Here is a 72,089-nt window from a genome sequence, read left to right on the forward strand (position 1 = left end):
CCTCTCTGATTTTTTTTTTTTTTTTAGGGAGGGCTACAACTCCTTAGGATCTCCATAATGGTGCAAATGCGGGAGTGATTCACTCCCGCAACATTTGCGCTCATTCTAAACATTTCCTGACTTTCTTTACGTAAATAAAATGATATTCTATGTTTCTTAGTCAATATATAAATTTACAACCTGCAACTTAAGATTTGTGAGGCTCTATTCTACCGTTTTCAACAATTTCGATCAATTCCAATTTCTCGATTCATATTTGTGCGCCATGTTTGATGTAATGAAGTATAAACTTTCGATTGTCAAATCATTTGCATATACCATATAAGGTAGTATTTACATCAATGGACAAGTATGGAGGCGAAAGCTATTTCGTCGGTATTGAAAAGGTCTGAATTTAATATCAAGTTAAAAACCGAACAGCAGAGTGTAAATTTTTTCTGCAGCAATATGATTTTCCTTTCTTTGTCGAAGTGGCTCGAGTAACTACATTTTCGCGCTGATTGTCAATGTTTAGGTTTTTCATTAGATCCACCTACGAGATCTCGCGATAACAAGCATAGCGGAGCAGACGAAGAATTTTGCATGCTGTGAATTATAATTAATGAAAAACACCTTTATTAGACATGCCCGAGCACAAAGTTGGTACTCCTTTTGGTGTAAACAACATTTGGGACTAATACACAGAGTTTATTATCGGTTATTCATAAAATTATTTTGCACCATTACGGAAATCCTATGGAATTGTAGCCCTATCCCGAAAACGTCAGAATTAAAAAAATTGGATAGGGCTACATTATTGCAGCTAACATGACTGATGCGCCTAAGCGCCGAGCATGTGCACGAAGCAACATAAAACAAATAAACAAAACATTCCATTGTAGTACAATGCCATCTTACAGAAGACACAAAAAATGAAAAACAAGTAATATGTATAACATCTTTTAATTTGATCTATTTTTTTATACACTGTAAATACTCATTCCGTCCAGAAGACACGAGCAACATCTATAGAATGATTATACACAGGTATGCTTGATGATCGTTATAAAGCACCATATCAGTCAAATAATTCTGATTTATTGGAATTGAAGGAGCCCGAGAATTCCAACAAGTAATGTGTATATCAATCTTTTCACTGTGGATAATTTTCCTATTTCGAAATTTATTCTCTGGCAGTAATTACCATGAGACGATGTCACAGGAACGTTCACGTATGTATAGAAGTACTTATAAGAGATGCATATTACATCATGGTGGTACATTGAAATAAATTGTTACTTTTCTATTAAAATATAAATTATCAATTAACTCAAGATGGATTGCCCTGGATTCAGCTCAACACGAACACAAAATACACATAAAGTAGGGGATACACCTTCAACTACATACCCCGTTTGTGAATTTGACATCCGAGTTGCACAGAGAGGAGACAGTGTGCTTTGTTTCAACACACTTTAATAAAAACCAGAATGAGATAGGTACGTGAATCAACTAAATCCGTAATGGTAGTTTGTTGTGTTTAATGTCTACAGATCAATGAGTTCCCAAATCAGGAAGGGACCACATACAGGTACTAAATCTATGTTCCGTGAAACTGACGCCTAATGTACTGTATTCTAGCTTCTGTTGCTTTCTGTATTGTATGGAATGGTCTCTGTCTGAGTGATTCTTGATAAGACTGTAATGCCCCGTGTAAGTCCCCCACAACGTGTTGACAGATCCCCAGTATCTGCCACGAGAGGTCTCTAATGTGTAAAGGTACATATCTGCCATCATCGTATATCAGCAGGGTCTGTAGATCCGTGAGTGACTGTAGATACTGGGATCTGTTACTCAGTCTGTAGTTACACAACACAGACAACATGTCAGTCAACACAAAAGGTGAAATGATTAAAACCAATGTACCATTTTGTTTACTGACTTCTTGTTCTAGAATTAATTCTTTAATGATATGGAGATCAGGGTTTAATGTGACGTCATTTACCCAGGCTGTTTTCATTTTTCTAGACAGAGACAGCCTGCCTACAGCTTCATTATCTACTACACCGTTATACATGATGTAGGGCTGTGATAGTCTTTGTTTTGTGAGATAAGTAACATGAAGTCCGTCATTATATCTACCCATTCTATAGTAATACAGAGCTAGATACAATGACCCATTCTATAGTAATACAGAGCTAGATACAGTGACCCATTCTATAGTAATACAGAGCTAGATACAGTGACCCATTCTATAGTAATACAGAGCTAGATACAGTGACCCATTCTATAGTAATACAGAGCTAGATACAGTGACCCATTCTATAGTAATACAGAGCTAGATACAGTGACCCATTCTATAGTAATACAGAGCTAGATACAGTGACCCATTCTATAGTAATACAGAGCTAGATACAGTGACCCATTCTATAGTAATACAGAGCTAGATACGGTGACCCATTCTATAGTAATACAGAGCTAGATACGGTGACCCATTCTATAGTAATACAGAGCTAGATACAGTGACTGGGTTACACTACCTACACGTGCTACCAGTTTCAACATATTACACACCGTCTTGTCTAATGTGTACACTTGTCTATGTGTGCAGCATGTATCATTGTTTACCATAACAAAGGCCGTCTGAGTGAGAACCCCTGCTGTAGCATACTGTAATGTTAATGTTTGGTATGGTGAGAGAGATAACCGTGATAATTTATCTATTGATTTCAGCAGCAGAAGACAGTGAGTGAATTCTTTCCAGGGAAAGGGGAGTGAAAATATCTCCCTTTGGACAACAAGATCTATCGCCTCGACAGCGTTATAATGTCCTTCAGCCGAGTGTAAAACAAAGGACGGACTACTGAGGGCTGGTAGTAGGATCGATCTGAGGGTTTTACTGTGTAGCAGACAGGACACGCCCATTCTGTAATACTGATAAAGTTGTTCCAGTAAAGATGTGCGGGCGTGACCTACAACTTTGTTTAGGAACATATTGTTCTGTGGAATGAAAAAGTTCGGGAACTCACCGCGATAAACACAGTGAATGAGATACTTGAAACACGTCCAGAAACAGTTCAGTAAATCTTGGGGACACCATCTGATACACCCCGCCTGTATAATCCAGAACATTGTAGTTTTCATGAAATACGAACACAATAATGGCTCTTCTACATTGTAACTAATGACCTCCTTTAGAAATATTTTCAGAAGTCCGTAACATAAAAATTGGGTGTGGTTCATGGCGTAAACTAGTTTTTGTTCAGCTTGAGAAAATGACAATCTCCATTCTAATTGGTTTTCACTAGAGAGAATTTTACTTCCTATAGGCACACAGTGACAACCATTGTTTACAATATCTGTAAGGACACGTACTGGAGGCCAAGTATGCCTGAGACATCTGTCAATCCAGGGTCGTGTTAATGCAGGCCAGTGTATGCTGGCAAAACAGTGAGCGTAATCGGCTTCAATGGATGCAATAGTAGAAGTAGTACAAGGGCCATGAGGAGTGAAAATCTGGTGAGGTGAAATATTATTACTGAAATCGACCGATCGCTGTTGGAACTGTGAACTTGATATATAAACTCTGTCATTGAGTAGGACGAGAGATGAACTGATGTTGGGATTTGACGTTGGTGTTAGGAGCTGCAATCTGACAAATCCAGGAGGTGTATCCATACTGTCCATTAGGATAATGGTATTTCCTGATGCAGTATAAAACGAGGACTGAGATATATCGGATATCAATTTGTAATGACAGCCCCAGAACATGCGGTCCCTGTCAGATGATTTAAACCTGAACCCCTCCCTATAACTACCACTCATCATCAGTCTCTCTCCTCTGTATATCTGTAGAGGTGTCTCTATCATTTCCTCCATGTCCAACACGTCCCTTCTGATGGTCACTTCTTTCGGTGTCCCCATCTCCCAACATAGACCCACGTAGAGGACTTCTGACACACGGGGAATGTGATCCATTCTGTAAGTAGGGATACATGTAATCTTTTTATGCATTTTAGGCACGTAACAACTACAGGGAAGACCCCCTCTTCATTTTTACGTGACAACGTACATTTCCCAGTTATTTTTAAATGCAACGTTATTTTGACATTCAAAGTAAAATGAATTGGCTGATAGCGGCCGGCTCCCTCAAAACAATGGTGAAGACCTCTTTTAAATATGATGCTATACCCCAAGCCTGAATTACAGATATTATATAGTATTGTGTAAATTGACAAAAATATGTTAAACCACGTGATACATAGTAAGTATATCTACAATGCCGAGTGCTAGAATCAAACTCAATTCTGTTATACATATATGATTTACTGATAAGTCGGACCAAAACAAAGTCGGACTATAGCAAAGTCGGATCATAACAAACTCGGACCATAACAAACTCGGACTATACTTATAATTGTGAATGTAAATCGAAATTAACAAATTAACTCATTTAATTTTTCTTTTCTTTTACATTTGGGCGATATTATGAACCTGAAAGTGACAGATTTACCTGTAGGTGTGATATTTACAGGATCCAGCGAGGTGAAGGGGGGGTTGGTTGAAATTTCACAGTTTTTCTGTTTGGGGACTTGTAAGTTTACTCTACTTGGAATTTATTTTGCCAAAGTTAAGCAGAAAAAAGCAACGGTTTCAATATAGAACTCTGAACACAATTTTAGCTTCAAACTCATACTTATTCTAAATCAAAATTATGTACATTCTGCCAGAAACAATTGAACATTTATTTTGGGGGTGTGCTAGTGTTCAGCATTTCTTCAGAGAATTTGAAGGTTATTCAAATATCAATAACAAAAAATAATTTTATGAAATTCAGAAACATATACATATTGCATATAAAAATGATGAAAAGGATATATACATATATACCTTCAGTAGCTTGTTATAAACATTTTGTACAAGTTTCTTTGCAGAATGTATTTACTGTGTTTATATATAAAAAAGAAATGAATAAAAAGAAAAAAAGGTTTTCTGTTAGAATCTATACACTTGCACCCCCACAGTGTGAGACCCCCCCCCCCCCTCCATTGGAAAATTAACCTGGATTCGCCCTTGTGATTGATTGTTTATACGATTGATAAAAAAATAGATTATTATATGCCTAATCTAATATTTACTAGATTACTATATGCGTAAATGATGTTTTAGAATGAGAAATGGCCAACATATGTTTTCAAAATAAATATTTTATTTTCCATGGTATAAAGAACAGTGTGACATTATACAAGACAGTCATAGAGATAAAAAGATATCAGGTTTTCAATCAAGCACATCACAGTATTATACACAAAGTTCAGAGAGTAACACAATGAAATTGGCATATCACACACACGGACACATTCATGGAGTGTATTACTCTATACTGTTACTTCAATAACTTGTGTAGCAAACCAAAGATAAGCAATTATTAGCGTAAATCGGTAGAAAAAGTAAGTAGTAGGTAAAAGTATCTATTAGGAAGATTACATCAAATCTTATAACATGATTTGTCTATATCAACTATGATACATAATGATAAATCTCTGCAATATTTAATGCACTTAATGTTCTTGTGAACAAAATAGCATTAGAACTGGCTACTACATAATCAAAATTTTGATGAATCAACTTGTTTCATACAAACTTGTTTTCTATGGATGAAATTTATCCCTCTTTCAAAACCTAGCGCTTCTAAAGACCTATGTATTAATTATTTGTAATTTGATTATAAACATGTGATGATATACATGTGTAAATAACTTATTTGATATTAAAAATTTATACACTCACCGGTATCGCATATTCTGTGTTGCCAGCAATCGTTTTTCCGGACCAAGGTTGTGTTCTTTTAGGATCAAACACTTTTGCGGATAATTATCTGTTCATTATTAAATTGACCGAGTTATATTCTATTTATCGGTAGTCCGACTTTGTAATAGTCCGACTTTGTTTTGGTCCGACTTTGTTATTGTCCGACTTTGTTTTGGTCCGACTTTGCTATAGTCCGACTTTGTTTTGGTCCGACTTATCTGACAGCGTACATATATTAGTATTGAATGTGATGCAGGTATTAATCAATAAAATAGTACTTACGATGTTATAAGTCATATATCACGATGTTTTAAAGCCTGATAATGATGGCTGAATAATGACTGACTGAAAATTTTCGGAACTTAAAATAGATGTAAGGAAATACCCGTGACATTGTACTTCCCATTTAAAAATCGTTGGACTAATACCTGTATCTATGTATATAGTCGTAAAATTTTCTGAACTATAAATAGGTTTAAAATATCGTGATTTATTAAATGGGAAAGGCTATAAGCCCGTGAACTGATCCGACCGGAAACTCTGTGCACTCAAACACACACAAATTGCATACGTCATACCTTCTACTTTCGTTTTCCTATATATGATGGAAAAACACCAGAATTGCCTAGCTACAGGGCGCCGCCATTGTGGACACCCCAAAGTTGTGCGGAGAAGAAAAGTTGACAGGAGATCTGATTGGTCATTAACAGAAAATCTTTGTGATGGAATTTAATAGTGAAATATAAGTGATAAAAATGACAGGTGACATAACAGAATATGTAGAAAGATACAGAAGTTATAAGGGAAGATCTGAGTGGAGAGGTGATATTTGGATGGACAATTTCATTCAGTGCGGATCTACACTAGTTGTAAACAGGCCAAAATTTGAAGGAAAAACGCAACGGCAAGCCATATATTTTTTGGTGGAATTTTGAAGGGGAGATGATGAACTTTGCTGAATGGTGACTGATTTTTTGAAAATTGGCTTAATAAATAATTGACAGTGATTGGAATTTGTATGGAAGTCTATGGGAAAACATTTGGTGGTGTTTGTCCTATACTGAGGTAGCGAGAACCAGTTTATGAAGTAAGTGTAAGAAAGTAGTGCATTTTTAGCGCCATTTGTCAGTTTTACAATAAAATGGATGCATTTTTTGATAATTTGAAAGAAAAAGTAAATCGTAAAAGTGTACGGGGCCCCCAAGGGGGCACCTGCATCATTTGGAGGGGTAGGATTTCCCCCTCTGGCTATGGGCTACAAACTGTCTACTGGCCAGAGGAGGGAAGAAAGGTGGAAAAGGCCCACAGAGTTGCCCTTATGGCAGATTGGAAACTGACTCGGAGTCAGTTTCCACGTGACAATGTAGAATGTAACCACCTCTGCCATACCAAGCTGTGTGTGAACCCCCAGCATTTGGTAGTGGAGTCCCACTCTATCAACCAGGAGAGGATTCACTGCCAGTTGCAGGGGGTGTGCAGCAAGTCACACATGCCCTGGTGCATTTTATGTAATTATATGTATTTTACATGTAAATTTCATTTCATTTAGCATATTTAGATGGTGGTTTTGAATAGCTGGCTGGAAGGGGGTTTCCCCTACCCCAGAATATAGGGCGTTATTATACATCCCGTCGCACTGAATTCCTATGGTTTTTGAACTTTTGGCCCCCCTCAATTTATTAATATCAACTAATTTCTTACATCTTTTTTTCATATCAGACTTGTTTAAGGTGATTACTTTTTGCATAATGGTGTTGCTTGTTTTTTGTAGAGAAGACTCGGCTGGAGGTGGGGTGTTGGTTGACATGAGGATTTTACGAAGAGAAGAACTGCCAATGGGGGTTTGGCTGAGACCTATTTGTAGGCCATAGTTTATTGCTGCTGCTTTCCTTCCCCTGGAACCGGATTCTACTTCGACATAGAGACTATACATTTTGGACACGTGGGTGCAGGTGTTACATTTAAGCCGTAACCTAGTGCCCAGGCCACGCCTCTCTTCAGAGTCCAAGTCCCAGGTTAGGTCACCATCACAGCCTGGATTGGCCCGCCCATGTTCTTTGAACTCTGCGTTGAACATGCCACATGTCTTTTCCAGATGCAGCAGTCTGTAGGAGTCATTTTCACACCTGTCGGAATCAGTTATGTACCTGATTACTTCCTAACCAGGCAAGTTCATTTTCAGAAATTAGAGTTACTTCCCTTTGACTATACTTGTTCTCAAAGTTGAGTCAAGAGGCTCATCACAGTCCCTAACAACTGTTTTTTGTAACTTTCTCTTCATATGAATGAACAATTATTGTAATGTTGCTATAATTTAGAGAGTTTATTAATTATAAAATTAATTAAGCTAATTAAATTTACAGGATCTTAGGGATACCCCTTATTTCAGCCAATTTGGCCATATGTGGGCCTATTCTGAGAATTAGAAAAAATATTTTTTACTCAAAGAGGTTTTGTTTCATAATTTAAGAAAGTTAGAAGAATTGTAATCGTTACCCTGAGGATTCAGCCTGATTTAAAGTCTCATGGTTTCCTTCCTTTTTCAGGGGTCTTGGCCGAAGCAGTCGGTGGCACCCAGGCCTGAGCATCATTTCCTGCTCCTCACACAGAGAGGGTGGATGCGTCACCAGTTGTAGGGTTTCCCTGTCAACTCTCGTGAATGGTGCAGGTGAGTTTTCTTTTTTTTCATGTAATTTCCCCTTGTTGTGAGGCACATATTTTGGCTTAAAACCATAATTATTCCCTTTTTTGAATTTTCCCATCTTTGAAAACTGACATATAATTCTGCTAGGAATATTCTGTCTGAAGTGAAATTCACTTGTGATGTGCTTTTTCCAGTGCTCTATCAGCATCATGTCAAGTTTAAGTGATATTGTGTAATAATTTATTATCATGATAGGAATTAGCAAGCAACCCTCACTGCAAAATGTATCTGAGTTAAAGAGGGTAGTGACAGTTTTACTGTTACAGCGAAACAACACTACTAGATCAGATTACCCCTCATATGTTTTAATAACCTTCTATTAATTGGCTGTCAGCAGCTTAGTGAATTCATTCTGAATTGGAAAAGTAAATGCATTTTGAAAGCATTTTTCCTTGATAAATTAAGATTTTTTGGCCATTTTTTCAAAAACCGGGTAGAATGTACCCTGAATATGTAAATTACATGTGAATCCTCACATCCTCTTGAAAACATAAAAAATAAGACAATAAGACTGTTATTTACATTTTTTACTTCAATAAGCACTGTAAAAAGTCATTATAAAGTTGACATTCAACACAGCTTCATATCACAGTTGAGTTCATCATGTGTGAGGGGTTACATTATATAGATAGTCATAATTTACATGTTTTTTCATGTAATTTTTTCATGTTACATATTTTACATGTACTATGTGCATGTTATCTAAAAATGTCAAATTGGCCACTTTTTCACTTTGTTTTCCATTTGGTTATACTGAGGTAGCGAGAACCAGTTTATGAAGTAAGTGTAAGAAAGTAGTGCATTTTTAGCGCCATTTGTCAGTTTTACAATAAAATGGATGCATTTTTTGATAATTTGAAAGAAAAAGTAAATCGTAAAAGTGTACGGGGCCCCCAAGGGGGCACCTGCATCATTTGGAGGGGTAGGATTTCCCCCTCTGGCTATGGGCTACAAACTGTCTACTGGCCAGAGGAGGGAAGAAAGGTGGAAAAGGCCCACAGAGTTGCCCTTATGGCAGATTGGAAACTGACTCGGAGTCAGTTTCCACGTGACAATGTAGAATGTAACCACCTCTGCCATACCAAGCTGTGTGTGAACCCCCAGCATTTGGTAGTGGAGTCCCACTCTATCAACCAGGAGAGGATTCACTGCCAGTTGCAGGGGGTGTGCAGCAAGTCACACATGCCCTGGTGCATTTTATGTAATTATATGTATTTTACATGTAAATTTCATTTCATTTAGCATATTTAGATGGTGGTTTTGAATAGCTGGCTGGAAGGGGGTTTCCCCTACCCCAGAATATAGGGCGTTATTATACATCCCGTCGCACTGAATTCCTATGGTTTTTGAACTTTTGGCCCCCCCTCAATTTATTAATATCAACTAATTTCTTACATCTTTTTTTCATATCAGACTTGTTTAAGGTGATTACTTTTTGCATAATGGTGTTGCTTGTTTTTTGTAGAGAAGACTCGGCTGGAGGTGGGGTGTTGGTTGACATGAGGATTTTACGAAGAGAAGAACTGCCAATGGGGGTTTGGCTGAGACCTATTTGTAGGCCATAGTTTATTGCTGCTGCTTTCCTTCCCCTGGAACCGGATTCTACTTCGACATAGAGACTATACATTTTGGACACGTGGGTGCAGGTGTTACATTTAAGCCGTAACCTAGTGCCCAGGCCACGCCTCTCTTCAGAGTCCAAGTCCCAGGTTAGGTCACCATCACAGCCTGGATTGGCCCGCCCATGTTCTTTGAACTCTGCGTTGAACATGCCACATGTCTTTTCCAGATGCAGCAGTCTGTAGGAGTCATTTTCACACCTGTCGGAATCAGTTATGTACCTGATTACTTCCTAACCAGGCAAGTTCATTTTCAGAAATTAGAGTTACTTCCCTTTGACTATACTTGTTCTCAAAGTTGAGTCAAGAGGCTCATCACAGTCCCTAACAACTGTTTTTTGTAACTTTCTCTTCATATGAATGAACAATTATTGTAATGTTGCTATAATTTAGAGAGTTTATTAATTATAAAATTAATTAAGCTAATTAAATTTACAGGATCTTAGGGATACCCCTTATTTCAGCCAATTTGGCCATATGTGGGCCTATTCTGAGAATTAGAAAAAATATTTTTTACTCAAAGAGGTTTTGTTTCATAATTTAAGAAAGTTAGAAGAATTGTAATCGTTACCCTGAGGATTCAGCCTGATTTAAAGTCTCATGGTTTCCTTCCTTTTTCAGGGGTCTTGGCCGAAGCAGTCGGTGGCACCCAGGCCTGAGCATCATTTCCTGCTCCTCACACAGAGAGGGTGGATGCGTCACCAGTTGTAGGGTTTCCCTGTCAACTCTCGTGAATGGTGCAGGTGAGTTTTCTTTTTTTTCATGTAATTTCCCCTTGTTGTGAGGCACATATTTTGGCTTAAAACCATAATTATTCCCTTTTTTGAATTTTCCCATCTTTGAAAACTGACATATAATTCTGCTAGGAATATTCTGTCTGAAGTGAAATTCACTTGTGATGTGCTTTTTCCAGTGCTCTATCAGCATCATGTCAAGTTTAAGTGATATTGTGTAATAATTTATTATCATGATAGGAATTAGCAAGCAACCCTCACTGCAAAATGTATCTGAGTTAAAGAGGGTAGTGACAGTTTTACTGTTACAGCGAAACAACACTACTAGATCAGATTACCCCTCATATGTTTTAATAACCTTCTATTAATTGGCTGTCAGCAGCTTAGTGAATTCATTCTGAATTGGAAAAGTAAATGCATTTTGAAAGCATTTTTCCTTGATAAATTAAGATTTTTTGGCCATTTTTTCAAAAACCGGGTAGAATGTACCCTGAATATGTAAATTACATGTGAATCCTCACATCCTCTTGAAAACATAAAAAATAAGACAATAAGACTGTTATTTACATTTCTTACTTCAATAAGCACTGTAAAAGTCATTATAAAGTTGACATTCAACACAGCTTCATATCACAGTTGAGTTCATCATGTGTGAGGGGTTACATTATATAGATAGTCATAATTTACATGTTTTTTCATGTAATTTTTTCATGTTACATATTTTACATGTACTATGTGCATGTTATCTAAAAATGTCAAATTGGCCACTTTTTCACTTTGTTTTCCATTTGGTTATAGGAAAAACACCAGAATTGCCTAGCTACAGGGCGCCGCCATTGTGGACACCCAAAGTTGTGCGGAGAAGAAAAGTTGACAGGAGATCTGATTGGTCATTAACAGAAAATCTTTGTGATGGAATTTAATAGTGAAATATAAGTGATAAAAATGACAGGTGACATAACAGAATATGTAGAAAGATACAGAAGTTATAAGGGAAGATCTGAGTGGAGAGGTGATATTTGGATGGACAATTTCATTCAGTGCGGATCTACACTAGTTGTAAACAGGCCAAAATTTGAAGGAAAAACGCAACGGCAAGCCATATATTTTTTGGTGGAATTTTGAAGGGGAGATGATGAACTTTGCTGAATGGTGACTGATTTTTTGAAAATTGGCTTAATAAATAATTGACAGTGATTGGAATTTGTATGGAAGTCTATGGGAAAACATTTGGTGGTGTTTGTCCTGATGCTGTACTCTGTTCACGGGCCTAATTCTAACACGAATTAAAATGTGATCCAGTTTCCGGGCCTGACTTTAATACTAATTAGGATAAGATTCAGTTCACGGGCCTCTAATTAGGATATGATCCAGTTCACGGGCCTGACTCTAACACTAATTAGGATGTGATTGAGTTCACGGGATTGCTTCTAACACTAATTAGGATGTGATCCAGTTCACGGGCCCGACTCTAACACTAATTAGGATGTGATCGAGTTCACGGACCCAATTCTAACACTAATTAGGATGTGATTGAGTTCACGGGCCTGATTTTAACACTAATTAGGATATGATCCAGTTCACGGACCTCATTCTAACACTAATTAAGATGTGATTCAGTTCACGGGCCTCTAATTAGGATATGATCCATTTCACGGGCCTGACTCTCACACTAATTAGGATGTGTTTGAGTTCACGGGCCTGATTCTAACACTAATTAGGATGTGATCCAGTTCACGGGCCCGACTCTAACACTAATTAGGATGTGATCGAGTTCACGGGCCTTATTCTAACACTAATTAGGATATGATCATGTTCACGGACCTCATTCTACCACTAATTAAGATGTGATTCAGTTAACAGGTCTCTAATTAGGATATGATCCAGTTCACGGGCCTGACTCTAACACTAATTAAGATGTGATTCAGTTCACGGGCCTGACTCTAACACTAATTAGGATGTGATTGAGTTCACGGGCCTGATTCTAACACTAATTAGGATATGATCCAGTTCACGGGCCTGATTCTAATGCTAATTAGGATATGATCCAGTTCACGGGCCTGATTCTAACACTAATTAGGATATGATCCAGTTCACGGGCCTAATTCTAACACTAATTATGTTATGATCCAGTTCACGGGGCTAATTCTAACACTAATTAAGATGTGATTCACTTCACGGGCCTCTAATTAGGATATGATTCAGTTCACGGGCCTGACTCTAACACTAATTAGGATGTGATTGAGTTCACGGGCCTGATTCTAACACTAATTAGAATATGATCCAGTTCACGGGCCTAATTCTAACACTGATTAAGATGTGATTCAGCTCACGGGCTTAATTCTAACACTAATTAGGATATGATCCACTTCACGGGCCTGATTCTAATACTAATTAGGATATGATCCAGTTCACGGGCTTGATTCTAACACTAATTAGGATATGGTCCAGCTCACGGGCCTGATTCTAACACTAATTAGGATGTGATTGAGTTCACGGGCCTGACTCTAACACTAATTAGGATGTGATTGAGTTCACGGGTCTGATTCTAACACTAATTAGGATATGATCCAGTTCACGGGCCTCATTCTAACACTGATTAAGATGTGATTCAGTTCACGGGCCTAATTCTAACACTAATTAAGATGTGATTCAGTTCACGGGCTTCTAATTAGGATATGATTCAGTTCACGGGCCTGACTCTAACACTAATTAGGATGTGATTTGAGTTCACGGGCCTGATTCTAACACTAATTAGGATATGATCCAGTTCATTGGCCTGATACTAATGCTAATTAGGATAAAATCCAGTTCACGGGCCTGATTCTAACACTAATTAGGATATGATCCAGTTCACAGGCCTAATTCTAACACTAATTATGATATGATCCAGTTCACGGGGCTAATTCTAACACTAATTAAGATGTGATTCACTTCACGGGCCTCTAATTAGGATATGATTCAGTTCACGGGCCTGACTAACACTAATTAGGATGTGATTGGGTTCACGGGCCTGATTCTAACACTAATTAGGATATGATCCAGTTCACGGGCCTAATTCTAACACTGATTAAGATGTGATTCAGTTCACGGGCCTCTAATTAGGATGTGATTGGGTTCACGGGCCTGATTCTAACACTAATTAGGATGTGATTGAGTTCACGGGCCTGATTCTAATGCTAATTAGGATATGATCCAGTTCACGGGCTTGATTCTAACACTAATTAGGATATGGTCCAGCTCACGGGCCTGATTCTAACACTAATTAGGATGTGATTGAGTTCACGGGCCTGATTCTAACACTAATTAGGATATGATCCAGTTCACGGGCCTAATTCTAACACTGATTAAGATGTGATTCAGTTCACGGGTCTCTAATTAAGATATGATCCAGTTCACGGGCCTGACTCTAACACTAATTAGGATGTGATTGAGTTTACAGGCCTAATTCTAACACTAATTAGGATATGATCCAGTTCACGGGCCTAATTCTAACACTAATTAAGATGTGATTCTGTTCACGGGCCTCTAATTAGGATATGATTCAGTTCACGGGCCTGACTCTAACACTAATTAGGATGTGATTGAGTTCACGGGCCTGATTCTAACACTAATTAGGATGTGATTGAGTTCACGGGCCTGATTCTAATGCTAATTAGGATATGATCCAGTTGACGGGCCTGATTCTAACACTAATTAGGATATGGTCCAGCTCACGGGCCTGATTCTAACACTAAATAAAATGTGATTGAGTTCCCGGGCCTAACTCTAACGCTAATTAGGATATGATCCAGTTAACGGGCCTGATTCTAACACTAATTAGGATATGATTCAGTTCATGGGCCTGATTCTAACACTAATCAAAAATGTGATTGAGTTCCCGGGCCTGACTCTAATACTAATTAGGATATGATCCAGTTCACATGCATCTAATCCAATCCTTGTAAACCCTAACCCAGTCCTTGTAGAGCATAACTTAGTCCCTGTAGAGCATAACCTAGTCCCTGTAGAGCCTTACACTGTCTTAGCCTATAAAATGCAACTTTGTCTCTGTACAACAGTATCGTATTTCATTGATAATAAATTTTCCATACATGTTTATTATTAGTTTAATCATCAGGCACAATTGAATAGTCTCGTGGGGATTCGGGTTAGAATAGATCCTCAGTACCCCCTTGCTTGTCGTAAGAGGCGATTAAATGGGGCGGTCCTTCGGATGAGACCGCAAAAACAGAGGTCCTGTGACACAGCAGGTGTGGGACAATAAAGATTCCTCCCTGCTCAATGGCTATAAGCGCCGAGCATAGGCCTAAATTTTACAGCCCTTCGCCGCCAGTGGTGACGTCTCAATGTGAGTGAAATATTCTCGAGAGGGACGTTTAACAATATTCAATCAATCAATCACAATTGAATAAATACCCAGTCTCTCTGTGTTATAGACTTTTCCAGTCATCTTGAGCTAAATCAACATTTTTGTGCCAGACCCATTTTTGTGTGCATCATAACTCAGTATCTCTATAAATAGTTGAATCTGCAACTACTACATGTAAGAGCTTGACGTATTTGACAGATATTTTTTTCCACAATTTCCTCTGGTACTTAGTCTTGATTTTAATTAAGAAGAAAAAGTTGAACAGATAACTGTTTTATTATCAACACCTTAGACATACAATGATTAAATTATCACATTGTTGTAACCTTTGACATTGAAATATTTTCCAGATACATGTACTTATGAAAGAGCTGGCTCGCATTCTACCTCATGCTCCAAGATTGCGTAGCAATAGTAACACATGATGGCCATATTAGACAGATTGATAATGATGGGTAATCAGATCAAACATCCTTAATATAAATCAAATTTACATAATCTGTTAAGAATTGATTATATATTACTGGGTAATTAAGGGGTCTTTCATGAAAAGAAATGAAACATCTTTTAAGTTTTCATAAAACATGAAACAACAATGTTATCTTTCTTTCAGTGATTAATTGGTAAACGCATTAAACGTTTCAATGTTCCATGGGAAATACAACATAACTATTTATTCTATATGTTGAACAAGAGGCCCATGGGCCACATCGCTCATCTGAGCCACCTTGGCTCATATTGAAAGAGTTTTCCTGAATAATTGTATGTAAAACTTTGATTCTCTATTGTGGCCCCATACAACCCCTGGAGGCCATGATTTCAATAAACTTGAATCTGTACTATGTCAGGAAGCTTTCATGTACATTTCAGCTCTTCTGGCCCAATGGTTCTTGATAAAAAAAAAAATTAAATGACCCACCCTATTTTTGTGGTCATCTCCCCTTTGAAGAGGGCATGGCCCTTCATTTGAACAAACTCAAAAGCCCTTTACCCAAGGATACTTTTGGCTAAGTTTGGTTATTATTGGCCCAGTGCTTCTGGAGAAAATATAAAATGTTTAATCACGGACAGACAATGAACAACAGGCGATCAGAAAAGCTCACTTGAGCTTTCAGCTCAGGTGAGCTAAAAAGTATTTACGTATGGAATAATTTTCTTCATATGTGTCTTTTTTCATCCAATGCTATTTCTCCCCACTTTTAAATTAACGTTCAGATTTAAAATACATCAGAGTTTCCTGTAAATATGCATATCGATATGTGATATATGTCCTTATCAACTACAAAGTTTCATAATACTGCCTTGCATGTGAGTTAAAACAGTATACCCTTTACAAGTCGTTGCCTGCAGTATATAATAACCTCTCTATGATAAGAATGAGTTGAATTAAACAATGCTATAATTCTAATATACAAATGATCCATGTGTACATGTAAACTCTCCAAAGAAAACAATTTAAACAATGTTAATGTTGCTGAAGAAAATTTACCACAAAGCAAAAGAAATGCAAAAGTTTGGCATCGGATCAAGTGCCTTTGACCTTGTTGACAATATACAATTACAAACAAAAGAAATAATAATAATTTATTCGTTTTGTGAGTGCACACTCAGTGGCGGTGCATCTTCTGTTGGCCTCCTCATATGCCATTCCTGTTTTGGAACAAATGAGAACAACGGCCTCTTTTAACATCACAAGGGGCAGGTAGTGAGCTGCCATTCTGGAGAGCAAACAAAATTCTATGAAAATTTAAATATTGTGCAATCATAATAAACTATACTGTCTTTAAAAAATTTAAAGGTTGAAAAAGCATAACATACATAAATATACTACAGTATATTACATTAGTTTTTATTGTTTCAAGGATGATATGTTCTAGATATGAATTACTGGTAAGTAGCCTTACAGTGAATAATTTAGAAATTTTTTTACTGAGGTCTTCATTTTGCAAGCCTTGCAGTGTTCTGTATTTGGTAAAATCTGAAATAGATATTGAAAAAATATTATATTCAAAACATGATAAAATGATGAACTCTTTGGGAATAATTTATGATTCAATTGCAACTACATGTAGGATCGTCTATGAAATAGACATGAATGCCCTTTCTTGCAGAGTGGTGAGAAATCAACACACAGAACAATAGATGGAAGGAAGGACATAATTTAGATAATTATAACAAACATTATACAACCTAGCCATATACATGCTTGGATATGAAAAGTATCAATATTAAATGGGAGTATCTCTACCCATGACGAGCCTTGCTGCACATCATTCTGTCCCTGAGTATATTTAGAACGTGTCCCAGTTCCTAAAAATAAAAGAGTCGGATTAGAAAGCTTTAATATGTTATGTGATGCACTACTTGTGTAAAAATTGAGCAAACATGTTCATTCAACTTCATAAAGATGTGTATTTTGGATCCATACCCAAAATATATATTGACTAATTCCTATCATATCAAAGTAATCAAAATGTGAGCTGCTGATTCTTTAGAAAATTACTTTCTTACCAATATATCAATATACTTTCCCCAAAGCAGTAAAGTTTAATATATTTATTGAACGGATTTTTAGCTCACCTGAGCTGAAAGCTCAAGTGAGCTTTTCTGATCACCCGTATTCCGGCGTCCGTCCGTCTGTCTGTCCGTCCGTCTGTAAACTTTTCACATTTTCAACTTCTTCTCAACAACCACTGGGCCAATTTCAACCAAAGTTGGCACAAAGCATCCTTAGGTAAAGGGAATTCTAAATTGTTAAAATAAAGGGCCAGGCCACCTTCCAATGGGAGATAATCAAGAAATGGTAAAAATAGGGTAGGGTCATTAAAAAATCTTCTCAAGAACCACTGGGCCAGAAAAGATGAAATTTATAGATAAGCTTTATTAGGTAGTGCAGATTCTAAATTGTTAAAATCAAGGCCCCCGGGGGTCGGATGAGACCACAATAGGGGATCAAAGTTTTACATACAAATATATAGGGAAAATCTTTAAAAATCTTCTTCTCAAGAACCATTGGACCAAAGAAGTTCACATTTACATGAAAGCTTTCTGACATAGTGTAGATTCAAGTTTGCAAAAACCATGGCCTCCAGGGGTAGGTTTGGGGCCATAATAGGCACTACGGTTTTACATGCAAATAGATATGGAAAATCTTCTGATGTGGACCAAGGTGACACAGGTGAGCGATGTGGCCCATGGGCCTCTTGTTTTATAAACTGGTGGTGTCTTTCATGGTCTTCTTCCTCACTGGAAAAATACTGTTGTCTTGTTAATACATGGTTTTGAAGTGGACATTGTTTTCAGAAGTAAGGATGTAGATGTAAATCATGTTTTCCCCACAACCCCTGGCCAATGGATTTGAATAATTAGGAGCTAGGATGAACTAAAAATTGTCTACCACAGCCACATACAAACAAGAGGCCCAAGGACCACATCGCTCACCTGAGTCACTTTGGCTCATACATATGTATTTAAAGATTTTTCCTATATATTTGTATGCAAAACTTTGATCCCCCATGTGACCCCATCCTACCCCTGGGAGCCATAATTTTCACAAACTGAAATATGTCAGGAAGCTTTCATGTCAATATCAGCTTTTCTGGCTCAGTGGTTCTTGAGAAAAAGATATTTAAACATTTTCCTTATATATTTGTATGTAAAAACTTTGATCCCCTATTGTGGCCCCATCCAACACCCGGGGGCCATGACTTGAACAAACTTGAATCTGCATTATGTCAGAAAGCTTTCATGTAAATATCAGTTTTTCTGGATCAGTGGTTCTTGAGAAGATTTTTAAACATTTTCCTTATATATTTGTATGTAAAACTTTGATCCCCTATTGTGGCCCCATCCAACCCCCAGGGGCCATGATTTTAATAAACGTGAATTTGTACTATGCCAGTAAGCTGTCATGTAAATTTCAGCTTTTCTGGCCGAGTGGCTCTTGATTAGAAGATTTTTTAATGACACCACCCTATTTTTGCATTTTTGTGATTATCTTCCCTTTGAAAGGGACATGACCCTTCTTTTGAACAAACTTGAAAGCCCTTCACTCAAGGATGCTTTGTGGGAAGTTTGGTTGAAATTGGTCCAGCGGTTCTTGAGAAGAAGTCGAAAATGTAAAACGTTTATGACGCCGACGACGACTGACAACGGGCAAATTTTGATCAGAAAAGCTCACTTGAGCCTTTGGCTCAGGTGAGCTAAAAATATAAATGCTCACCATTTACGAATATCACAGTTTATCATTCCTGTCGGTGCATGGAGTAAACTGCCAATCTGCAAGATATTTAATTATCAAATACTTTTATGCTATTCTCTAAACTGAGCACACTAAAAACTGTAATTCATATAATACAACACAAGAGATGTTTCTAAAACACAAATGCCCCCCAAGTTGCAAAATTGAAAGGGTTATACCCGTGCCTCATTTAATTGATAGTAGTTACACCAATTCAAAATATTGAGCAGACAATACCTTCCTATGTCAAGAGTGGACTGACCATGTGACCTAAGAATCAATAGGGGTCTTCTACTCCTTATATATGCTGTACAAGTGTACCAAGTTTGTTGTCAATCAACCAATTAATTCGTAAAATATAGGAAACATCCACCTTAATGTATTGAATAGTATGGAGGAGAAAGCATGGGCAGGAAGATAGCCATGAACTCTGATAAGCCATATAGGAGGAGAAGCGTTCACAAACTATTTTATACCCTACACCCCTCAGATCCACTTTAACTTTAAGGATAGCAATTGGATCCTCCTGTCCCTACAACTTGCACATCTACAAATGGCATTGAAGCATTGTACAAATTCTCAAGTCTATCAGATAAGCCATATAGGAGAAGTGTTCACAAGGTATTTTAACATCCTCCACCCCTTTTAGATCCACTATATCTTTTAGGAAAAACTTTGGATCCTCCCATTCCGACAATATGCACATCTACAAATGACAATTAAGCATTGTACAAAGTTTCAAGTCTATCCAATAAGCCATATGGGAGGAGAAGAGTTCATAAGCTATTTTACATCTTCCACCCCTCTTAGATCCACTATAACTCTTAGGAAAACAATTGGATCCTCCTGTCCCTACAACTTGCACATCTACAAATGGCATTAAAGCATTGTACAAATTCTCAAGTCTATCAGATAAGCCATATAGGAGAAGTGTTCACAAGGTATTTTAACATCCTCCACCCCTTTTAGATCCACTATATCTTTTAGGAAAAACTTTGGATCCTCCCATTCCGACAATATGCACATCTACAAATGACAATTAAGCATTGTACAAAGTTTCAAGTCTATCCAATAAGCCATATGGGAGGAGAAGAGTTCATAAGCTATTTTACATCTTCCACCCCTCTTAGATCCACTATAACTCTTAGGAAAACAATTGGATCCTCCCGTCCCAACAATATTCACATCTGCAAATGACAATGAAGCATTGTACAAAGTTTCAAGTCTGTCTGATAAGCCATATAGGTGGAGAAGCGTTCACAAGATTTTGTGACAGAAGGAAGGACGGACAGAAAGTACAAATACAATATGTCTCCCCCTGGAAGAGGGAAGATATAATTATATGAGTGCATGTTTATATACACACAGCACTAAACATAACTTAAAGTAATTCCACCCTCCTATGATGCCATCAGATTGCATGATAGGAACATAAATTTTGTTAGTCTTTTCCGATAGTTATTGTAAAAAAAAAAACCTGTTAAAACAAGAGGTACTGTGAGCAATGCTCACTAAGAATACCCCTCGCTTACCCCAATCTCCTAAAGGGTGTTGGAAATAGGTAAAACTTCAATATTATGATCTAAAAGGTATCTAGGAACACAGCATCTCCATGCGATGAAAAAAGCCATTAAAGAATTTAAATGGAAACCATATTGCTACTTTGATGTCCAGTGCGCGTGACCTTTGACCTTTTGACCCCCAAAATCGATAGGGAACATCTTCATCCCATGGGTAGTCCATATATATGATATGGTGACAGTAGGTGGAAAGGATAATGCTTTAGAGCCCGGAAACTATTGCGTCTACAGACGGACGGACAGGCAGACGGACAACCCGATTCCAGTATACCCCTCCCCACAACTTGTTGCGGGGGGTATAATAAACTATTTCAAAAGTCTAAGTTATAGATGAATAATCAATGATACGATTTAAATCAAAATAGATGTGTGTAACATTTCACTATAAAGAGTTGTATGAAAATGTGATTTGTGGAAATAAATAATAATGCTATAATTCTAATTAGAGGCCTGTGATCTTAATCACATCCTAATTAGTGTTAGAGTCAGCCCCCTGAACTGTAGCATATCCTAATTAGTGTTAGAATCAGGCCCGTGAACTCAATCACATGCTAATTAGTGTTAGAATCAGGCCCGTGAACTCAATCACATGCTAACTAGTGTTAGAATCAGGCCCGTGAACTGGATCATATCCTAATTTGTGTTAGAATCAGGCCCGTGAAGTCAATCACATGCTAGTTAGTGTTAGAATCAGGCCCGTGAACTCAATCACATTTTGATTAGTGTTAGAATCAGGCCCGTGAACTGGATCACATTTTAATTAGTGTTAGAATCAAGCCCGTGAACTGGATCATATCCTGATTAGTTTTAGAATCAGGCCCGTGAACTCAATCACATTTTACTTAGTGTTAGAATTAGGCCCGTGAACTCAATCACATTTAATTAGTGTTAGAATCAGGCCCGTGAAGTCAACCACATGCTAGTTAGTGTTAGAATCAGGCCCGTGAACTGGATCACATTTTGATTAGTGTTGAATCAGAACCGTGAACTGGATCATATCCTAATTAGTGTTAGAAGCAGGCCCGTGAACTCAATCACATTTTACTTAGTGTTAGAATTAGGCCCGTGAACTCAATCAAATTTAATTAGTGTTAGAATCAGGCCCGTGAAGTCAATCACATGCTAGTTAGTGTTAGAATCAGGCCCGTGAACTGGATCACATTTTGATTAGTGTTAGAGTCAGGCCCGTGAACTGGATCATATCCTAATTAGTATTAGAATCAGGCCCGTGAACTCAATCACATGCTAATTAGTGTTAGAAGCAGGCCCGTGAACTCAATCACATTTTACTTAGTGTTAGAATTAGGCCCGTGAACTCAATCAAATTTAATTAGTGTTAGAATCAGTCCCGTGAAGTCAACCACATGCTAGTTAGTGTTAGAATCAGGCCCGTGAACTGGATCACATTTTGATTAGTGTTGAATCAGGCCCGTGAACTGGATCACATGCTAATTAGTGTTAGAAGCAGGCCCGTGAACTCAATCACATGCTAATTAGTGTTAGAATCAGGCCCGTGAACTCAATCACATTTTAATTAGTGTTAGAATCAGGCCCGTGAACTCAATCACATTTTGATTAGTGTTAGAATCAGGCCCGTGAACTGGATCATATCCTAATTAGTGTTAGAATCAGACCCGTGAACTCAATCACATGCTAGTTAGTGTTAGAATCAGGCCCGTGAACTGGATCACATTTTGATTAGTGTTAGAATCAGGCCCGTGAACTGGACCATATCCTAATTAGTGTTAGAATCAGGCCCGTGAACTCAATCACATGCTAGTTAGTGTTAGAATCAGGCCCGTGAACTGGATCACATTTTGATTAGTGTTAGAATCAGGCCCGTGAACTGGATCATATCCTAATTAGTATTAGAATCAGGCCCGTGAACTCAATCACATGCTAATTAGTGTTAGAATCAGGCCCGTGAACTCAATCACATGCTAGTTAGTGTTAGAATCAGGCCCGTGAACTGGATCACATTTTAATTAGTGTTAGAATCAAGCCCGTGAACTGGATCATATCCTGATTAGTTTTAGAATCAGGCCCGTGAACTCAATCACATTTTACTTAGTGTTAGAATTAGGCCCGTGAACTCAATCACATGCTAGTTAGTGTTAGAATCTATGGCATGTCAAACGTTGCAATATTTGATCTTTTCCATTTGTATTGTATAATTTTCCATTTGTATTCTATATTTTCCATTTGCATTGTATAATTTTTCATTTGCATTGTATAATTTCCATTTGTATTGTATATTTTTCTATTTGTATTCTATATTTTCCATTTGTATTGTATAATTTTCCATTTGTATTCTATATTTTCCATTTGCATTGTATAATTTTTCATTTGCATTGTATAATTTCCATTTGTATTGTATATTTTTCTATTTGTATTCTATATTTTCCATTTGTATTGTATAATTTTCCATTTGTATTCTATATTTTCCATTTGCATTGTATAATTTTTCATTTGCATTGTATAATTTCCATTTGTATTGTATATTTTTCTATTTGTATTCTATATTTTCCATTTGTATTGTATAATTTTCCATTTGTATTCTATATTTTCCATTTGCATTGTATAATTTTTCATTTGCATTGTATAATTTCCATTTGTATTGTATATTTTTCTATTTGTATTCTATATTTTCCATTTGTATTGTATAATTTTCCATTTGTATTCTATATTTTCCATTTGCATTGTATAATTTTTCATTTGCATTGTATAATTTCCATTTGTATTGTATATTTTTCTATTTGTATTCTATATTTTCCATTTGTATTGTATAATTTTCCATTTGTATTCCATATTTTCCATTTGTATTATTTATTTTTTTTCGTTTGCATTGTATAATTTCCATTTGCATTGCAAAATCTTTCATATGGTGTATAAGTGATATTTCATGAGTGGATCTGACAGACTGACCTGGGGATCTGCTAGACTGACCTTATAATAATACATATTATAGGTGACATAGACACCATATAGAAATTGTATGGTGTTTAAGTGACCTTTCATGAGGGGATCTGACAGATTGACCTGGGAATCTGCTAGACTGACCTTTTAATAATACATATTATAGGTGACAGAGACACCATATAGAAATTGTATGGTGTGTAAGTGACCTTTCAAGAGGGGATCTGTCAGACTGACCTGGGGATCTGCTAGACTGACCTTATAATAATGCATACTATAGGTGACATAGACACCACAGAGAAATTGTATGGTGTATAAGTGATATTTCATGAGGGGATCTGACAGACTGACTTGGGGATCTGCCAGACTGACCTTATAATAGTACATACTATAGGTGACAGAACTGTGGTTTGGAAACTGTAATGTGTATAGCATTTGCTGTTTTATATGAGAATCAGTGTTTAGTGACAATATTGAATTGAATTAAATACTCCAGTTTCAGTCGCTGCAATGTCAAAAACTTAAAACATGTTTGTTGTTTGGATTGGGGGGGGGGGGGGGGGGGGGGTTGTTTTTCGTTGTTGCACGAAAGGGCAAGTAATCACTGTAGTGTTTACAATAAAGGAGGTTAAACGGGTCTATATATAGAACTCGAAAATCATGCATATTCATAAGACGTGACGCGGTCGGTCTGCCGGATTACTTCTAACGCCTACCAGCATCCGCGGGGTTGTTTATTTTGATTTGTTACGAAGGATTTCATTAGTTTAGGTCCCACTTATATTTAGCCGTGACGTACCACAAATAGACTTACTATGCTACATGTACGCGCACAGTGGCGTAGCAGTGGGTTTTTTTTTTAACGTGTCAACGTCTGTCGCAACACGGGATGTCTGCTTTTAAGGTCACATTATCCGAAAGATCTGTGATTCTCACTTTTAGATAGCAATGCGTATGGGAAAGTATTAACTGGTTTGATGCAGCCATGACACGAGTAGAACTCGAACATGCGACCTCAGGCCTCACGGTTACGAACCAAAGGGTATATCACTGAACTACCGCGACCGGTTCCATATAAGGACTAGTTGAACATACATGTAGCTAGCAATGTGGAATCTTGCACTGGGAGACACCCCCCCCCCTTTCCTTCACAAATATGATATTTTATATATAGATGTCGAAAAAAGCATGCATGTACGTTTTATTTTGTCAAAACGCACTTGTTCCAGGGGACTTCCAGGGGAAGATCCAGGAATTGCGGTTACGGGGACGCCACTAAAGTCTTTATGAGGCAGGGGGTCTTGGGGCGCCTTTAGGCGGCCCCCAGTGGGTCCAGATGGCGAAGCCCCCCAAAGCTGGATTTTACAGATTTTATAGGGCTTGAAATGTGTCATTTTTAATAAAATAAAATTAGTAAAATGACGCAAATTTTAAGGGTTTCTGGAAAAATTAAGTTCTCTCATTAAAATAATTCAAGAAATCAAAAGATTTTGTCATTTATTTCTCCGGGAATGGAAGAAATTATTGCTTCTTCTATCTTCTAATACATTTTTCTAAACAAGATACCAAGATTTACCTTAAATTAAAAAATTAGGGGGGGGGGTGCGCCCCTCTTAAATCCGGCACTGACTTCGCCCTCCCCCTGTAAGCCCCCACCCCCCCTCCGCCAAGGCTTTGCACTGGACTCACTAGGGATCTTAAGAAGTCCCCAGACATCCAGCAGTTTACTGCATCCTTTCGTTCAGAATTATCTAGATCAGCCAGTGGTTAAAAAGGAGACTAGTTTGAATATGCTGATCACAATAGACACATAAGAGCGATCAATTAATTGGGGGGGGGGGGGGGGGGGGGGGGGGGGGGGGTACGCCATTACACTTAGCAAATACGGTACATTCCTGCGAAACGTGACTCCTGAACTTTACCTCTTCAACATCTCGCGCATTACATTGTACCAAATTCGATAAACGATAACTTAAAATTAATCCATTGAATAGTTGTAACAAGCCAAACTCGATGTTAACAATTGCTGGGGACCCAAGGAGCGGATTAAGTCCCCCGAATCTACTGAATTCTGACTAAATAAAAATGTGCATGCTTTCCTGGACAGTTCTATTTAAAACAAAACGATCGGGGGGGGGGGGATTCGCCATTATTAGAGCTAGCTACGTATTTTCAAAAATAACTAGTCCTGCATGGACCTGATCGCGGTAGCTCAGTAATATATCGCTTGATTTGTGGGCGAGAGGTCGTGAGTTCGAGAACCGTTACTGTCATTGCCGCATCAAACCTAAGACATAAACAAACACAGTGATTGCTCCTTTGCCAAACACTCGGCATCACGGGCCTTTCCGTAATGACCTTACAAATAGATATTCCGTATCGCTGCACAGGCGTTGGCACGATAAAGAACCGTCATTGGTACGGCCCTGTGTGCTAAGCACGTCTACAGATGTTGTACATCAATGACGCTAACTAATGAAATCCTTCGTAACAAATCAAAATAAACAGTCCCTGGATACAATACAAATGAAAAATTATACAATGCAAATGGAAAATATAAAATACAAATGGAAATTATACAAAACAAATGGAAATTATACAATGCAAATGAAAAATTATACAATGCAAATGAATATAGAATACAAATGGAAAATTATACAATACAAATGGAAAAGATCAAATATTGCAACGTTTGACATGCCATAAGAATCAGGCCCGTGAACTGGATCACATTTTGATTAGTGTTAGAATCAGAACCGTGAACTGGATCATATCCTAATTAGTGTTAGAAGCAGGCCCGTGAACTCAATCACATGCTAATTAGTGTTAGAATCGGGACCGTGAACTGGATCACATTTTAATTAATGTTAGAATCAGGCCCGTGAACTGGATCATATCCTAATTAGTGTTAGAAGCAGGCCCGTGAACTCAATCACATGCTAATTAGTGTTAGAATCGGGACCGTGAACTGGATCACATTTTAATTAATGTTAGAATCAGGCCCGTGAACTGGATCATATCCTAATTAGTGTTAGAATCAGGCCCGTGAACTCAATCACATGCTAATTAGTATTAGAATCAGGCCCGTGAACTCAATCACATGCTAATTAGTGTTAGAATCAGGCCCGTGAACTCAATCACATGCTAATTAGTGACAGGATCACATTTTAATTAGTGTTAGAATCAGGCCTGTAAACTGCATCATATCCTGATTAGTGTTAGAATCAGGCCCGTGAACTCAATCACATCCTAATTAATGTTAGAATCAGGCCATATCCTAATTAGTGTTAGAGTCAGGCCCGTGAACTCAATCACATCCTATTTAGTGTTAGAGACAGGCCCGTGAAGTGGACCATATCCTAATTAGAAGCCCATGAACTCAATCACATCCTAATTAGAACCCTGTGAACTCAATCAAATCCTTATTAGTGTTGATTCTGTACCTCCACTTACAAAAGATTTTTAATATGCATCTCGGGTACGAGTTAATAATAGGCCTTTAGTAAAAACGAAAGTAAATTGTATGACGTATGCAATTTGTGTGTGTTTGAGTTCACGGAACTTCCGATTGTATCAGTTCACGGGCTTATAGACCCTGCCTAGGTAAATACACCGATAATTCGACTCGTTCGTGTGTTTATGTATACAGACACGTAGAATAAAGGGGGAGGGGGGGGGGGGGTAGTAGGGCGTACCAGCCGTTCTCCCCCACTTTTTGACCATAACTCATTATTTGTTATTATCATAAGCATATAAAGATATATCAATTGGCGGATGGCTGGCCACAGCTATCAATAAAAGTAGTAGTGAATGAAAATGTTTACTACGCTTGATTTATGAATTAAAATATTTTAGGGAAGAATGAGCGTTTGCATCCCCTTGTTTTGCATGTAAACAATTTGCGATAACCTCATTTAATCTCACCTCTTTAAAAACGATTTTGTGCCTGTTATAGATAGTATATGATATGAGACCATGAAGTTTACGTTGGTTTATTTTAGGAATTTGATTATCATTTGGTATCCTAGCATATCATGCAACAAATTGCCATTTCCATCGGAGCATGATACACAATTTGCCGTTTGTGAATGTAAAATCAAACAATATTTTAAGGTGATGAAAAGGTGAAGATAACGAACAGTGATCAATCTCATAACTCCTATAAGCAATACAAAATAGAGAGTTGGGCAAACACGGACCCCTGCACACACCACAGGTGGGATCTGGTGCCTAGGAGGAGTAAGCATCCCCTGTCGACCGGTCACACCCGTCATGAGCCCTATATCTTGATCAGGTAAACGGAGTTATTCGTAGTCAAAATTAGTGTGCCAAGAGCGGTCTAACAATCGGTATGAAACACATCAGACAGCATTTGACCTAACGATAGGTTGTATTGGCAAACTAGATCGTTATAACGACCATAGAATTTGCGAAATTCCGACTTTAAGGTATTCCATGATTACAAGCTGTGGGTTGGAAAGGCAAAATCACAATATAAAATTTTTTGAACACATTTTATCCTAATTGTAATAACTCGAGTTGTCTAACTGATATTGACACACAGTACATTTCTGTCTTCTGATGTGTGGAGTTACTTAACTGATATTGACACACAGCACATTTCTGTCTTCTGATGTGTGGAGTTACTTAACTGATATTGACACACAGTACATTTCTGTCTTCTGACGTGTCGAGTTACTTAACTGATATTGACACACAGCACATTTCTGTCTTCTGATGTGTGGAATGCTCTTAGTGTTTTACGGAAATCGAAGCGTTTGATTATAATGAGCCGGTGCCTTTATTGGCCGGCACGAGCCGGGGTCATTTAAAAAGCTTCTCAAGAATCACTGAATCAAAGGTGCTGAAAATTACATGAAAGCTTCCTGACATAGTGCAGATTCAAGTTTGTTAAAATCCTGACTCCTGGGGTAGGATGGGGCCACAATAGGGAATCAAAGTTTTACATACTAATATATAGAGAAAATCTTTCCGAGAACCATTGGACCAAAAACGTTTACATTGACATGAAAGCTTTCTGACATAGTGCAGATTCAAAATTGTTAAAATCATGGCCCCGGGGATAGAACAACGCACGTTGCGAAGTTGGCCTTACAAGAACTATTGTCCGAAATTTGTTATATAGCAAAACTTGACAAGAAATCAAAGCTCTGAATCCTAAATGTTTGGGGTAATGGGTCAGGGGTTGATCCTTTATTTCAATTCGTCGGTTAATCTAATTTTATTTCCACTACTATTCACTACTTCTATTTCAAAAAGGGTCCGGAACCAGCCTATAGATCGAATGTTAAAAATGGCCAACTTTGTAATAATGGCGGGAATAGATCGATATCGAAAAAATTATTAAGCTAGTACCCACCTCCACCCTCAGCTGGGTACCTGTAAAGTGCGAAACGAAATCGAAGCGAAATCTACCGAAAGGAAACCTACCGAAACGAAACGAAACAGATTGTATAACTGAACTCTTTCAATTATAATAATTAAAAATGGTATCTTAGGCCCCTGTGAAAGTTACCACATATAAATAAAATTAGCCTCCCCTTTGATGTAGGCTTTCCGCTTGACTGGTACAAAGTTTTAAAAGTTGGAAGTAGGGGGGGGGGGGTAAGCACAAAGTACATATCCGTAGTTAATTAAATGACATGTACAATTAGTTTCGGATCCATAAATTTCAGAACGGAGGGTTACAGTCTCAGAGGTATGGGGAAATACACTAAACGAGGGGTGGGATCGCCGATGTTGGATCCGCCTTTGGGCATAGATACATTGTTTGAAGAAGCTGGTGTCTGAGAAAGCTGAAAGCAGGAAGAGCTCTTAACCTCTTATTTTATCTCTAACTGCTGAGGTGCGAGTACTTTCAATAATGGAAAAAATTTAAATAGTATACCATATTATATGAATGCAATTCGGTAAGATATATATACTTGTATTATTAAAAATTATTATTGATATGTAGTGAGTCTAAAGATAACTCTATACATTTGGGGTGTTGCTAAGACGGGGAATTGAAAACGGGACGGAAAACGGAAATTGTTTAATACAATAATATCAGGAGAAGGTCAGCATTTTGTAAAATCAAAAGGCTTATGAACAAGGGAAGCAGAAATTACAACGAGAACGGGAGGACATGCTCAGAATCCACCGTTTGATATACTACATAGAAATACACAATGTCCACATGTACATGTATACATAGATTTGTCTTTAGAACAAAAAATACTGAAACTTGTATTTTAGCCCAAAGGCGGATCCAACGCCGGCGACCCCACCCAAACTCCTGACCTGTGAGACTGTAACCCTCCGTTCAGAAATATATGGATCCGAAACTAATTACACGTGGTATCTATGTATTTTGTGCTGACTCATCCCACTCCACTCCCTTCCAGCTTTTAAAACTTTGTATCAGTCAAGTCTGATAAGTAATCCTCCTTGTATCAGTCAAGTCTGATAAGTAATCCTCCTTGTATCAGTCAAGTCTGATAAGTAATCCTCCTTGTATCAGTCAAGTCTGATAAGTAATCCTCCTTGTATCAGTCAAGTCTGATAAGTAATCCTCCTTGTATCAGTCAAGTTTGATAAGTAATCCTCCTTGTATCAGTCAAGTCTGATAAGTAATCCTCCTTGTATCAGTCAAGTCTGATAAGTAATCCTCCTTGTATCAGTCAAGTCTGATAAGTAATCCTCCTTGTATCAGTCAAGTCTGATAAGTAATCCTCCTTGTATCAGTCAAGTCTGATAAGTAATCCTCCTTGTATCAGTCAAGTCTGATAAGTAATCCTCCTTGTATCAGTCAAGTCTGATAAGTAATCCTCCTTGTATCAGTCAAGTCTGATAAGTAATCCTCCTTGTATCAGTCAAGTCTGATAAGTAATCCTCCTTGTATCAGTCAAGTCTGATAAGTAATCCTCCTTGTATCAGTCAAACCGAAAGCCTGCATCAAAGGGGAGGCGAATTTTATTTATATGTGGTAACTTTCACAGGTGCCTAAGATACCATTTTTAATTATTGTAATTAAAAGAGTTCGGTTATAATAATAATAATAATAATACCATATTTATATAGCACCCCTTTCATACACTATGTACGCTCAAAGGTGCTTTACAATGCATATATACATGTACCTTACAACAGAATGTTATACACATAATACATAGGAAATAAATTAAGTCCAATCAATTATACAATCTGTTTCGTTTCGGTAGGTTTCGTTTCGTTTCGACAGGGTTCGTTTCGATTCGGTAGAATTCGTTTCGTTTCGATTTCGTTTCGCACTTCACAGGTACTCCTCTAATGCTATACATAATGTACGTAAGTTGATATATACATAAAATTTTTTTTCAAAATATTGAATCACGGGTAAAAAAGATAAAAGCCAACCCAGATTTCAACAAGATTACATTAGATACGGAATCGCTATACATGTGCATGTAACTACAAATAACATTGTCCACAGATTGATATGATTTTAGCGTTAATCTGGAAAAAATTTAAAGGGGGAGGGCCGGGGGTTGAACCATAAGTTTAAGTTGTTGATATCAAGATATGCATTTCAACTATTTTGTACATTTTTTATCATCTGCATGAGATTTTATAGGTAAGCTAACAAATAAAAACACTGTTTAAAGAAAATTGAAATGACAAACGAATTCACAACGTTTATTGCTAATGGGTGAGATAAAAAGATCAATGTCTAACCAAAAATAATAATGAAAAAAACAACAACTAATTTTACATAGTCTTCATCAAGTAAATTTGATGAATGCTGAAACAAATAATAATCACTGTATGAAAATCGATGGAAGACATAAACTTGCAGTAGCCCCCCCCCCCCCCCCCCCCCACTTCTCTAAATTTTTTCAATTTAGATTGTTATCCGACAATCAACACAGTAATGATATTATCCCAAAAATATGAATACCATACTCTGATCTTTATCTCTCTCTCTTACTATATAACCAAAATCGAAGGGGGGGGGGGGGGGGGGGGAGGGGGGGGGGTGTTGTAACCTACGTACCCCTCTAGATCGGCTAATGTAATGTAAATTTTTGCATTGGTTGCACAATGATAAAGATATTTTAATTCTGATATATAGTCGAGACAAAATATATTGATTGATCAGACAAACGTATTTTTTCTATCGATCGTTCGGACAAGATCTGTGTATAGCCTCTGTTGACTTTGTTATTGCGAATTAAGTTAAAATCTTCTATAAGACTTGCTGCACTATTGTGTTAGCAATAAAAAGTTACTTTATCTACGGAAATCAACTATTCTTTTCACTCAGTTCATTTCTGGATTTGATCGAATTTCCTATAAATTTTACCAGCTTTCGCGTTGTAATTTTTTCGCGCTTTTAAACAAAGAAATTCTTTGGAACACCTTTTCTTAAAATAATTAGTTTTTGCACTTTCAAAAATCTTTCCAGCCCATAAATTTGGTGCTTGCACCAATGTTTCTTGGTACTCAAGTGATTTACGGAAATCGATGTTTATAAAGCTTATAAATAACAAGCGGTGATAGATATGTATCCCCTTAAACCTAGGCATTTTTGCGAATATTATAAGCTCTATCACATCATTCGCTCCTTTCGACGTCTGTCTGTTTGTCCGTCTGTCTCTGTACTCTTGTGTCCAGGGCAAAATCTCGATGATTTAGATGTCATTTTTCAGATAACCAGCATCTTCGCTAGCCAAAGGTTTACGATCCGCTCCGCTTCTCTGAGAGAAGCGGAGCGGATCGTAAACCCTAGCGAAGATGAGTAACCAGTGGCGGATCTAAGATTTCTAAAAAGGGACCCAATAGGCTGGGAGCTCCAGGGTTTACTTTATGGATTATTCTAGCTATATATACTGTATACACAATGAGACAGATATTTAATTTCTTTATCTTTCTGCATTTGTTTGAATGTATAATTTCAAATACTTTCTCTGTTTTTCTAATAATGTAATCTATATATTTTTTATTTTTGGTCACAGAAGGAGGGACCGCCCCCTCTAAATCCGCCACTGATAATTCATTTTCAGCCTAAATCTGGTTCAGTGACACAAGCTTGATGGAAATCCGGAAATGAGAAGGAGATAATTTCCGTCATGCTAATAACAATATTTGCTTTGTGAATGGGAGACACGCTAAACTTGGAGACATTTTTCAAATCTACAACTAACCCCCCCCCCCCCAAAAAAAAAACCACCACCAAAAAAAAAAAAAAAAATCAAATAAACAAAAACCAATCAAACAAACAAAAACACCCCCCCCCCAAAAAAAAATCCCACGACTTTTTCATAAGTGGCATACTTATGTAAAAGAAATATCGGAGAAATATCTTTCAAAAAGTAATTGAAATGAAATGGTCAAAATTCGAAAATGATGGGATTTTTAAAATTTGGACCAAGCCCGATCGAAATTCATAAAAAACATTGCAATCAGAAAACTACATCCCCTTGATGTAAAATGGTTTATAAACTGAATGCGTTTATAAGGGAGACTAATTCATACAATTAGCAACAATATGATTGTTTTAGTAAATTGTATCAAGTTTGATCGGGATCAGAACTTTTCTCTCTCGTTTGATTCAAATCTTAAGTATAGCAATACATCTTTTAAATTTTGGTTCATTTCAATTTCTTTTGAAATATATTTGTCCAATATAACTGTTTAGATGTCAACTTTAGATAAACTAATTTTTTAATGTTCAACATATAAAACAACACCCACCCCCCACCCCCAAATACCATGAACCAGGACATTTTAAAAGATTTGAAATTAAAATAATAAAAAAAAAAGTTGCTGATATCAAAAGTTCTATTATTTTTTATATCAACAATTCTTTAGTAGATGTAAAAAAAAAAAAAATTCAATCCCTGATATAGTGTATTAGTAACTCTAATGGTGGATTTTTTGGGGGGGCCTTAGAAAATTGGATTTCTTGATAGCAAATATTTGAATTATTGATTTATTGCCTAAAAGTCAGATCGGGCTCGCGTTGAAAAAAAAATATCGCTTAAATTAGATAAGATGGATTTTTGGTATAAATCCCGCCTTAGTTTTCACTTAAAGTGCAACTTATATCTGAACTTAGCACTTAATATCCTCAGTTGTGATTCAAGTTTCAAGACGCAAAGCCGATAGGTAAGATCAGACTTCAGGGTGTTTGTGTGTGTGTGTGTGAGTGTGTGCATGTGTGTGCATATGTGTGTGTGTGTGTGTGTGTGTGCGCGCGCGCGCGCGCGCGCGTGTGTGTGTGTAAACCTACAAATAAGACAACATAACTCTCTATTTCATACTCGATTTGTTTATCTTTATTGGTTTGCGCTGATTTCAATACAACATTCCACATCGAATTAAATACACACATTTGCTATATAGAAATGCGATAATGGTTAATTTCAATATGCCTTTTATTGAGAACAGCGTATGTATTGTATGAAAACGGTAGTTATTTACACAGGTTGAATCCGATTTAAACAAGGCGTTGAGAATTCTTTTCTAATGTCAGGACCCGGGCAACACACTGAATGTGCCAAAATCCGTCCTTGAGTTAATTCTCTGAATCAACAGAGCCATTTAATATCAATTTATGTATTTGAAGAAAAAATTAAAAGCAATATCGCCAGATTTGAGCTTTACAAAGCCTGGAATCGATTTTTATCTTCAATGACACCTTAACATAATGGTGAATGGGTCGGTAGTTTATCTTTTTATGAGTTTATTTAGCGTGATTGTGTTGGTTTTGTAATCTTCCAGTCGCTATCAGTCGACGTCCTCACTGAACGGACCTCGGGGAGGTGTATTGTATTCTTCTGAAATAAATGCACGTCGTATAAACTTATTGAAAAGTCTAAACTGACAGCTGCATTGAATTCACTTCAATAATTGCTTTCCTTTAACGAGTGTGTACACTATATAAAATGTGTCTATAGAAGAGAGTACGTGCTGGAAAATGTTTACACGGCTCGGTGTGTAAGTGCACAGCCTCAAGAGTTCTACTAACCAGGACTTAATCATGGACTCGGAAGACTACCGAACATCCAATCATGGTAAGCATGTTTGAATCGGTGTAGATTAAATTCTGTATAAGTGCAGAGCCTATGATGTATTGATGAGTGTGGGTATGCGGAACGGATCCTGAATATTCAGTCTCCATTGATCACAACGACCGGATCCTGAATGTTTTAATCACCCTAAATATTAATTATAGGTCAGATTGGCTGCATTAAATGAAGTAGGGGTTTGCTGTGTTTAGGTGGGAGTTTCTATTATTTGATCAAACAACAATGTTGATCAGTCATCTATACATGAAAAGTACCAATAACGAGACGACTGTGACGGGTTTCTAGTTTCGGGTTAGTGTTTTCCCATCGCATGTTCAATTAAGATTTGTGGATAGCGTAAAATGCTGTGGTATATATGAGATTTTAACGATATCTAAACATTTGTAAATAGTTTTTACAAAATTCAATAACATATTATTTAGTACTCTATGTCCTTAATTAGATATAACGGTGTGGTTAACGCGCAGGTTAACGGAGAAGCACCTAATCTTTCACAGAATGAATGGTTTAAAAGAAAAGCAAGAAATATCCACAATACAAATGTTTCTGAAAAGTTTAGTTGAACGATGATTTTACAAGTTATTTCAATAATAATACCCCCCCCCCCAATAAAAAAAATCAATGTGATTAACTCTTTATAAGAAATTAATTAGTTAAAAATAGTTTTGACCAGCGGTTGACATCGAAAGTCTGCGAGGTTTCTCTCTCTCTCTCTCTCTCTCTCTCTCTCTCTCTCTCTCTCTCTCTCTCATTTGTTACGATCCGTTGAACATATAATTATAAGTATATACCTCGTATATCATTGCGTAGTACGTGACAACATACCTCGTCAGACAATGCACGTGCACATACCTGTATATATGTATCCAGCTTAGTGCATTACAAAGATAAGAATTTGTTCTCATCTCAGATTCTTTATCCCCTAAGGCTATACAGTTCATCGGTTTTATATTCAACATATTTACAAATATATACAAATAAGACAGTAGAGGTTGAGTAGACATACAAATACAATGTTGAGGACAAAAAATCTCTTTTCTCGATATTTAATTGTGTGTGTTTAGAGTTCCCCAGACATTACAATTTTAGACTAATGATCTTGAGAGTATACCTCAACTGTTTACACTTCTCGACTCGTTTTTCCTATCTAATCTACAGTCAACAGTCTTTTTTTAAACAAACCGTCGAATAAGTTTGACATAAGATACATTTTCCCGATAGAAACCATAGAAAATATCTTTGACATTTTACAAATGGAGATACGACTACTTAATGTTGACTATAGTCCCGACATTCAGTTAGAAGACGTTAGACGTTTTTTCCATCTGTATTCGGGTAGGAGAGTTAGAATCATATCCTCAAGTTTGACCAAGAGATGTATTTTATGATATAGAAGGTAAGTATGAAAAGCTAAGATAATTAAGATATATTATGTATAATTTGAATGACCTCCTAACACAAACATCCGTGCATTAAAGGTCCCCATCACTGGAAATAAGAGTTCGAGCTTTCATGGGTTATCCTTGGTATGTATATTTATATGTAAATGTATATACCGAATAAACATTTATTTATTTATTTAAGAAATAAATTTCAAAATTTGAAAATACATGAAGGTGTGGACTCCGGCATCTCACGTTTCTGTTTCTTAGCTGTTTAAATAGACGTACTACATATCTATCCAGATTCATACGCACATTGTTCATACCTGCATCTCATTCACGGGGAAATGGTTAGCGACGTCAAAAACATTGGACATGTAAATATTGTGAAATATATGTAGGGGACATATTTTAGCATAAACTGTGGTTATTCAAATGATATTATTGCTTGACATAAAATGTGATTGTAATTCAGATTATCATTGTTAAGGCAAGATATAGTGGCGGATCCAGAACTGATTTATTAGATAATACAGAGGATGTCAGACTGTCTTTAAGTTTCATAGAGATTTAGGACAAAAGTTTGGTTGGGGTCCATGCAAACGGCGTAGCAGTCTGATTAAAACCACCCCCTCCCCATACTCGTCAGCTGATGAGTGTAAGGAGGAGGAGGGGGGGGGGGGGTAATCAGACTGACGGCGCAGCTTCATGGATATCGCAGTAAGAAGCGTTGATTCCTAGATGAATATCGTAGTCCATTTCTTATAAGGAACTTTGATTTGGATGTTTTTAATGCGTCACTTCATTGTTAAGTTTAGTTTCTACAGTTGTATTTAAGCATTGGATTATTATTTCTATAAACGTGTAGTGTGTTAATGATCGGGGATGGTGAGCAGACAGAATGAATTACACGCATTTGTTCTTCCTGATTACGTAGTTATTCGTCTCCCCAGATTTTCGTGTTAGTAGCTTTACACTTTGGGATTCTCCGCTGTACAGGTATTATGAAATTTACAAAACAGCTGCAAATATGTACATCGCCAATCTCTACCCAGAGTTATCGTTCCTTACACTCACTTGTGTACATCGCACTGGTTTTTTTGTGGTTTTGACTGGTTCTGCATGAGCGGATTCGGGACTTCAGTACAGGGATGAAGAAAAGAAAATCTGAGAGACAGGGGGTCAGGGGCCGCCTGTAGCCCTCAGTGGGTCCAGTACAAAATCCTGGTAGAGAGTCCAGGGGCCCGGGCAAAGCCCCATAAGCTCCTTGTTTTACTGTATTTTGATGACGAAATCTGGTCATAAAGTAATGAAAGTTTTAATACATATTTAAAAGTGTAAATTATATGTTTTAGGGATAATATACATCTTCATTAAAGAGGTTCGCACCTGAGATTTGGAGTAATGTAAATTTTTTTGGGAAGTGCATTTTTTGATTTCTACATTGAAAAAGAATTAGGAAATTAAGAAGAAAATCTGGGTTAACAATGCTTGTTTTTGATCTACAGTGTTCTAAACAGAACCCTATTGCACTTATAATTGATTCAAGATTTATTGATTTAAACTTCTTTCGTTTTTTGAAGTCAACACAACATAAGCAACAAAAATCAATCATTGCATAAAATAGATACATAGAAAAACATGTCTTCTAACGATACAGATAAAAAAAAGTTTATTACTAGTAATGGAAATAAATAATGACCTTTTTGCACTCAAGATATACGAAAAAGTTCATGATATCAAATATGAGTTTAAAAGGACATATTACGAGTAATGTCATTTTCTAAAATTTCACATAATTTTCAAGATCTTAAAAATTTAATTCAAAGAAATAACATCTTTTTGACGATATTCTTTAAAAAAAGACGATATATCTTAATGAATGGATCTACATTATTTGTCAATACCTAATTTATTTAAGAAGTGAATGCCATTTTTGAAAACACATGAGAGTATGAACAGTGACTTCACGATGGTCTGCTTCATGTGGCGCATTATAATAAAACTAGCGCTTCATGAAAAAGTATGCCAGTGTAGAGGCAAATTTTGACTCCCATAGAATAATGACTACACCGGCGCGGGGCGGTGCAGTTCATAACCTCATGTGTTTTCACAATTGACAATTATTTCTTATATTTGCAGCCTGCCTTTATTTCTGTCGGAATTAACAGCCGTTAGAATAGATGTTCTGAATCTGTATCTAACTTCTGAATCTATAACTTCTGAATCTATAACTTCTGAATCTGTATCTAACTTCTGAATCTGTATCTAACTTTAGAATCTACATCTAACTTCTGAATCTATAACTTCTGAATCTGTATCTAACTTCTGAATCTGTATCTAACTTCTGAATCTACATGTATCTAACTTCATTGTTCACCACTGTGGTAATTGCATTCATGGGAAAATGGCTATCGTCACAATTTGTAAAAATATCAAAGTCAAAACCGTTGAAAATATAAACATATATGTATATACATCTACTCAATAAAATTTGGAAATTAAGTTGTATTCTGATAAAAACCACATAATTGCATTAAACTTTGGAGGTCGGGAAAGCCCCCCCCCCCCCCCCCCCCTAAATCCGCCACTCTTCCTGAACAGGAGTGTTAATTCGTGGTTGTCTCCGGAGGGAGGGGCTGAGAACAGCAATATCTTAACACACTATACATACAGCTGACCCGTATGCTCCACTAATACCTCTGTCAACGTCTAAAAATCACATCAAACCGTACTAAAACTAACTTAGCATATCAAACTGTAATGATCATATCTAAGCAAATTAAACACTTGTCTGAATTTTATAAACGCAGAAGCTGGTAAATATGAGACACCTGAGCGAATTAAAAGGTTTTATATAAATATTCGTTTATTCATTCATCCAATAATACTAGAATAATCATGGGATTCGTTGTTTTTGTGAACTTACTGTAAGATTTTAAGCTTAACACTAAAACTTGTAAAATCATACTTTATCATGCAATAGGTAGAAATAAGTTTGACCAAGAATCTTGACATTCAGACGTGTAGCGCAGCGTAATACGCCCTCTGGTGAGAGATTGACAGCTGACACGACTTTAACGATGTACAATTGTCACTTTTTATACTGCGTAAAACAACAAGAAAACCTCGGGTCCGAAGTGGAAGTGTGATGAAGGGGTTGGGGTTCCTGTGGCTGCCTCCTCTAAATCCAGTCAGAGATGACTATGGTGGTACTATGTATTTGATGGAATATTTTCATAGAAGTAGCACTTAAACATCGTGCTTTCCTCTTTTTGTTCAGGTGTGCCAAATAATGCATTAGTTTTGAGAAGAACGAATTTTAGAAATTCTTCTCAAAACTAATGCATTAACCCACAAATTCTAAAGTTTGCTATTTAAGGAATGCTTCAATTTTGGGGCAAGTTAAACGAGTATAACCTGGTTTGGGTCAGTTTACGCTTTATAATCCAATCAGAGGCAAGGATACAATAAGAATTAAATTATAACAAATTCAACAAATTCGTGATAACAAATCTAATTCGTCATAACGAATGAATTTAAAACTTTGAAATAACGAATTAGATCTTAAATTTAAAAAAAAGAAGAAATTTTGATTGGTTTTAAGTTGGCTTCCATACGAATCTGTGAAATACAATCTATGCAAAAATTAATGCCACCTAGAGGTAAAATTCAAGCGAATTACTGAAAACAGATGTTAATGAATTCTTTGTGTCTCATCAATAATGTTTATTTTACCGGATTCATCGCGGGCACGTTACCGGCCTTACATCTTGAGGCAGAAAATATGACGGGACATCTCTTTTCATAATAACCACATTTTGGGTCATTCACATGTTATATACAGGGGAGGTTTTCCAGATGCCGTTGAAAATACTTACATTTGTTTCTTTTTATGATTTTAATTCTAATTTTCTGTAGATTTAACAGAGGACACCACGAAGGAAAATGAAATGAAGAGACGGACAGACAGACACCTAGTTCGACCGCTGGGTCTAGTGGTGAGAGAGAGCCGAATGGAACGACATATAGAGAAAGCACTGTTTCGAAATCAAGTGAAACTTCTCAGTGACCTGATACAGGCGAGGAAAACGCAGAGTGCTCCGCTCCCGGAAATGACCCCCAGACTGTTCTCCAGTCGCCTCTCGCATCATTCCATCACCATTGAGGAAAAATTCAAATACGTCAACAACGCCCATCATGCGCGCTACTTTAACCCGGTGTCACAGACTGTTTTAAATGCTGCAGACAGAAGACTGGAGAATTACCCGCTCCGGACTGTTCCCTCCTCCTGCCACCGTCACGCGGAAGTCAGCAATCGGATGAAGTCCGCCCACTGTGATGTCTTTGGTCCAAAATTCTGCTCTGACTGTTCTCGTATAAAGAAAAGAGTCAAAAGCGCTCAAGATCAGAAATTGTTTTTTCCTAATATTTCAATCCAATCCAAAGCGCTCGTGGCGCCCGAAAAAACAGAACGGATTTTGTTACAACACGAGGGGAACTATTTTTCAAGCCCCTCGGGGGATTCGACAGTCTACGATCTGAGTAGTATATGTAAAGGGCCAGATGGAGGCGGACCGCATGTATTTCCTGAAAACGAAATTCTAGACAGGGTCAGAAGTGCTAAAAGACTCCAAGTCCAACAGGAAATCGAAAGAGCGGATAAAGAAGTAGCTCCGGTGGCGCCACCTAGTAGCAGGCGGAATTCTATCTCCCAGCTATCACAGTTTCCGCAAAACAGTGACATGCGCATAACAGTTTCGTTTGTTGTTTGAGATGTGTTTAATTTACATGTATATTTTGTTGAATATGTACATTATTTTGATTTTGTTGGTGTGTTGTTTAATGTACACCCGTTAAAACCAAACCCATGTTTTAAATGTTTATCGCTTGTGACGTCATGAAGATTCTCGGGTATTAGTGAGGAGTTTTGGTTTACTATATTACGTTCTAATCAAGAATTTTTCACTCATACAGAAATGTACCTAACTGAAGGTGAAGAGTCACAAAGTTAGACCTGCGTATACACATAACACTCAGGTCCGTGACATACAGGTTCTGTATCGTTCCAACGTCTGCCGTGAAACGCGTCATTCATTGTTAAGGTTGAGTTCGAAAGGTCGGCGACTTTCACTTGTAACACTGCATGGGGGATCGAATGAACAGTTTCTGCCTTTTTTATCGATGCAAGGTGAAGATAGCGAACAGTGATCAATCTCATAACTCCTATAAGCAATACAAATATATAGTTGGGCAGACACGGACCCCTGGACACACCAAAGGTGGGATCAGGTGCCTAGGAGGAGTAAGCATCCCATGTTGACCGGTCACACCCGCCGTGAGTCCTATATCCTGATCAGGTAAACGGAGTTATCCGCAGTCGAAATCAGTGTGCCAAGAACGGCTTAACAATCGGTATGAAACACGTCAGACAGCATTTGATCCAATGATAGGTTGTATTTACGAACTAGATCGTTATAACGACCATAGAATTTGCGAAATGCTGACTTCAATCGAGACTGTTGATCTTCTACTAAGGCACCTAGCGGTCATGGCAGCTTAGTAGGTCTAGGATGCACGTTTTGCTACAGCGAGGCCCAGATTCGATTCACTGTCAATCTGCTTTGTTTCACAAATGTACGACCAACAAATATATCGAGTTTCGTATGAACTTTTCCAATAAAGTCGGGTCACCTGTACAGGTGTATTGTTTTTGTGTGTAGTAAGATAAGACGTCATGTTTCTACACCGATCTGAAGATTGTCTAGTGTGCGTGATTTATTTCTTCTTTCCAGGATCTCCCATAACGCAATTTCTTCTCCAGTTTTCATTTTTTTTATCACCATCGGTTACAGAATTGAGGATAGTATCTTAAAGATAAATTCATGCCTAAGAGTATGGTTACAGAGAGAGTACGACTTAATCATAATGTTGAAGCTTTTGTTCAAATTCATGCACGTAGTATGTAAGGTGACGATAACGATCAGTGTGTATATGGATTAATTTATAATGCATTGCCTCGAAATTAAGGTTAACGGATGTGCTTAGATCGTAACATATTTGCAATTGTTTATGAAATTACGAGAGGTTTTTGAGATGAACAACATTTACTTACCAGAAACAATTTAAGGAATATATAAATATATAGTGGGGTAAATCTCCGATATAATCTTCTAGAGTGCTCGACGTGGCCTCACGGAACTACATAAATTAATGATCACGTGGATTTCAATCACATAATATCATTTATTTCTCTACAGGCTATTTCGTTACGAAACAGCCTGTATATAACAGCTTATATATATATATATATATATATATATATATATATAAGCACTAATTTCCATCAACACCCGATACTTATATATATATATATATTTACAGTGTATATATATTTCTTCATCCCTAACGCTCTCTGTGACCAGTATGTTCTCTGAGCGCATGTTGGGCGAACATCATGACATACAAAATGTAACTTTATGCTGCCGGATGTACGAAGAATTAAGTTGATAACTTTGATTGTAACAAGTGGGTGTTTACAGTTCGAAAGAATTGATAGAATGATCAATTAAAGAATTGATAGAATGATCAATTAAAGAATTGATAGAATGATCAATTAAAGAATTGATAGAATGATCAATTAAAGAATTGATAGAATGATCAATTAAAGAATTGATAGAATGATCAATTAAAGCTGATGGTAGCCAGGAGTGTGAGGCTTTGTAACTTGATTTGCATGAACATAGAATTGTATGTAATCTGTAAGACGAAATATTTTTGAATTCCCAATTCAGAAAAACAATTTCGCATCTTAAAGGTAAAGGATTGAACTGTTTTGTTCGTAAAAAGTATTTTCTTGCTTCTACGGAAGCCAGTTCTTTACATTGTTTCACATGTTGTCATTTTTTCCATTACACATTTTCCTTATATTAGTGATGGATGAATTCTATTTCCAGCACACATCAGCATACATCAGCTTTTGTTAAAATCATTAATGATATAGATAGTAGAGTCAAGCTGAGCACTATCCACTAGGAGGAGCTGTTATCAGTGTCCACTAGGGGGAGTTGTTTGCCGTGTTTTCTCGTAAGATTAGTTTTCCTGGTAAAGAGAAATACGGAAACCAGGATATATACCAGAGATAATTGTGATGGGACTCTCGCTCTAGGTCTGAATTATATAGATATACTCTCTAGACATAGAACCCAGACAGGAATACTCGTGAGATATAAACCCTGCAAACACTGTATTATATTTTAATTTGAAAACAAAACAATGATATCAAATTGATTTTGTTTATTTAAAAGAAACTATCATAAATTATGACTGTGCATTTTGATCTTATATAAAATGTTATATACACTGATTCAATTGAAACGGAAACAATATATAGACACTGTTTTCACTTCCATCGTACGCTCATCGATTGCAATTGAATGATATAATTGTATTGTTCTCTCTCGCGATATAGTACTCTGGGAGTTCGTAACCGGCTGTCCTATTTATATCCCGTGAGAAACCGAAAAGGATCGGGCAACAGGCACATCCTATGTAATCATATCCGATGACGTATTTACAAAAGTGAAAAATCTTCTCAAATGGGACTTAACACAATATACAACAAATATACTGTGTACGCGTTCCTCTTATACATTGTCTGGCAGACAGTACTGGGTTTACAGTGAACTTCTACTAATGCTATTTGATATTCTGTGTTTTCCACTATTCGGTAGCATTTGTCCCTCGCTTATAATATCTTGTCTAGTGCATCCTGATCTTCAGCGTCCGTCTGTGTTTCGACTGTTTTTCTTCTGTTGTGGAATGACGTCATGGACAATGATACCGACATCTCCCTGTCTAGCGCGTCGCCTTTCTTCTGTAATGAAAGTCAAACACCGTAGCTTACAAAAAATATAAATTATTCAGGATTTATCAAAACAAAGACACATACGACAAAGTGAAGATGACGAACAGTGATCAATCTCACAAACCCTATAATGAGGTCAAAATTAAGTGTAGGACAAACACGGATCCCTGGAGATACCAGAGGTGGGATCAGGTAAACACGGAGCCCTGAATGTACCAGAGGTGGGATCAGACAAACACGGAGCCCTGGAGATACCAGAGGTGGGATCAGACAAACACGGAGCCCTGGGGATACCACAGATGGGATCAGACAAACACGGAGCCCTGGAGATACCAGAGATGGGATCAGACAAACACGGAGCCCTGGAGATACCAGAGGTGGGATCAGACAAACACGGAGCCCTGGGGATACCAGATATGGGTCAGACAAACACGGAGCCATGGAGATACCAGAGGTGAGATCAGGTGCCTGGGAGGAGTACGCATCTCCTCTTCACAGGTCCCATCATCCGCAGTGAACTCTATATTTTGATCAAGTGTAATTGTTTTCCTTCTGGACAAAATTTAACAGCACAAAAATAAAACAGTTCTGATGTAAGACTATATATGACTTATATATAATTTGGCTCCTAAGAAAAGTTTAGCTCTATTTTATTTCAAAAGTGAAGTCTTATTTGACAGAGTCACAAATATGTTTAAAATGTGACCTTGAGACGAAGGAAGGCCCTTATGGCATTTGAACAGGGAGGAGTCTTCATCGTGCCACACTTGCTGTGACAAAGGACATCTTTTTTTGCGGTTTCACATGAAAGATCGCACCATTTAGTCGCCTTGTGCGACAGGCAAGGGGTACTGAAGGCCTATTCTAACCCGGATTTCAATGGGATTTGTATCGGAAATGATTTAAAAAAAAAAGGTGTTTGATGACGTCTTTCATGTCGATGCGATGTATTATTGATATCAGGGCTTAAGCAGCACTTGTAAAAAGGTATCCGTGAATCGATAACTTTGTTCAAAACAGGAGAAAGTTAAATAATTTACGGAATGACCTCTGGCTGAGGAAAACAGGATAATTACACAGTTACGGTGACATTTTCCCAAAACACTTTGGTTAATCCACATCGTATTTTTAGCTGGCGAAGAACAGACCACGTGCCTCACATGAGTAATCATGGGAGAAGTTCATCGTGTCTTTCTGCAACTCGAGCTTCGCTCAATAAGCATTGCCAAACTCACACCATTTCTTGTAATATGACATTAGACACGAAACCAATTTATCGTCTGCTGTACTTTTTGGTTCAAAATGTCGTTTTAAAAGCAGAATGGCTTTGTAAACAGCTAATTTTATCAATGATGGGAGAAAGTGCATGTGGTAACAATATGAATTTTGACCTTGAAAATATCTCAGAAGAGGAAAGGTGTACAACTTTGAGTTGAAATATCCGAGTTCTAGGAAAAATGGAACAATTAAGACATTCTATCTTTGAAGAATCAACAATTTTCTGATAATATCACATGCATAAAACTTGTACATATACCCTTCATCAAATTAAATCGTGCGAAAAAGTAGATGTAAATGGCCAAATCTGCTTTAAAACCGATTTTTAGAGAGGACATAATTACATATATCATATTTCTGTTAAGTGTAATTGAAATCATAATGACTTTGTTGTTGTTGTTGAAGTGGAGAGCGTACTTACTCCAATATTAACGAGAGCCGATAGTGTGTACAGAATCGGATTTAAGGCTGAATTTACCGGAAGCACGATCACTATGATCCAAGCATACACGTCATCGTTAACATCAATGCCAAAAAACGTCATCATACCTGAAACAGTACAGCACAACAATGCTAGGTTTATACATATGCACGTATATGATTAATATTAGTCTATTTCACGACAGAGTTGTCCTTAACATAGAAAAACAACATTTTGTTTAAGTAGCTGTGTCTGTAAATGCATACCGATGACTCCAATCGGGGCCCAGCATATCATATCCGTAATCACAATGGAGGCTAATCTTTTGGCTAGAGTTATCTCTCTTTGTTTGGCTACGGTTGATCTAACTTGTTTACCAGACTTGATGACTTCAATAAAGATCATTATCTGACCAATAAGAATTCCCAAGAAAATCAGAAAGTTGAGGCCGACAAACAAGATCATGGAGTATTCCCATCCCGGTTTCCTTCTGATTGATAGGGGCAGTGAAATACAAATGCTAGAGGAAGAATAGTATCCATGGAAGTAGCCTTCATTCGACAGAGGAACAACTGCAAAAATCAAACAGGAAACCCAAACAACAGAGCAGAAGAGGGTAGATTTCTTTGGAGTAAATTTCCAAGAGGAGAATGGGTATTTGATTGCTATCACCCGGTCCATTGTTATCAAGAGAACAAAGGAAGCAGACGCCTCACTAGAGAGCGTGGAGAGAGTGCCTGCCAGAGAGCACGTGCCGCTATGTCGCCACCTAGCGTCGTTAAACCCATATGTTCCTATATATTTAAAGTTGGCACCGGCTAGAATAAACAGATATATACCCATTAAGAGGTCAGCTAAACTCAAATTTAAGGTCAATATGGTTTGAGAGCTGACGGTTCTTTTGTTGATTGTCAAAAGACGATAGGAACTCACGAAGAAGTTTCCAAAAAATGCCATGAGAGCAATGTACCATATTCCGACTGTGAGAATGGGGACGTCGATTAAATTTTCGCAGGATGAAATCTCGTTTTCGGGAGATTCGCATGACACGTATTTGCCATGGATGGGTTTTGCGCAACATAATCCGAATGTGTCAACCTGAAGGTATTGAAGATTGTGAAGGAATGCAAACATATCAGAAATAATAACAATATTATTTCCACTTAAGCACAGGTCCTTTAATTCTGATAACCCATCGAAGTGGGCTCTTGCAAGATGAGTTAAACGGTTTTTGGACAAATCTAATGTAAGAAGTTTGCCTAAATTGTAAAAACTATTTTCTTCTATTGTCAGCATATCATTGGAACTAAGATTTAAAAAGCAGAGGTCAAACAATCTAGAGAGGGAATCCTTCTGTAAATGGACAATCCGATTACCTGACAGATCTAAGTATCTTAGAATTATTTTCATTTCTTTGCCCATGGGACGTGGGACACTGGACAGATTGTTATTTGCTAAGTAAAGATATTTGACTCGCATGGACAAGCTGTAGGTCTGGAGTCTGTTGTAGCTTACATCTTCAACCATTGCCCCGTGATTACTAAAATCATTGGTCAAATCTCCGTGGGATGCATTAAGCGTAAGGGAAGACATAATGGTGATGTTTTCTGGGTTTGTTAAATTCCAAACGTTGAAGTTGAGGTGTTTAATCACTTCTACTTCCCAATATTTTGGGACATTTCCCCTTGAATTAAAATACGAAAGCAAACTGTAGTTTCCAATCATAGAACAGTTTAGGATTTCACATTCTAATATATCGAATTTGGTTAGTTCATGAGGCGTTTCTATGACAACGACATCTATTTTGCTGTTTTGTAACGATACTACTTTTAAAGTAGTGATGTTACTTACAGTCAGAAATTCCATTGTACTTTTTTCTATATATAATTGGGCTAAGTTAGGGAATTTTGAAAAACTAGTCAGTTCTAGCGATTTGCTGATATTCTTCAAAGTGAGAGAGTTATAAATGGAAAAGTCTATGGAATGATTTAAGAAATGGCAGACGATAGATAGACCGCTGCAGGTACAGCCATGTGGACACGAAGACGAAATGCAATGAAAAGAATCTGGATTAGAGCTCTGCTTTGGGTTGTCTTGAGTTTCTTCATCGTCAGAAGTGGAGTTTGACAGTGAATTACTGCATCTATCAAAAAGCCTTGGTCCATCTACAAAAAAGAAAATTGCCCATGACTACGCGATCGCCATTAAATTTCTAAGCACAAACGAAATAACACAATCAAACTTGTGTGTGTGTATGTATATTAAAAAAATATGAAAAGAAAACACAGAAATCCTCCGTAAAGCTTTTGCGCTTTCATTACATCTTCAGAAGCTTTACAAACATGTATACATAACAGTGTCATAGTAACAGTGATTATGACGTCAAAGTAAGGGGAACGTTAAATGTCTATATTGTGACGTCATGGATAATGTACAACAATGATCTGAAAAAGGTACGGGAAAATCATAGGCAATTATAAAAGACTATTAAGTTTTGGCTTTAGAATACCAATGAAACGTTTTTCTTTTCCCCCGTCTCTGAATAGCACTGGCACATCTGAGTTTATAAAATGGGAAAATGTTAAATCGTTTTTCACCACACGTTTCCAGGTGTGCACTTAACTGGATTTATCTGTATTCAGGTGTACTGATGTGCTGCTTAATGTACACGTACACGGACACGGAGAGTGTTGCCAGTTTCACCAATGTATGTATATATATTTGACAATCTAGTTGTTCGTGTCGTTGGTTATTTTAGTGCTTTGTATAATTTTTTATATTTGACCTTGTTGTGGATCCGACACTTTGAGGTATCGGATGTTGTTGGAACTTTAGTGCTTATATATATATATATATATATATATATATATATATATATATATATATATATATGTGTGTGTGTGTGTGTGTGTGTGTGTGTGTATGTGTGTGTGAGTGAGAGATGGAAAGTGTAAGTGTACAAGAGGTTTAATGTCGTTCAAACTATATCCAAAACTTCAATGAATTTGCAAATTAACAAATAAAGATTATGTTATCTTATATAACTTACTGCAGTAGATTTCATCAGATTTATCCACACAATCGCTCTGGTGGTTGCAAATGACTGATGGATGAATACATTCACCGCTTTCACACTCGAAGGGCGCATTGTCTGGACATCTACCTGTATAATGTGAATCATAGTTCTTTAAACTTGAAAATGGAATTCTAAAACATTGATAAAGATGCATATGAGTTGCAAATATGATATTGAATTTCTACCCTGTCATATAATCGGTTATCTACTTGATTCTCTTGTAACGACTAAAACATTCTGCATCATCTTTCCGATAAGAAAATAATACATGTAATCATGCGTAATAATTACCCCACGAAAACCCCTCTGCCATTTTCACACGAGAAATAATCACGAAACCTGATGATTTTGGGACATAAGCTGCTCGTAAGACAATCTGAAATTATAATTAGTAGATTTATAGATAGATAACTGTCCGCGAGTCGAAAATTAGTTGGTGATATGGACTTCTTTTACATCTTGTAGTAAGAAATAAATTGCGCCCCCAAAGTAAAACTGATTATAAAACATAACATTTGTATTTCAGAGATTCATGTGACTAAGCATCAAACAATACAATCACTGACTAACGATTTTGCCCTTCCACATTTCATTGCAACATTGACGGAGTTTACTCTTGACTCTGATCGAAAACAAACGTGTTTCATAGCTTTAAAAAATATGACGATTCAAATATATGCACCCTCTGTTTTTTCCTAACCTTTGTAGTTCACTTTTAGTACTACTCTCTCTCTCTCTCTCTCTCTCTCTCTCTCTCTCTCTCTCTCTCTCTCTCTCTCTCCGAAATTTTACTAGTTTTATTGAAAATATTCTGTCCTGTTCCTGTTGAAGAAAGGACGAGACATCCCAAGAATTTGACAATTCCATATTGTTCGTGTTGTTTGTCATTGTAGTGCTTTACAAATCCTTCTTTATTTGACCTCGTGCAGTATCTATATTCAATGATTGCAGATAAGGTGACAGCAGATAGTGACAAACAGGGAAGTGACAGACAAGACAGAAGCGAAGAGGACAAGGCGATGGATAGGGCTAACGGCGGTGTGACCGGTCGACAGAGGATGCTTTCTCCTTCTAGACACCTGATCCCACCTCTGGTGTGTCCTGAGGACCGTGTTTGCCCAACTATCTATTTTGTATTGCTTATAGGAGCTATGAGATTGATTACTGTGCGTTATCTTCACCTTTCATAGGACAAGTGCTACGGAGTGAAGGTGACAACGACTGTGAAATGACACTAGAAGATAAAAGGGCACGAAGTAAACCGAGCCTGGGGAAGGGCAGTGGAAGCAGAGAGTGCAGGATGGAGAAGCTGGAACGAGGCCAAGGATGGTAGCAAGAGACAAATTTATTTAGAGAAAGAGTGTCGCGGTCTTTTGCACGATCGTGTGGCGAATCAGTGGTTACAGCATTCGCTCCGTGAGAGGGGGAGGGTGTCAATATTGTGAGCCTCTCTCATATCTTAGCAACCTAAGGCGTATGGATATTTAATGATTGCTCTTTCAACAAACGCTGCGCATTTACACAAGGGTGAAATTCGCGGGTCTTTCGGATGAAACTTTATAAACCGATATCCTTTTCACAGAGATACGAACTGATTCACCGATGTGCTTTTCACGGAGATGAGACTTTATTAACCGAGGTCCTTGTCACGGAGATGAGACCATATGAATCGATATCCTTGAAACCTTGTAAACCAAGACCCTTGTCACGGGGATGCTAAGATCCAAAGTGTCATATTCCAGATTCATGTCTTGTGACCTGTAGATGGTGAAGTCGTGATATATCTGCAATTTTTTAAGTAGGACACAAACACCCAAACAAACCTTGACTTCCGTTCCAGCGTCGATATCAATACATGATGTGGAAAAGTATTGAGATTTAGAATCGAAGTGTGTTTTCTGAATATATTGATTTATATACGGCTCCCTGTAGTCGGTGATGAATGAAACTGTCAGATAGGCACTCCTTTTAATCCAGAAAGTGTAACAAAATCTTCTAGGTGCCAGTGATTCTTGGATTGTTGGACTCACTAAATCTGCTACGCCAAAACAATGGGGGCACATCGTCCGGGATGTTAAAGAATAGACAATCGCCTTGTATCGATCTCCTGTATATAGATTTGATACACCTTTATCAATGTGTAAGTTCAAAATTTGAAATATTTGTAAAGATTGAAAGAAACTTGTAATTTACAGCGTACTACGTTGGTCACTTTAGTGGTACACTGTACCTTTGTAATTTTGGTTGAGGCTTTTCAACAATTTCGTTTAAAGTCAGCATTTCGCAAATTCTATGGTCAATATAACGATCTAGTTTGCCAATGCAGCCTATCATTGGGTTGAATGCTGTCTGATGTGTTTTATACCGATTATTAGGTCGCTCTTGACACAGATATTGACTACGAATAACTCTGTTTACCTGATCAAGATATATGGCTCAAGGTGGGTGTGACCAATCGACGTGGAATACTTACTACTCCTAGGCATCTGATCCCACCCTGGTTTATACATAAGGTCGTGTTTACCCAATTCTATTTTGTATTGCTTTATGAGATTGATGAATGTTCGTTATCTTCACTTTTCACTATAAAGAAGAAGTATGCAGGGGTTAAAAAGTCTCGTTTAAAGTCAGCATATCGGAAATTTGATAGTGTTGTAGCAATCTAGTTTGTCCATATAACCTGCTATAGCGTCACATGCTGTCTGACATGTTTCATATCAACTGTTAAGTCGTTCTTTACACAATGATTTTGACTGCAGATTACTCCGTTTAGCTGATCAAGATATAGTTTCGGCTGTGATCGATCGACAGGGGATGATTACTCCTTCTAGACACTTGATCCCACCTCAGTTATGTCAAGGGTCCATTGTGCTCAACTCCTACTTTTACATTCCTTATAGAAGTTATGAAATTGATCACTTTTCGCTATCTTCACTTTTTCATGCATTGCTAATAAAGACATCTTACCCCATTCATACTTGCTTCGGTATCTCCATCTAAACAGAGCCATGGATTTTGTCGTATGATATGTTGTATTTTCGTTTTTGAATGGATTCTCAAACTGCATAGGTTTTCCATCGCTGTATACAGATTTTCGTAGTTTGCTGCTATCGTCCCACCCACAAAAACCGGACTTGAAATCACAATCAAGACCTGAAAAATGATTCAAACAAACGTCTGAACACTAAACACATATACTGTTAACGTCTGTACAGATAGACTGTTAACGTCTGTACACCGAACACATATATTGAAAAATGACACACCTCTTGGCACACATAAAGCTTACAGCCATCATTCATTTATTCATTGATTTACTCTCGTATAATGTCAAAAGAGGAGGTGATTGAATAAACGTCAGCAACGAAAGAGAGAGGCGTATACAATCTTCGATGGAGCTGATATTTCATGCTTGCAATGTACATGGAATCTCGGTTTTGCCAGTGTTTCATGGAGAATGAAAATATAAGAAATTCTGGAAGCAAAACATGAAAGTGAATATGCAATAATTCAATGTAATTCTACTACCTAAAAATACTAAGTGCTTCCTGTGTTATTTATGATATTCATAAAAGTTATAATCCTAGAGACCGTCTCGGAACTTTGGTATTATCCTTTCTGACTTCAAATGGCACCATTGTAGATAGAATACAGTTATATAGTGTATCATTCTGTTTACGAAGGTAATTATATTACAGTTATAAATTAAGTTAAAAATGTCGGAACAGGTGAATGTTAGAACCACTCTCCTTTTACGTTTTTCTTGGATGTTGTTGATTTCTTGTTATCCGGGTTCCTTTATAAACGTATGTACTGCATGATTTCATTCAAGTCTCTGTGTATATAGTAGCTACCAGTGGCGGATTTAGGGGGGCAGCAAACGTTTTCAAATTTAAGGTAAATCGTGGTATCTTCTTTAAAAAAAAGTATTAAACAATAAAAGAAGCAATGATTTCTTCCACTTCTGGAAAACTAAGTGACAAAATCTTTTGATTTCTTGAATTACTTCATTGGGGGAACTTAATATTTTCCTAAAACCCTTAAAATATGCGTCATTTTATTAATTTCCCCTAATTAGAAAATGGTACAAATGACTAAATAGAAGACATATTTTAAAATCTATAAAATATGTATAATCCAGGAGCTTCCCGGGGCTTCGCCCCCTGGCCCCCACCTCATAAAGTGATGGCGCCCCTGTAACCGCAATTCCTGGATCAGTTCCTGGTTACCGGTGATGTGCATAATGCTAGAATGTACCCGGTACGTGCAAATCATATCATTTACCTGTGCATGGTATTTACCGGATATGTACGATTCAAAATACGCACTGGTTATATATATATATATATATATATATATATATATATATATATAAAACATAACAGTTACCTGGAACACCATTAGCGTTGCTGAAGTCGAAAAGGAGCAAGAAGATGTACCACATGATCTATAAAATAAATAAATAAAAAAATCAACAACAACAACAACAACAGACCAAGGACATTCTCTTATCATGGTGATGCAAACAAATCATTCTTCATTTAATGAGGAAGTATTTATAATTTTGGGGGCAATGTTGATGAAATACAATATGATCTCCATATTGGGGGTCAAAACAAAAATCGAGTTTCAATCATGTTTCATATTTCGATGGATCGCGAATTCTAAAAGCCACAATCCCCAAGAAAGGGATACAGGAGTTTATGGGAGTTATGAGATTGATCACTGTTCGTTATCTTCACCTTGCATACAAAACCTCCGAACAATACAAAGGTGATGATGATGGCGATGACGATGATAGCATGGTCACCAGAACATTTCTCTCCATTATCCGTCAGTGTATTTCTTACAGGTATTCCTCTCAAGAAAAGAAAATCAATGTAAATAGTTAACCTCAAACTTCCCCAAAATAAATAAATACATAAATAAATAGATAAATAAATAAATGGATAGGTACCTAAAAGTTCAAGATAACGAAGAGTGATCAATACCATAACTCCTATAAGGAACTCAAGTGGATAAGTAAATGAATAATACTATGATTTCTTGGAATTAGTAAAACCGGCATGTTACAGAGTGTTCAATTGTGTTTTGTACAACCAACAATATTTGTTTACTACAACATAACATGCATGCACTTTTAAACAACCCTTAATTCAGGAATGACATAATGAACAATGTTATAAAACAGCAGGATTTAGTTTTGCAGATGACTGTGTGAGTATGGATTCAATTTATCTATACATACCAAGTTTTTTCCCTCCATTATACTTAATACACGCCATCTAAACTTTATATACATACGCTTCTGTTTCGTACTTAGATATTTTATTGAAAGTAGACATTAACGGCAAACTGACAAGTCAACTGTATGACAAACGGGATGATTTCAGCTTCTCCAACGTCAACTTCCTATATTTATGTACCAATATTCCATTATCACCTGCATATGGTGTTTATATCTCTCAACTGATTTCATACGCAAGAGCTTGTTCTGCACATGATAAGTTTTTATATCGCGGTAAGCTACTGACAAACAAGTTGATGGTACAGAGGGTCTCAACAGTCTCGTTTCAAGTCTCGTTTAAAGTCAGTATTTCGCAAATTCTATTGTCATTATAACGATCTAGGTTGTCAATGCAACCTATCATTAAGTCAAATACTCTATGATGTACTTCATGCCGATTGTTAGACCGTTTTTGACACACTGATTTTGATTACGGATAACTCTGACTTAGAAAATTGAACTATGTTCAACTCCCCAAAAGTGTCAAAGCTGAAAAGTAGATGTTTTACGCAATTGCAAGAATTTGACAATGTTGTGGTGACAATTCAAGGCAATGGGAAAAAGGCGTCATAAGTGGAAAAAAAATGGTTTATAGATGCAACGTTCCATTACAACAATAACTGCGAACTTACGTTATTAGCGGATATTCCGTATCATATAATTATGTTATGTGATATAATTATAAGATTAATCACAGTTCGTTATCTTCACCTTCAATATACCTGTGAAATAACTCACCTGTCAGGATGATGATATTGCTCTGAAATCCGATTGAATTGTTGGTGGGTATCTATTGTGCTAACTACATATTAAATACATGGATGTTTCTTCAAGAGTCTAATCAGCAATAATGGATAACAGACTAACAGGGAAGGCGTAGAGTATCTTTGGGACATAGCGACCCCTTTGTTCTTAGCAGTGTCTTATCGAAGGAAGCGGGTTTCCTATGCTTTATATTCATTTTTGTTGTGTCTAGTAAATAAATCTTAGGAGTACAAAAGCATGGCTGTCCATGTCATTCTCTACATCTTTATTGAAGGTCGTCAAAGTTCTGGTACGCTATGTTCAGTAACCAGAATTTTTTGAAGTATAACATATTCATGATCATCTTTCTAACCATCCAATAATAAAGGCATTTACTGTTCTCAGCGGAAAGGTGGAGTTTTGTCAAGAACATTTCATTGAGTACTGCAGGTTACGCATATTCTAATAAGGAAAACAAATTAGAGCAAATTGTTTTACGCAGTTGGTACTGTATGTTCCGACTCAAAACTGTTTACCTGATCAGGATAAAGGGCCCTCGGCGGGTGTGACCGGTCGACAGATGATGCTTACTCTTCCTAGGTACTTGATCCCACCTCTGGTGAGTCCAGGGGTCCGTGTTTGCCCACCTGTCTATTTTGTATTGCTTATAGGAGTTATGAGATTGATCACCGTTCGTTATCTTCACGTTTCATTCACGCATGGACAATTAATTCATATAAATATACATCACAATCTTGAAAATAAATAACTACAATGATAGACTATATACATTTAACCTGGAGGGTTTACTCTCTCGGTAATTAATCGTATGCATTTACACAATTCTAAACCTAATTTTTCATTTTTTGATGCAAAAAGATTATGGAATTTGGTATCATACGGTCTAGTATGAAATAGTTCTGGTATATAATGTCGCCTAATATCATTCCAATAAGAATATATTTCATCTCATCATCAATATCATAGCTGCAGGAATCACATTTTCTCTGATTTCGATGTATATTTAGCCCTCTTCCAGTTTCTATGGATAATTTAAGATTTCAAGTGATACAATATAGAAGATTTGTAGTTCTAAACCTGATTAACACCGAACGAAGGCCTGTCCGCGAATTAAGGCTCTAAAGGTAACATGTATGTAAAAGGAAAAAGTCAAAATAAGCAAAGAAAAAGATATCATATCTATACATACGTTCACTGAAATTTTATATAATCTTAATGAATAATGTTATAATTTTGATTGCCGAAAATACATGACTCTAGCGAACAGTTTGTGATATAAATATTCAATATGTTAAAAATGAATAGTATAATTATTTTTATAGCAGTTTTTAGCAAATCAGCAAATAGAAAAACAGGAATACCACTAAATAAATGAACGAGTTCATGAATTTCTTTAAATGAAAAAAGGATATTTGTTTATCTATTTGTTTATTTTCATTTGTCTTTAATTCACAAACGGGGCATATTGTTGATTGGTTTGAAGGACAAAATAGCGAAGTGACATTTAAATGTGACGTGACAATGTACTGTTTATGTCAACTGACGTTATATTTCCCGCATTGAATAAATAGGTGGATCATGTAGTTCTCCTCATATATTCCTCCTTTAAGATATGGAAGTTACAGGGCGTTTGAATGAATATTTTGTTAAGTGAATGGTTATTTCTACTTTTAATATTTACCATACTTAATTAACTGAATTATTATATGAATAATTATTACTCGGCACGCCAATGACCATTTCATGCTTCGGTGGTCCAATGGTCACACCGTGCATACATATCATACATTGTTTATGCATTGAAAAAATTGACAATATATATTCTTGACATTAAAAAGTAAATTTGTAAATTATCCCTTTAGAAGATCCATTACATTTAGATACCTAGTCTTGAAGAACTGATCTTTCATTCTTAATGCAATTTAATTTAACATTCTTAATTTAACATGACAGATAATCCAGCTAGTATTCATGTTATCAACATTATACAATGCATTAGACATTCCAGTTATTTATTATTTTCTTTAAATTAAAAAACTATTTTAGTTGACATCCCTTGTGAAATTCATGTACAAGGATTTTATATAAAGTACAACAATATTTATCATTTTCCCCATGACTCATCCGAAGTAGTAGTAGTTACATGTAGTGTTTGTTTTATATTATTTTCAATAGATGTTGTGCTGTGTTTCTTACTGACATTATTTGATTATGCGTTGCAGTAACCTACTGACTCCTTTCAATATATTAATGTAGGATAAACGCAAAGTACAATTTCATATGCATTGTAAGACATGATAAATATTTCATAAACGATTTGGACGCATTTAAGTCTCTAAAAGTCTAAGTGTGTTGTTTCACTTTATCTGCAAAGCTTGACCCAGCTGTGGCAGTCTGAGGCTGCGGTTGTCATTGCCACATGATCCTATACAGTTCGTCACATGCATGTTCGATGACGTTTAAATCTGGCGGTTTGGATGGCCAGAAGAGAACCTGGATGTTGTGTTTTTGCAGAACATCACATGTTACAAGAGCAGTTTGTGGTCTGTCATTATCATGTTGGAATACTGCTCCAGGATTCTGCATTATTGGAACCACATGTGTGTGTTTCACTTCCTTAATATACCGTTGAGCCGTCAAAGTACTGTATATGTGAACCAATGCTATCCCGCCTGTATGGGATATTGCTACCCATATCACAACACTACCCAATTACCCTCTTGGATGTGATTTTTCACGACACTTTGATCTTGGCGTCCATACACTTGGCGTCTTCCATCATAATTTTGCAGCAGAAATCCCACTGTCCACCTGCGTTGCCGCGGTCATACTCTATGAATCTGAGACCATTGAAGAGGTGCTCTAATCCCAGCAACCCGTAGTCAATTAGGAACAGTGTGATATGATATTGGTAGGTGCTATAGACGTATATGAAGTTGATGTTAATTGTTGACGCAATCGGATAAAACGATCATGTGCTGCTGACGTCACGCGTGGTCTACATGCTCTATGCAAGGTGAAGATAACGAACAGTGATCAATCTCATAACTCCTACAAGCAATACAAAATAGATAATTGGGCAAACACGGACCCCTGGACATACCAGAGGTGGAATCAGGTGCCTACGAGGAGTAAGCAACAATCATTTGTTCAACCATGCTGTTAATATCTGTTTCAACTGTGAGAGAGCTGAATGTAACATTGAAATATCTTTCAACTACAAATTATGAAACACCTGTTTCCAATCGTCCAGTTGCGTTATTACGTTGTTGTGTTATTGCGTTGTTACGTTATTGCGTTGTTGCGGTGTTCACCACTCAGGCACGGCGTTTCTTAGAACGTGCTTACTCCTCCTAGGCACTGGATCCCACCTCTGGTGTGTCCAGGGGTCCGTGTTTGCCCAACTATCTATTTTGTATTGCTTATACCTTCACCTTTCATGTTTGTATATTACCCGCATCTTATAAAGGCTTTTAAGAGAATAAATGATTTTGAACTTGATTTTCCATTGCCCACAAGAGTAATAAAACACCACAATACAATATAAGGTGGTTTATGTTCATGAGATATATACCTCTGGTATGTCCAGGGGTCCGTGTTGCGCAACTCTTTATTTTGTATTGCGTATAGGAGTTATGAGATTGATCACTGTTCGTTATCTTCACCTTTCATATAGATGAATTTTATTGTTATTTGTAATTTTCAAAAGTCTTTTTGTTGATACACGAAAGACGAAGATGACAAACAGTGATCAATATCATAACTCCTATAAGCAATTTAGAATAGAAAGTTGGGTAAACACGAACATCTGGATATACCAGAGGTGGATCAGGTGCCCAGAAGGAGTAAGCATCCCCTGTTGACCAATCACACCTAGTACCGTGAGCCCTATATCATTATCAGGTAAACGGAAGATGTTGTCATAGTAACGAAGAGCCAACGTATCATACAACGGTCCAATTCTGCGCAACCTAACGTACAACTTTGATATCTTAATACAAATCAAAAATTCTCAAAGGGACGTTAAACAAATAACCAAAGTCACTTTGTATATAAAAAAAAGAAATATCTATTTTTTTCCTATGATCCCTGGGATATCGATCGAGACATGGTCATCGGGTCGTTTGTAGGTGTAGTAGCAGATATTAAGATTGATATCCCTACACGTGGTTCCTGAATAAGGGTGAGCACCGCTACAGACGTCTCCGTTATTATTATTCTCTGTGTCAAAGTGAATGTATTCCCGCGTCACCTCCATCCCCAGAACTTGTTGACAATGCTCATGATACCGGAGAAGGAAGAAGGGTTTGTCAATTGGCAGAAGGATCGGACTGCTCGAAGGACCATCATGTCTGAAAACACAAATTATTATTATCTGTAGAGTTTGAGTGAAATTTGTCTAGTTACTGTTATAATAAATAATAAAGCAATATGACAAACGGGATGATTTCAGCTTCTCAATCGTCAACTTCCCACATTTATGTAGCAATATTCCATTATCACCTGCATATGGTGTTTAAATATCTCAACTGATTCGATATGCAAGAGCTTGTTCTGGGTATAGTCAGTTTTTAAATCGAGGTAAGCTACTGACAAACAAGTTGATGGTACAGGGGTTTCAACAGTCTCAATTGAAGTCAGCATTTCATAAATTCTATGGTCGTTATAACGATCTAGTTCGTCAATACAACCTCGCATTGGGTCAAATGCTGTCTGACGTGTTTCATACCGATTGTTAAGCCGTTCTTGGCACACTGATTTTGACTGCGGATAACTCCGTTTACCTGATCAGGATATGGGGATCACGGCGGGTGTGACCGGTCAACAGGGGATGCTTACTCCTTCTAGGCACCTGATCCCACCTCTGGTGTGTCCAGGGGTCCATGTTTGCCCAACTATCTACATGTATTTTGCATTGCTTGTAGGAGTTATGAGATTGATCACTGTTCGTTATCTTCACCTTGCATGAATGAAAATGAGTATTAATTAATAGATAAAACGCCTTATTTCTAAATGTCGAGTTGAAGGCCACAGCAAGATACTTTTTCTTATCGTGTAGAAACTTTTAGATAAATTATGCCTTATGATAAAATCTTCATATACATACTGATATCCTTATTCTAATTATGAGGTTACATTGTTTTTGTTCGCCGTAAGTGGAAGGTTTTTATATGGATTGGATCTGTAGTCCTCTGATCTGTCACAATATAGTGACCTATAGTTCTGACGCTAGTATCATCCAAGAGTGATTTGTCATCGTAATCAATGTATAACGCCAATATTTAGTGACGTCAAAGAGCTAGAAAATTGTGAGTTAGACTACGAGATGAGAAATCCAATTATCTGTGACGCCAAACACACATGTAGTAAATCTTGTATCAAATTCAACTCCATCCTATTGTGACGTCATATATTTTTTTGAAAAAATCCTTCAGCGATTAAAATGTATGAAATGATAAAATACATCTGTTGTAAAATACTTTTCAATGGACATCTATTTCAAACAAGAGACTCATAGGCCACAACGCTCACCTAAGTCACCTTGGCCCATATATAAAGATTTCCCCTATACATTCGCATGTTAAACTTTGATCCGCTATAATGCCACAACCCTACAACTGTTGGCCATGATGTCAACAAACTTAAATATGCAATATGTCAGAAAGTTGCCATGGGAATTCAAATTTGTTTGGCACAGTGCTTCTTCAGAAAAATTATTTTTAAACGATTTCTTCCTATATATTCTCATGTAAAACTTTGATTACAAATTGTGGCCCCATCCCATCCCCAGGGACATGATTTTAACAAACTTCAATATGAAAGAAAGATACTGGTGTTATTACCAAAAGATATACAGCAATTTTTGTTAAATGTAACTGACAGCTAAAGCAGCGTTAAGAAACTTTAAATCACCTCCATGTCAGGAAGCTTTCACATAAGTGTAAACCTTTCTGGTCATCTAAAAATCTGATGATTTTTAGATGAACGCATCCTATTTTTGCATTTTTACTATCATTGTTAGGGGCATGGCCTTTCATTTGTACAAACTTTAACCCCCCTTAACCAAGGATGATTTGTAGGAAGTTTGATTGGAATTGGCTGCCTGATCTTGAAAAGATTTTAAAAATTTGTCAATGTATATTTCACTTTTTTGTTATTATATCCCTTTAGAGAAGTACGTTGCCTCTGATTTGAAAAAAAAAACGAAATTGAGTTTCCTTCACCGAAAGATGATTTGTGCCAAGTTGTATTAAAATTGATCAGGTGATACAGTAGAAAATGAAAATGTGAAAAGTTTATGCCAACGACAGACTAGGAACAGGTTTGATCAGAAGAACTCATTTGAGTCTTCGGTTCAGGTGAGCTTAAAGCAACCCATTTGATATTGAAAATAAAAATCATATTTTTATATATTTATATTTAAAATATATAATCAATTAGATATATCTAAAATTCTTGTCAAGGGAAATAACTCTTTTGTTGGTATGTTTAAGGTACAATGGTTTTCCCGATATCCAAACATTTTGTTTTATATTTGCACGAACCAGTTTTGTAGGAAAATTTGATATCAGACAACCAATCGAAACTTATGTGGTAATATCATAGTTCATGTTAATCCCAAATTCAACACCATTTTCGTAGAACCGATAGATTATGCAGTGTATAGTGATCAGCCGCTTTGAAGTTCAATGGGAACATTACTTCCAAGTAAGTGGCACAGCCATGGAAACTAAAATGGCACCCTCTTATGCAAACATATGTATGGGTAGATAAGAAAAACAACTTTTACTACAAGTATCCATCAAACCTTTTAGATGGCTTAGGTTTATCGATGGCATAGAAATCAAATGGAATGAAGGAACGTTAAAGTCTGCACAATTTTCACCATAACATTAAGTTCACAGTAGATATTTCACAATATCCACTCTTAAAAATGGTGAAATTTAATTTGATCTCCATACCAAACCAATTGACAACCATTTCTAAATAATGCCATCTAGCTACCACCCATATCACATTTTTAAGGGTGTACCGAAAGGCCTAGCAATTCGGGTCAGACGAGTTGTTCCAGTGAGGAATATCGTCAACAACAAAGTCAACGATTAAAGTTTCATTTATGCAAATGAGGTTACAAACCCCTATCGATTATAATTGCTATTAATGAGGTAAAACAATTGACAGGTCTTCACTTTTGCAGTATAGGGAGAAAACCAAAGGCTGTAGAGTACTTCTGTTAACCCCGAAGGACCTAAACAAAATCCTAATCTGTTAACACCCTACCTTGAAGGACTTGAACAAATTCATAAGGAATAACCTTTCAAAACTCTTGGATAATCCTGGATTGAAAACTAGTAGAGTATCTTTTCCTAGACTTCTCTGCAACTCATCATTTGGATTGGTGATTTTATTGCGAGATAACGAAGCGAGCGCTTTAAACTGAGCTACTGCGATCGGTCATAACTTTAGAAAAAAAGGAAAATGACTCTTGATCGAATGTGAACTTTCCGAAATATGGATTCCTGATCAGGATATAGGGCTCACAGCGGGTGTGACCGGTCAACAGGGGATGCTTACTCCTCCTAGGCACCTGATCCCACCTCTGGTGTGTCCAGGGGTCCATGTTTGCCCAACTATCTATTTTGTATTGCTTGTAGGAGTTATGAGATTGATCACTGTTCGTTATCTTCACCTTGCATGAAGAAAACAATATGTAGATATTTCAATAGAAAATCATTACCATACCTATGAAATATTCAATATCAGACTTCATATTGTCTAGATAGAGTGGGATGATAATAAAAATCAAATAACAAAGTAACAGGAAAGACGCTAATAAGATCATAGATCATTAAACAACATCAGGCACGGAAAATATATATATAAGAATTTACTTCACATATTTACCGGCAGCAGAAATATAGTTTCGTATCTCCACCGTAACTGCCATCAGGAAGAACACCCGAGTGAGAGTTGACATTGTTATCTTCGTCATCGAAGAAAAAATAACCATCTTCAAAACCTAGATGCGCGTGCAACAATAGAAATGAGTAATAACTAGAGGTTAGCAAGCTATCAAGTCTTATAATATTATTTTCACACAACAATTTACATTTTACATCTACGCAAGAATAAAGTTAGTCCTCGTAAATTTGGTTCAATTTTTCGTAATTTCTCAAATTTTCGAAAACAGTTTTCTTAACTGAGAACGATGACTACTTTATCAAACACTGGCACGAAACACCTTAGTATAAGCACCGCAATCTGAATGAAGGATGAATTATCAAGTTTGCCGAACAATTAGTTAAAAGAACCTACCTGGTGGACAGGTATTTTTTTTAAAGAATACAATAGTCTCCTTGCGGCCATTCACGGCTGTAATCACTTAACGTTTCCGGTCTTTTGATACAGAAATTCGTTACAATCTCTTCTGAATTCACTTTTCCTATAGTGGATAAGAAAAAAGAAGTGTAATTTGTCGATAAATGCCCTATACCCCCGTACGATTATGCATAATCACAATACTTTTATTTTAAAGAAAGGAATCGTACCTTTGATATGTAGCAGGGTTGATTGACTGTTTCTGTTGCCAGTGTCTTCTGTGTCTTGTGTCAAATAACCGGTCTCAAAGCCGACAGGATCGAGTGGACAGCCGGAAATTGGCATGTTTAAGCCATATGTCCCAGAAGGCCATGTCACAGGAAGTTTGACTTTTACTAGATATGAATAAAAGTAACGTTCATTGAAAACGTGACACTCCATATTTGCTGAAAATTAAAGTCTGGATTTGTAAAAACTATATACATGTACGCCAAACCTGAAGCAAATAAATACCAGTATGATGAACTACTCCTAATGTAAATACCCACCCCCCCCAGATTTAGATGGAATATTTGAATTATTTTACATTACTTCTCTGTGGAATTTCTCCTCCAACAGCCGAAGGGTATTCGCGTAAAGCCTTCCCAACGTTGTCTTTCCACACCGAGAGATTAGAAGATGAAAACGAATTGCAAATACCAGAACTTATAAGTCCATTTTCATTCTGCCAGTACGGAGGCATAAGGACTTCCGATATCGGTAGAAGATTCCATGCCATGGGGAGCTCTAATGGCGTGTAGTGATGAATAAGAGTATGACCAATAGGTAGACTTAGGAAGTCGCTGTGGTGAATTTGTGACATGTTTAACTCCACAATGGAACCATACCCTCCGTATTTTTCCAGCCTCAAGACAGCGGCATTAGCGTTGTGCTACATAATAGAAACAACAGGAATCTGTTATCAAAAGACTTTTCGTCGGTTGGTATAGTCTAAATATCTTTAAAAATGTCGTCAAAGAATGTCAAATTTATTTTCAAACACGAATTTTAAGCAACGTACGCTATTAAGAATAAACTCTGCTAAATCTGCAATCGAGAGCCTGTTTCTTGTAACATTTCTTTGACCAAAATCCACTTCTGAGGTCACATGCTACAAAAATTGGAAACGAAGTTACTATAAGAAATATATTCCCAGAATACTGAATCCTTTTCAAAAAATATTTTCATAAAATCAAATTTCTTGACAACTACTAACAGTTCCCCAGTTTTCGATGAATTTTCTGTATGCAGTAGGTTCATAAACTGCCGGTAATTGACACACATCTCGAGCAAATTCGGTGGTAACTAAATTTGACGGAATGTGACCCTGAGGAATTATAAACCGCGCATGATCGGACAGACAGGAAGTAATTTCATCGCGAAAAACATCGTGTTGTGTAAGTGTTTTCCATTTTACGTCTTCATACACTACAAAGAAAAAAGCAAATAATCGATATCGTAACATACCTATTTTGGCCATCATCAGATCATAAATCATATTGTCAATAGTCAAAAGTAAAATTCATATAGTCATTTGACTAACTTTGCAGTGTCATTAATTTGCTTGAAATGGCAAAACTGAAGAATAATAAGCACGATCTTCCTAAGGCAGCACCGAATTCTAAATATATGATACTCTATCGTTTACTGGCGCTCTTATCACATACTCAAATCACCTAGTATTTTGTTTATTGGAGTATTTTTTACTCAAATTGAGACATCGCCAACTGTAGGACAACTTCTACACATTCATTATACCCATCCATTGATCTTAATGTCACATGATCCTTTGATCGTATAGTTCTGATATCGGTCCTATCCTTGCTTGAAGTACGCATCGATACCCGTTGTATCATTTACATCTGTTTCCTTATTGCGAACCAGAGATCGTCCTTCCTCAAAGATTACCACAGACAGCTTCTCAAGCAACTTACCTACATTTCTGTTTTCGTTATTCTCTGAAATGGAATGTTTGAAATCCATTGTACTGAGCCTGTGGTGCATTGCGACAAACACACGGACTGCTGCCTCGGTCGAACGTCGTTTAACTGCTGTTCAGGGTTCTCATGGTTGTTCCTGCTTTGGAAAGTCGCATTTTCTTTGATGTTTCTTTCTTTGAACAGTCTCGAATTAACTGTTGACTGCAACGTGAAGATAACGAACAGCGATCAATCTCATAACTCCTATAAGCAATACAAAATAGGTAGTTGGGCAAACACGGACCCCTGGACACACCAGAGGTGGGATCAGGTGCCTAGGAGGATTAAACATCCCCTGTTGACCGGTCACACCCGCCGTGAGCACTATATCCTGTTCAGGTAAACGGAGTTATCCGCAGTCAAAATCAGTGTGCCAAGAACGGCTTAACAATCGGTATGAAACACGTCAGACAGCATTTGACCCAATGATAGGTTGTATTGACGAACTAGATCGTTATAACGACCATAGAATTTGCGAAATGCTGACTTCAATCGAGACTGTTGAAACCCCTGTACCATCAACTTGTTTGTCAGTAGCTTACCGCGATTTAAAAACTGACCATAAGCAGAAAAAGCTCTTGCATATCGAATCAGTTGAGATATATAAACACCATATGCAGGTAATAATGGGATATTGCTACATAGATATGGGGAGTTGACGATGGAGAAGCTGAAATCATCCCGTTTGTCATACAGTTGAGTTGTCAGTTTGCCGTTAATGTCTGCTTTCAATGAAATATCTAAGCATGAAGCAGAAGTTGACGACTCTGTGGTGTTCTTTATTTCGAGCCCACAGGAAATTACAACGATATCACAGTTTCTTTGACCTTGCTTGATGATTGCTACCCGTAATCTGATTTGTGTTGTTGTAGTTGCGTCTCTGGCCTGTATCATGCAGTTCTCGATTATCCCTCTTAACTTCCTATTTGGTAGAACAAACCTGGTATACTGGCGGTTTCATGATCCTTTGATCTCGAGGTTTTCGGTTATCTGTGAGTCGAATGCATTCTTACTACATTGGTGTTGCAACAGCTACATCAAAGGTCTTTAACAGCGATACAAAACTCGTCAAATTCACTACAGTTATCACGCAAAGTCTTGAGACTAACTTCCTACACATATCCCCTATTTTCTGGGTAATCGTGTCTGTATAATTCTTGGATTACTTGTCCAGGATCTAAGAAATGTTATACTGTTTCTTAAATCGTAACTTATTTTTCAGTAATGGAACACTCTTTCATGACCTTGTGGATAAATATTCGGGTCATCGGCTACATTAGCAGCTGATTTTATGTTCTCCGCCTCATTAAAAGTCCTCATTAAATCCCGTTTCACAGAGGATCCATATTCTCTTCTTGGTGAACGTCTTGGTGTTTCGACTGCAGAACTATCTCTCGTCCTACCCGTCAATTACATGTCTCTGGGTGAATATGTAGTGTGTTCTATATTTGATAGATGTATCTCGCACAGAAGTATTTCAAGCCAGAACAGTTACAAAAACATTGAGTATTTGCTAATTTCTGCATTTTTTTTGCGAATGCTATTGATACTCTCACTTTTTGAAAGATAACATAACATTTTGGTCATTTTCCGTTCGTATTAACATGATTTCCACGTTAATCATAGTTACGTGTCGTGTCCAGTTGTTTGTATAGGTATTTTTGTTTCTCTATCATCAGCATTAAATCATTTAACACATACAGTTGAAATTCTCCGGGATACAATTTTAACCCATTGAAACACTTCATCACAAATTCACAATTCTAATTCCGCTTTTAATCACCGATTTCGCAAACAAAATTCCAGATAAACAAATTAATCTCAATTTCATGCATCTAAATTATTCCAATACGCAATGAAATGAAATGCACTGGAATCATCATATCACACCGGAATGATTAGATCCACGAGTTGTAATGCTTTTCCTTTACGGACTAAGGGGGATAATTCACAGTACTTAATGAATCTTTTTTGGAAAAAATACAGAAGTAATAAAGTGTACGGTTTATTCACAGTTTACAATTCCGTTAACACAACACAATAAATATGAATCTGTCGGAACAGAACGTATCCACGAGCAGACGGACTCACTAACTAAAGTCGTTCTTATATTGAAACTTAACACTTATTGCTAACGCGGAGTAATACAATGTAAACAAATACTCATTGCTCATTTGGAGCAATGTTTTGTAGACAATGTACTGTTAAGTAAAGTACCACAGCATCTATATCATTAATTATTTTATTGTAGTCATTCTCACACATTACTTAAGAAATGAACATCACTTTTGAGCTGCTCTCTCTCTCTCTCTCTCTCTACATATATATATATATATATATATATATATATATATATATATATATATATATATTGAATTTCACCACAGTATTAACGTTTTACCACTCGAAATTAAAATATCACAAGAAATTCAACATATCACAAAAATTAAAATATCGATGTTTTCACTCTGGTAAATCAAAACAGTACAGTAAAGTGTTTGTTTACATATGATAAGATTTGTTATCAAAGTAGTGACCCTTAGTATGAAAGATATTTGGTAGAATCACATTGCCCATGGAAGGTGAAAATAACGAACAGTTATCAATCTCATAATTCCTATAAGTAATACAAATTAGAGGATTGGGGAAACATGGTACGATGCAAAAAGTTTACAACAGATTACTTACATGTACGTCAAACAACTTTACATGAATGACATTATACTTACGCTGGTTTTTAGTGAACGCGTACTCAGAAATTTCGTCTGAGGATCTACCTGCAAAAACAATTATTGTGTACACATCGCTGAATGAATTAAATGTAGTTGGCAAGGTTTCAATATTTTTGGTGTAAAAATAACTTTTTATCAACAGGCGATATTGTAATCTGATAATGAATAGTTTTTACAAGTAGCTTCATCAAATTCTCTTGATTGGTCAGTGGCGGATCCAGAATTTGTTAGAAAGAGACAAAAGGATGAGAGGTACTTTAAGACCCCAGTGGGTCTAGGGTAACGCATTGGTAGGGACCCTGCAAGAGAAGTTACCGACACCTTTAGGACCTCCTCTAAATCCGCCAACTGATTGCAATGTGGCGGCCATACGGGTTCGATCGCTGGAGCTCAGATATGGTAGAGTACCTGACTAGAGGTTTAGGGGCCCGAATTCCAGTCTGGTCCGCTGCATTTTCTCTCTTCATGTTACAAGTAGGATAATAACTACATGAAAAGGTGAATATAACGAACAGTGATCAATCTCATAACTCCTATAAGGAATACAAAATTAAGAGTAGGGCAAAAACGGACCCCTAGATATAGCAAAGATGGGATAAGATGCCTAAGAGGAGTAAGCATCCCCTGTCGACTAGTCAAATTAACCATGAACCCTATCTCTTAATCAGGTAATATGAGTAATCCGTTGTCAAATCATTGTGTAAAGAATGACCCAACAATTGGTATGAAACACGCCAGGCAGCATTTGACCCATGAGATTAACTGGTGTTCAATACATGAAAAACATTGAAGCTTACAAACAGCTTCCAAACAGTATTCAATCTCAAATATCGTATCACGATACTCTTCTCCAGATCATAGACTGGTTGAGTCATCAACAAGGTATTGCTTGTCAAGCTCTTGGTCAATCAGAAAGTTTCCTTATGATTAACTGTAATAGTTTAAAAAGACAATACCAGAGATTTTGATATAATTCATCATGTAATCCTGGTAGGATTTCACATCATAGAAAATGGACGTTGAGGAGGCCGGGAAACAATATGGGTAAGGGAATTGTTTGATGAAAGAAGTTCCATTGAATGAGGTCTCCAAAACGTTTCTTGTTATGAGAAGTCCTGGGTCATGGCCTAACTGCGCCCATTCCCCGCCGTCCGGATTTCCTCGCAGTATGTTGTAACCTACCCCGAGGTACAGCGAAGGTACCATGGAGTTAGACAAAACGAAAGTGAATCCTTGAAAAAGAATAAGTAAGGAACGAAAACCCTGTAATAAAATTATACATTTAGATATAACATGTACAAAATCTAAGGATCTATATAGGATTACAATCTAATAACTAAAATCATAGGATGATTGATGAATTTACTATGTTGTTTTTGTAACAATCCTAGTGAAACATCATTTGGGCAAAAATACGATTTCTGCAAAGATGCAGAACATGAACAGACGATCAAAAGATTATCATACCAATAGCCAAACGTCTTTGTTCAAGGAGTTCACGAGAGAGGGGTATCATAAAAAGACCAGTAACACATCTTTCTGAATTTATGTTTCCATCAATAGCGTTTAATCGTCACATTTGTAACAATTCATTGCCCATTAATGACAAAAATGTATTTTAGGAGTCACCGAAGAGCGATGTCCGTCTCCTATGAAAGGTGAAGATAACGAACAGTGATCAATCTCATAACTGCTATGGGCAATACAACATAGAGAGTTGAGCAAACACGGACCCTTGGAAACACCAAAGGTGGGATCAGGTGCCTAGGAGGAGTAATCATCCCCTGTCGACTAGTTACACCCGCCGTGAGCCCTATATCTTTATCGGGTATACGGAGTTATCTGAAGTCAAATTAGTGTGCCAAGAACGGTCTAACAATCGGTATGAAACACGCAGGCAGCATTTGATCCAATGTTAGGCTGTATTGGCAAATTACATCATTATAACGACTATAAAATTAGCGAAATGCTGATTTTAAACGAGGCTGTTGGAACCCCTGCAGCATCAACTTGTTTGTCAGTAGCTTGCATCGATTTAAAAACTGACCATTAGCAGAACAAGCTCTTGCGTATCGAATCAATTGAGAGATATAAACACCATATGCAGGTGATAATGGAATATTACTACATTTATATGGGAAGATGACGTTGGAGAACCTGAAATCACCCGTTCGTCAAAAAGTTAAACAGTTAGTTTGCCGTTAATATCTACTTTCAATAAAAATATCTAAATATGAAGGAAACGTGGACGACTCTGTGGTGTCTTGTATTTCGCTGGGATATATGGAGTCGACACATGAATGGAAATTATTCTTGTTAATAGATAATGCGTCCTCGATATATCCAAATGTCGAAATTATGTATAAATCTACGATTTATAATGATTTGATAAACACCATGTTCTAACACATCTATAATATTACAGTAACAATTTCTAGATCTGTTATATGTAATGCTATATAAAAATGAGTTTTAAATACCTCCATGTATGCTTTCCTTTCAGATTTGCACTCAGTCGTCTCGTCTCAGGGTTGTTGTTTTATAGTTTATCAGTTCGATAAAGATCAGGCCGACTCCTTGCAATACATTGTCTTCTAATCGTGACCCCATATTGTAAGTCAACGGAATTAGAAATGAGTCCCAACATCCAACTGCTTCACAATGCAGATACACTGTAGGCTGTAGTCCTTCACAATGCAGATACACTGTAGGCTGTAGTCCTTCACAATGCAGATACACTGTAGGCTGTAGTCCTTCACAATGCAGATACACAGTAGGCTGTAGTCCTATGATACTGAATGAATACGGACAATAAATTTTGCAATAATGTCCAATATATTTAAACCCGAGTGTCCTAATCCTAGTGATTGATTTTGAGTGAATATTTTTTTTGTCTAGATTTTGACAAAAATAATATCCATGTGACCAGTTTTCCCTCTACAATGCGCGCTAAGTGCATTTGTTATTCTTTGGATTTTTACTTTCGTTTCTTATTTGCGTTTCTGGATAACTGCCATCTATGAGTTAACTCTGAAAACAAGTTTACCTGTCGATTTCAGAATGTTTGACCAAACGCAACCTATTACTATTTTAGTATGCATGACTTAAATTAATGGTGCATTTGATGAAATTGGAAATCTTACAACAACTTGGGATATTCTTCTATTTCTCTAAAACGCCTTAAAGATGCAATGGATTCAATAAATGCTGGAAAGTTCAGTTAATGGCATCAGTAAATCAAAAGTGAGAATTTTCTATAAAACGCGATGATTTGAGGAAGTAACCCTGCAGGATTTGTACACGACTAGAATGGCTGGATACCATCGACTTTCTGAGCGTGCATAGGCCAGCATAGTTGTGACATAGGCTTACAGAATTGTGAAGAGTTCATTAGAAACAACACTTTCGAAATTGATTTTCAAACAGCTTTGCATTGTTTTGGCTACATGTTTGGACCAGAAACTTCAAGGGAAAAACGGTTCTTTCATGGTAACCGTGTAATCAACATGTATGCACATTCGAATTGCTTATCTTCCATCGTTATTGACTCGCGGTTTTGAACCGTGGTCATTTTATGAAAATGCCATAACTGGTTCTCCAACTCTAATGTTGAAGACACAATAAGAGAACATGTATAAGTAAGTAATCAATTCACAGAGAGTAAAGGATGAGCTCCTACAACATCAACATTCAGAACATGTATAAGTAAGTAATCAATTCACAGAGCGTAAAGGATGAGTTCCTCCAACATCAACATTCAGCACATTTTTGTTGTGTTATGCTCAAGTGATTGATAAGGCCCAGAGACCTCTATGGTTTTAGAGCAAATGGAAGGCAGTGATCTTCTAGTATACTAGAAGTCAATTCTATTTAGAACTTATTAATCTTGTGTACTGTGTTACCTATAGCATACGACC

At 37.0% G+C, this 72,089-nt stretch overlaps 4 protein-coding genes, 1 long non-coding RNA gene and 1 pseudogene across 10 annotated transcripts; 2 read left to right on the plus strand and 4 right to left on the minus strand.

Moving 5' to 3' along the window:
* Nucleotides 1-925: 925 nt before the first annotated feature.
* On the minus strand, nucleotides 926-6,200 carry LOC125674377 (uncharacterized). Of its 2 annotated transcripts, none has more exons than XM_056159570.1 (2): nucleotides 6,073-6,200; nucleotides 926-3,958 (listed from the first exon to the last, which is right to left on the minus strand). In XM_056159570.1, exon 2 carries the CDS (start codon nucleotides 3,955-3,957, stop codon nucleotides 2,458-2,460), a length of 1,500 nt encoding a protein of 499 aa, XP_056015545.1. In that variant the 5' UTR covers nucleotide 3,958; nucleotides 6,073-6,200; the 3' UTR covers nucleotides 926-2,457. The 2 variants fall into 2 exon arrangements, with proteins under 2 accessions (XP_056015545.1, XP_056015544.1); XM_056159569.1 differs by having other exon boundaries at nucleotides 5,770-6,158.
* Nucleotides 6,201-8,990: 2,790 nt separating this feature from the next.
* Nucleotides 8,991-12,045, plus strand: LOC125675689 (uncharacterized). The gene is made up of 3 exons (XM_056159571.1): nucleotides 8,991-10,354; nucleotides 10,735-10,856; nucleotides 11,646-12,045. Exons 1-3 carry the CDS (start codon nucleotides 10,239-10,241, stop codon nucleotides 11,768-11,770), a joined length of 363 nt encoding a protein of 120 aa, XP_056015546.1. The 5' UTR covers nucleotides 8,991-10,238; the 3' UTR covers nucleotides 11,771-12,045.
* A 3,441-nt stretch (nucleotides 12,046-15,486) lies between these two features.
* Nucleotides 15,487-27,445, minus strand: LOC125676084 (uncharacterized). 3 transcript variants are annotated; one of them, XR_008801496.1, is made up of 5 exons: nucleotides 27,409-27,445; nucleotides 19,442-19,497; nucleotides 17,468-17,529; nucleotides 17,124-17,197; nucleotides 15,487-16,937 (listed from the first exon to the last, which is right to left on the minus strand). It is a non-coding gene; the product is annotated as an uncharacterized LOC125676084 (long non-coding RNA). The 3 variants fall into 3 exon arrangements; XR_008801494.1 differs by lacking the exon at nucleotides 27,409-27,445 and having other exon boundaries at nucleotides 19,442-20,987; XR_008801495.1 differs by lacking the exon at nucleotides 27,409-27,445 and having other exon boundaries at nucleotides 17,150-17,197; nucleotides 19,442-20,984.
* Nucleotides 27,446-34,709: 7,264 nt separating this feature from the next.
* LOC125677539 (uncharacterized) lies at nucleotides 34,710-42,108 on the plus strand. 3 transcript variants are annotated; one of them, XM_048915648.2, is made up of 3 exons: nucleotides 34,928-35,012; nucleotides 36,506-36,553; nucleotides 40,331-42,108. In XM_048915648.2, the coding sequence occupies exon 3, from the start codon at nucleotides 40,363-40,365 to the stop codon at nucleotides 41,182-41,184; it is 822 nt and encodes a 273-aa protein (XP_048771605.2). In that variant the 5' UTR covers nucleotides 34,928-35,012; nucleotides 36,506-36,553; nucleotides 40,331-40,362; the 3' UTR covers nucleotides 41,185-42,108. The 3 variants fall into 3 exon arrangements, with proteins under 3 accessions (XP_048771604.2, XP_048771605.2, XP_048771606.2); XM_048915647.2 differs by lacking the exon at nucleotides 36,506-36,553 and having other exon boundaries at nucleotides 34,710-35,012; XM_048915649.2 differs by lacking the exons at nucleotides 34,928-35,012; nucleotides 36,506-36,553 and adding an exon at nucleotides 36,307-36,423.
* A 1,582-nt stretch (nucleotides 42,109-43,690) lies between these two features.
* Nucleotides 43,691-53,949, minus strand: LOC125677233 (G-protein coupled receptor GRL101-like). Its single transcript, XM_056159572.1, has 9 exons — nucleotides 53,794-53,949; nucleotides 53,441-53,498; nucleotides 52,019-52,204; nucleotides 50,875-51,158; nucleotides 49,343-49,427; nucleotides 49,025-49,138; nucleotides 46,242-48,140; nucleotides 45,976-46,103; nucleotides 43,691-44,285 (listed from the first exon to the last, which is right to left on the minus strand). The coding sequence occupies exons 2-9, from the start codon at nucleotides 53,493-53,495 to the stop codon at nucleotides 44,157-44,159; spliced, it is 2,880 nt and encodes a 959-aa protein (XP_056015547.1). The 5' UTR covers nucleotides 53,496-53,498; nucleotides 53,794-53,949; the 3' UTR covers nucleotides 43,691-44,156.
* Nucleotides 53,950-59,157: 5,208 nt separating this feature from the next.
* LOC130053694 (uncharacterized) lies at nucleotides 59,158-69,427 on the minus strand (annotated as a pseudogene).
* Between the last annotated feature and the right edge of the window lie 2,662 nt (nucleotides 69,428-72,089).

The sequence above is a fragment of the Ostrea edulis genome, chromosome 3 (genome assembly GCF_947568905.1).
Source record: "Ostrea edulis chromosome 3, xbOstEdul1.1, whole genome shotgun sequence".
Classification (NCBI taxonomy): domain Eukaryota; kingdom Metazoa; phylum Mollusca; class Bivalvia; order Ostreida; family Ostreidae; genus Ostrea; species Ostrea edulis.

Coding starts and splice junctions, on each gene's coding strand:
- LOC125675689 (XM_056159571.1), top strand. CDS start 10,239: ATGTTCTTTGAACTCTGCGTTGAACATGCCACATGTCTTTTCCAGATG. Junction 10,355..10,734: donor CCTGATTACTTCCTAACCAG/GCAAGTTCATTT, acceptor TTCCTTTTTCAG/GGGTCTTGGCCGAAGCAGTC. Junction 10,857..11,645: donor AACTCTCGTGAATGGTGCAG/GTGAGTTTTCTT, acceptor ATTTGGTTATAG/GAAAAACACCAGAATTGCCT.
- LOC125677539 (XM_048915647.2), top strand. CDS start 34,979: ATGGACTCGGAAGACTACCGAACATCCAATCATG. Junction 35,013..40,330: donor CTACCGAACATCCAATCATG/GTAAGCATGTTT, acceptor AATTTTCTGTAG/ATTTAACAGAGGACACCACG.
- LOC125677233 (XM_056159572.1), bottom strand. CDS start 53,495: ATGTGGTACATCTTCTTGCTCCTTTTCGACTTCAGCAACGCTAATGGT. Junction 49,139..49,342: donor GGCAGAGGGGTTTTCGTGGG/GTAATTATTACG, acceptor CACATTATACAG/GTAGATGTCCAGACAATGCG. Junction 48,141..49,024: donor ATCTGATGAAATCTACTGCA/GTAAGTTATATA, acceptor TCTTTTTTGTAG/ATGGACCAAGGCTTTTTGAT.